This window comes from Aegilops tauschii, chromosome 4, assembly GCF_002575655.3.
Source record: "Aegilops tauschii subsp. strangulata cultivar AL8/78 chromosome 4, Aet v6.0, whole genome shotgun sequence".
Taxonomy (NCBI): Eukaryota; Viridiplantae; Streptophyta; class Magnoliopsida; order Poales; family Poaceae; genus Aegilops; species Aegilops tauschii.
Genome location: NC_053038.3, coordinates 8,898,092 through 8,970,180, shown reverse-complemented (window position 1 = coordinate 8,970,180; position 72,089 = coordinate 8,898,092). Strand labels below are relative to the sequence as shown.

General features: G+C 46.0%; 3 protein-coding genes across 8 annotated transcripts; 1 reads left to right on the top strand and 2 right to left on the bottom strand.

Annotated features, from left to right (window-relative positions):
- Positions 1 to 36,982: 36,982 nt before the first annotated feature.
- LOC109734843 (BEL1-like homeodomain protein 3) lies at positions 36,983 to 39,601 on the top strand. Of its 6 annotated transcripts, none has more exons than XM_073496077.1 (4): positions 36,983 to 37,280; positions 37,426 to 37,972; positions 38,079 to 38,500; positions 39,068 to 39,601. In XM_073496077.1, the coding sequence occupies exons 2-4, from the start codon at positions 37,454 to 37,456 to the stop codon at positions 39,249 to 39,251; spliced, it is 1,125 nt and encodes a 374-aa protein (XP_073352178.1). In that variant the 5' UTR covers positions 36,983 to 37,280; positions 37,426 to 37,453; the 3' UTR covers positions 39,252 to 39,601. The 6 variants fall into 6 exon arrangements, with proteins under 6 accessions (XP_073352178.1, XP_073352176.1, XP_073352177.1 ...); XM_073496075.1 differs by having other exon boundaries at positions 36,983 to 37,344; XM_073496076.1 differs by having other exon boundaries at positions 36,984 to 37,280; positions 37,408 to 37,972.
- Positions 39,602 to 39,793: 192 nt separating this feature from the next.
- On the bottom strand, positions 39,794 to 45,504 carry LOC109734845 (uncharacterized). The gene is made up of 10 exons (XM_073497433.1): positions 45,456 to 45,504; positions 45,092 to 45,253; positions 44,741 to 44,910; positions 43,682 to 43,771; positions 42,869 to 42,979; positions 42,659 to 42,751; positions 41,475 to 41,573; positions 40,678 to 40,848; positions 40,505 to 40,584; positions 39,794 to 40,348 (listed from the first exon to the last, which is right to left on the bottom strand). The coding sequence occupies exons 1-10, from the start codon at positions 45,502 to 45,504 to the stop codon at positions 40,285 to 40,287; spliced, it is 1,089 nt and encodes a 362-aa protein (XP_073353534.1). The 3' UTR covers positions 39,794 to 40,284.
- Positions 45,505 to 46,855: 1,351 nt separating this feature from the next.
- On the bottom strand, positions 46,856 to 49,422 carry LOC109734851 (hsp70-Hsp90 organizing protein). Its single transcript, XM_040386430.3, has 5 exons — positions 49,068 to 49,422; positions 48,492 to 48,593; positions 47,616 to 47,786; positions 47,444 to 47,523; positions 46,856 to 47,284 (listed from the first exon to the last, which is right to left on the bottom strand). The coding sequence occupies exons 1-5, from the start codon at positions 49,068 to 49,070 to the stop codon at positions 47,170 to 47,172; spliced, it is 471 nt and encodes a 156-aa protein (XP_040242364.1). The 5' UTR covers positions 49,071 to 49,422; the 3' UTR covers positions 46,856 to 47,169.
- Positions 49,423 to 72,089: the final 22,667 nt, after the last annotated feature.

Below are 72,089 nucleotides of genomic sequence, written 5' to 3'. Positions count from 1 at the left end.
AAAAGAACACGAATGTTCACAACACATAAGTCTACAACCCCTCTTTTTTATGAAAAGGGGTTCCCCGCCCCATTTTTATTAAAAACGAGGCAAGCAAAACACAATAGATTGTTCCCAGCTCTCGGACCAGGCCAAAGTAGCAAGGCCAGAAGAAAGAAAGATCATGCAGTTTTAAATAGGTAAATATCAGCAGCCTACAAATAAAATAGCAACCCGAGCAAAAACACAAACTCTAGCTGGAATAGCATCTTCTCAGAGCAACTCCAAAAGAAGGTTCATGTACATCACCATATCCACTTGTAGGGAGGCTCACGTCCATGTGATTCTCACGAACTCGCCTCTTCGTTGGTCCTGGAAGGGCGTTCTCATGAGCAATTGTGAGGCTTTTCTCTCCGTGTTTTGACTCTTTTGATCAAGTTTAGCAGGATCTGAGCCCCATCTGAAAATATTTCGAGATCTGACCCTTTACCTATCGTCATGGGTCCTGACGGTAGGGTTGAACAAGCTACCGCTGTGGCCACCGGCGATAGCGCGGCAGCCTCCGTCAACCCGCCGTTTGTGGGGTCTAGCCACTCTACCGCCAAGGGTTATGGCGGTAGCGTGGCTAAAGCTACCGCCGAGGGGGGCGGCGGTAAGCTATGGCGCGCATTGCCTTCGTGGGTTCGTTCTATGACAGAAAACGCCCGGTTTTGGGCGGTAGGTTTACACACCCTACCGCCACACCCGACAGTGGTAGGGTGTGCCTGGCGCAGCATCAGTTCTGTGACTGAAAAGGGTGAGTTAGGTGCGGTAGGATTTCACATCCTACCACCAAGGTGCCTGGCGGTAAGCTGTGAAATCCTACCTCCGTGGTACCTGGCGGTAGGGTCCTCACCCACTTTTTTTCAACAAGAGCTTGACTATTTCAATTACAACTATGCAAATAGTGTTTGCATATGACAGATAAACACACAACAGCAAAATAGTTTTTGCATATGAAAATATGATGACTTCATTCGCTATATATAGCAAATCGACGCATCCAATAAGTTCAAATATCAAATAGGTTCAACATAGTAAAATAGGTAGCAATAACACAAAACCGAGTAGTTCAACATGGCCCAACTTGTATAACTAAGAAAGTTCAACAAGGCACATCACTCTAGTTCCTCCCCCTCCCCCTCTTGGCGGGACGCTCCTCGTTTCTCTTCGAGCGGCCTTCGTCCGGCTTCTTCGGGCGACGACGAGGAACCGGTTTCTAAAACGGGGATGGACTCTTCCAGTCGATCTTCGGAACTTTCCCTCTCTTCTCCTGGGTTGGCTGAGTCGGTTGAGATCCGTCATCATCGTCGTACTCCTCCTCATCACCTTCTTCGTCGTACTCCTCCTCATCACCTTCTTCATCGTCACCTCCTTCCTCTTCTCCCTCTTCTTCCTCTTCCTCCTCGTAATCTTCTCTCTGATCATCTCCTTCCTCGGTCTCGTCAACAAGGCGAGACGACGAGGCGGCATGGCTCGAGGAACCTCCGTCGGCGTGGCTTGATGAAGCTAGGGCATGTGTCGACCCACCAGGAGCAGGACCATGCACGTCAACCGAGGCAGCGCACCCAAGCATGCCCGCTAGCCTGTGGAAATGGTTCATGATCTTCTGCAAAAACAAATATAGAAGAGAATGGCTTGGATCAGGTTTAGGGTTGCAAATAAGTAAGAAATGGCATGGATCAAATTTGCATTGCTCGAATAGAATGCTATGAGGCTTAAAGTTACCTTCATCGCTTCCATCAGCTTGTTGTCACCCTCCATGGTTCCGGGGTCAGAACTTAGCACATTCGAGCCATCGAAAATGTTTCTGTTCAGCTCCGCGGCCTGCAAATCCAAGGATCATTAATAAGTTAGCGAGAATGACCATGTCATCATCATTAGCACTTAGCTCGAATGCATTTCAACAAAACTTACCACTCTGTTCATCAAGGGTGCATATTCCTGAAATCACCTTGCATATCTCTGAGGTTTCTCTTGTATGCTTCATCCTCAGAGTCCTCCGCCTCCTACAGTAATGTCATGTCTGCTTTCGTCCACCGTGCTCAGACGCAAACAAAACTTGATGCCATCGTCATACCAATTCATGTGCCTCTCATACACATTCCATCAAATGCCTGACCTCTCCCCGTGTTTGTGGAACGTCCTCTCGTCCCACATTGTCACAAAAGACTTGTGCTCTTCGGCCCAGTCCACTATCGACTGAGAATACTGCCTGCTCTTCCTGCATAGGGGCATAACAAACAAGAAAACACAAAAGACCATAATAACGTTAAACTTAACGAAAGCACTGTAAAAGGGATGGCAGCCCATACTTGTGAAGGTCGTAACCACCGGTGTCGTGGGGCCTTGCCGGCAGTGTGTGCTGCAATACGCCAAATTGCGTGGCCACGCACTGTGGTAGGTGCCATTCGACGGCATACACGCATATCAGCGGGACAATGCACCGGAAGAGAAGGTGGTCCCGCTCGCACATCTCGTTCAGCTCGAACCCCCAAGCTCTATCGTGGTACGACCACCAGTTAACCTATAGAAAGACTGTTTAGCAACCGTGAAAGTGGCTACATTAAAATACTAGCTCGCTCATTGATATACCTAAAAAGATGTCAGGTTGTCGAGCTCGTTGGTGAAGGCCTTGTACAACGCACTACCCTTGCCGGAGAAGACTTTAACCGTGTCCCAAGAGTAGGCAACGGTAGGGTATCGAGCAGTGTCGCCATCTTCTCTATACCCTGTCCACTCTGTCCGTTGCAGTTTCTTAGGACGACCAACCGACAGCCGCTCCCAATTCCAAATCGAGAGGGCCCAGACACACCCACACATCCCAGGCGTTTTCTCGGTCATCTTCGTTGCGTCGTTCAGCTACAAACAACAATAGATGATTAGATGACGCAATTTAAAGCAGCACACACATACGTGAGATATATGATGTCTTACCGAACAATAGAGGTACGTGAGGTCGGCGGACCCCTAGCTGTACCCTGCATCCTAGTCGGCCAGGAAGTCCAGGTACATCCATAGGGCGTTGTCCCCCGAGCAGTTTGGAAAGACCACCTCTGTGAGAACAAACCACAGGTAGGCCCTCGCATACTGCTCCACGGTCCTCGGATCCGCATCTTGGGGGCATTCGGCCTGGTGGGTTATGAGCCAGGGCAATGGTACACCGGACGTTCGGTTACTCTTGATGGCAGGGCAGTCGCCGATGAGGGCGGTAACCCTGGCCGGCCAGTTCTTCCTATCCACGCGCCCAATGAGAGCATGGCCGCCAACGGTCCACCAACACTGTGAGAGCCGTGTGGACAAGCGTCGGTGGCGTACACTTGAACTGGAGCACGAAACCAAGAGCCCGGCTCTCCTGTAATACAGCTCGTAGCGGTTGTCGTACTTCATCTCTTTGACCTTGGTGTGGCCCCTCATACGTAATGGCGGAAGCATCTGCCAATGTGCACATGAAAATAGTTAGTAAAAACTTTTGTGAAGGCAAAATTTTGATGCAAGAAGTTAGATCAGTGTTATTTACCACTCCATTCTCGATGTAACGGGTGCGATGACCGTTATCGAATGTCGGGTCAAGCATTGTGTGATTAGTGTTGATCGCCGGACCAATGGGGGGCCTCCTGAAACAACAACATTTTGTGATCAACATATAATCATCATATCATATTAAACCGTTCAACTAACATCAATCATATAATATTCACCAATTGTAAAAAAATACTATGAACATGAACTAGGGTTCATCTTCAAACTAGTTAACCAATCCTTTCAATCCATCATATCACATTGACTAATCATATCATATTCAACTAACATAAGCATAAGCATAAAAAAATATAACATCCACATGATTAATTCATTCATATAAATTTCTCCAACAACATCCACTATACATCATGCATCACATCATATTAACATGCATCATAGCAAAACACACATACAATTTAACCATCCAACATGCATCATATCATATTTTTTTCAAAAACAAAAAAACATGAACTAGGGTTCATCTTAAGCATATTTTCTCAAACACCATCCACTATACATCATGCATCATAGCATATCAACATGCCTCATATCAAAACAAATTCCTCCAACATGCATCATATCAAAAAAAAATCCTTCAAAAAAATATGAACTAGGGTTAATCTTCACACTACCATTCCAACTAGATTAGAGTTCATATCCAACACAATAGAACATCTAGAATCAAGCAAAAACAATCCTAGGGTACAAAAGATTTAAATCTAGTTCAAAAATAGGGGTGCTTTGAATCAAATAATGTGATGAATCGGAAGCTATTTGACAAAACTAGTTGGAGGGATCGGAGGAGCTTACTTTTCTCGTTTCGGGGCCGTCTCGATCCGCAAAAACGGTGAAGAAACAATGAAGATCCGAGGAGGGGGTGGAGGAGATGAGAGAGGGGGCGAGAGAGAAGAACTCTATGTTCTTCGCCGGCTAGGTGGGGGAGATGGCGGTGGGGCGGCCGGCCCGCTGGCGCATAACTGTCCAGACCCTATCGCCGGGGCCCGTGGTGGAAGGATAAGACAGGCTACCGCCAGGACCAGCGTCGGTAGGGTGGGACGGAGGGGGGCGGCGGCTGTGTAGGCTGCTGACGTGGTTTAGTTCCCTACCACCGAAGGCCCTGGTGGTAGGCTACGTAATCCTACCGCCGAGCCCCCTGGCGGTAGGAAAAAGGGTCTGATCATGAAAAAAGACCGAACCGGGGTCAGATCCGGCTAAACTTGACCAAAAGGGTCAAAACACGAAAAAAGCCCAATTGTGAGTCATCGCAGAGGACCTTCCAGCACTGCGCCTATTTGTCCCAACAGGAATCTTACATCTTTCAAGACCAAGCCCTAAAAGAACATCTCGTTACGTACAGTGCACAAGCTCCATAAGGGGATCTTCAACGGTGACCCACAAATTTTCTCCCGCATCCATCCACGGATAGGGGACCATTCCGCGGACATGGATGCAGAAGGCCGCCATCTAACCGTAGCCGCATACATTTCAAACTCCTTTTCAACAAACCAGATGAAATTCATGCAAACACGACCGGATTTCATATAAACATGACGAATTTCATTACATTTACATCAACTAAGCGGTGCTCGTCCGGCTCTAGAGGTATAATTAATACTTAATCTAAATGATTGCCGGCGCCTATTCCCCGTGTCCGGCCATGAGCCCCGAGAACTAAAGTTTTGCCTTCTCCAGTTCCGCCTCGGCGCTCTCCAGCTCCGCCTTCGGAGACCCGGAAAGTGAAGCTGCCCGCCTCCACGCTGCCACCAAGAGACTAATCGGCCACCGATGCTCAGCCCAACAAGCTTGGCGTTGATGGGAGGGTAGGAGCGGTGGCCTTCTAGGGACCCGAGTAGCGGCGACCTACCGTGCACTACTCTTCCTCGCTGCCGGCGGCGCCCGCGGACATGCCAACTTCGTGGTCGTGGTGGAGGGGGACGACCTCGGCGGAGCCAATGATGTCGTCCTCGTAGTCGGTCTCGCCGAACACCGCCTTGTCATCACACTCCTTGTAGGCGACCGCCACCTTCGCCGCCCGCTAGCGATACCGCCAGCATGCGAGCCGGATTTCGTGGGCGGTGCGGCAGGTGTCGAGCAGCACTGCCTGCTCCGCTGGGTCCGCATCCAATGCAATCGCCCTGTCGGCGGAGAGCTGCTCCTCCGCCTGTAGGTGCTCCTGGAGGAGTTGGTGGTTGTAGGCGGCGGCGGCTTGCGCCTCCCGAAACTGCTCCTCCCGCACCATGTCCATGTAATGGGCACAAGCCTCACCGATGGTCATGGTGCAATCCACCGCACGAGGGTGGCACCGAGGAGGAGGAGGGTGGCACCGGCTCATCCTCGGCCATGTCCTCCATTGAGATGTCGTCATTCTCCAGTTGCCTGCCGGCAGCAATGGCAGCCAACTCCTTCTTCTGGTGTAGCATCAGCCCATCCCAGAGAGCTTTGGCGGGGGAGGAATCCATGGTGGGAGTGGTATGGAGAGGGATCAGGGGCAGATGATTGCGACTATGGCCGGGACAACAATTTATATAGCAATGGTGGGTGACAGAGGACGGACGAGTCGCACCGGAGTAGGCGCCTCGGCAACTGCGTGTTATTAATGTGGGTGGCAGACGAACGGACGGGCGGCCGTCGTGTCGTTTGAACGTGGAGCAGTCACTTGCACTGGGAAGCGGCGCGGGAGGCGCTCTCTCGGCTGGCGCACCACTCCAATGTTGGCGCCAGTGAGCAGTTGCGTCCGCTCTGGCCGGGCATGAATGCAGGCACTGACGCTCTAGAGCGGCACTGACCGTTTTGGGTCAGAAGCGGGCTTGGTTGCTGTCAGACGCCCGCAAAGCCCCCCCAACCATGTTTGTCTTTGGTTTACAGGCGAAAGTATGTCCGGACCGCGCCGCGGACCGATACAGGCCTGTGTTGGATGGCTTCCGTGGTCCGGACATCGCGGTCCGGATGTATGCGGGAGTTTTGAGGGTCGCCGTTGGAGATTCCCTAAGGAAGCAACACAAGCCATATTAGAGACAATACTTTTCTTGGAAATAGGGAATGCATAAACATCAGTTAAGACTTCTCAAATAGCTTGAGGAACAATGTGATGGAAATATGCCCTAGAGGCAATAATAAAGTTGTTATTATTATAATTCCTTATTCATGATAAAGGTTTATTATTCATGCTAGAATTGTATTGATCGGAAACTTAAATACATGTGTGGATACATAAACAAATACCGTGTCCCTAGTAAGCCTCTACTAGACTAGCTCGTTGATCAAAGATGGTTAAGGTTTCCTAACCATAGACATGTGTTGTCACTTGATAACGGGATCACATCATTAGGAGAATGATGTGATGGAAAAGACCCATCCATTAGCTTAGCATATGATCATTCACTTTATTGCTATTGCTTTCTCAATGTCAAATACATATTCCTTCGACTATGAGATCATGCAACTCCCGGATACCGGAGGAATACCTTGTGTGCTATCAAATGTCACAACATAACTGGGTGATCATAAAGATGTTCTACAGGTATCTCTGAAGGTGTCTGTTGAATTGGCATGGATCGAGATTAGGGTTTGTCACTTCGTGTATCGGAGAGGTATCTCTGGGCCATCTCGGTAATACAGCATCACAGGAAGCTTGCAAGCAAAGTTACTAAGGAGTTAGTTACATGATGATGTATTATGGAATGAGTAAAGAAACTTGCCGGTAACGAGATTGAACTAGGTATGTAGATACCGACGATTAAATCTCGGGCAAGTAACATACCAACAGACAAAGGGAACTACATATGTTGTCATAAAGGTTCGACCGATAAAGATCTTCGTAGAATATGTAGGAACCAATACGGGCATCCAGGTCCCGCTATTGGTTATTGACCGGAGAAGCGTCTCGGTCATGTCCACATCATTCTCGAACCCATGGGGTCCACACACTTAACGTTCGTTGATGATATAGTAGTATATGAGTTATGTATGTTGGTGACTAAATGTTGTTCAGAGTCCTGGATGAGATCACGGACATGACGAGGAGCTCCGGAATGGTCCGGAGGTGAAGATTGATATATAGGATGATATGGTTAGGCCAAGGTGTAAGGCCCACGAGGCTTTAGGTCAGTGCAAAAGGAAGTTTTGCATACGTCGAGGCCCATGGCGTCTGGGCCAGACGCCGAGGACTGTGGCGTCTGGGCCAGACGCCGAGGACTGTGGCGTCTGGTCCTGGAAGTCCGAGAAGGACTCTTCCTTGCGGGCTAAACCGACATTGAGGAGGCTTTTACTCCAAGTTTCAACCCCAGGGCTCAACATATAAATAGAGGGGCAGGGCTAGCACCCAAGACACATCAAGATTCACCAAGCCGTGTGCCGGCAACCCTGTCCCCTCTAGTTTATCCTCCATCATAGTTTCCGTTGTGCTTGGCGAAGCCCTGCGGAGATTGTTCTTCACCACCACCTTCACCACGCCGTCGTGCTGCCGGAACTTATCTACTAATTCACCTCTCTTGCTGGATCGAGAAGGCGAGGACGTCATCAAGCTGAACGTGTGCTGAACTCAGAGGTGCCATACGTTCGGTACTTGATCGGGACGGATCGTGAAGGTGTGCGACTACATCAGCCGCGTTGATTAGCGCTTCCGCTTAGTGATCTTCAAGGGTATGAAGATGCTCTCCCCCTCTCGTAGCTATGCATCTCCATGGATAGATCTTACGTGTGCGTAGAAATTTTTTGTTTTCCATGCACGTTCCCCAATAGTGGTATCAGAGCCAGGTTATTCGTAGATGATATGCATGAGAAGAACACAAAGAAGTTGTGGGTGGTGATGTTCATACTGCTTACCACCAACGTCTTATTTTTATTCAGCGGCATTGTGGGATGAAGCGGCCCGGACCAACCTTACATGTCCACGTACATGAGACCGGTTCCACCGGCAGACATGCAACTTGTTTTGCATAAAGGTGGCTAGCGGGTGTCTGTTTCTCCTACTTTAGTTGAATCGAATTTGACTACGGCCGGTCCTTGAAGAAGGTTAAAACAGCAAACTTGATAATCACCGTTGTGGTTTTGCGTAGGTAAGAACGGTTCTTGCTAGTTGCCCGTAGCAGCCACGTAAAACTTGCAACAACAAAGTAGAGGACGTCTAACTTGTTTTTGCAGGGTATTTTGTGTTGTGATATGGTCAAGATGTGATGTGATATACGTTGTTGTATGAGATGATCATGTTTTGTAATATCGACAACCGGCAGGAGCCTTAGGGTTGTCTCTTAATTATTGTATGAAATGCAAGTGCCATGTAATTGCTTTACTTTATTGCTATGCGTTAGCAATAGTTGTAGAAGGAATAGTTGGAGAGACGACCCCGACGTAACGATGGAGATCAAGGTGTCGAGCCGGTGATGATGGAGATCATGACGTTGCTTTGAAGATGGAGATCAAAAGCACAAGATGATGATGGCCATATCATGTCACATATTTTTTGATTGCATGTGATGTTTATCCTTTATGCATCTTATTTTGCTTAGAATGGCGGTGGCATTATAAGATGATCCCTTCACTAAATTTCAAGATAAAGTGTTCTCTCTGAGGATGCACCGTTGCCAAAGTTCGTCATTTCGAAGCACCTCATGATGATCGGGTGTGATAGACTCTACGTTCTCATACAACGGGTGTAAGACAGTTTTGCACATGCAGAATACTTGGGTTAAACTTGACGAGCCAAGCATGTACAGACATGGTCTCGGAACACTGGAGACCGAAAGTTCGAACATGAGTCATATACTAGATATGATCAACATGGAGATGTTCACCATTGATGACTACCCCATCTCACGTGGTGATCGAACATGGGTTAGTTGATTTGGATCATGTATCACTTAGATAACTTGAGGGATGTTTATTTAAGTGGGAGTTCATTAGTAATTTGATTAATTAAACTTAATTTATCATGAACTTAGTCTTAATAGTTTTGCATATCTATGTTGTAGATCAATGTCCCGCGCTCCCGTTCCCCTGAATTTTAATGCGTTCCTAGAGAAAGCTCAATTGAAAGATGATGGTAGCAACTACACGGACTGGGTTCGTAACTTGAGGATTATCCTCATTATTGCATAGAAGAATTATGTCCTTGATGCACCGCTAGGTGACAGGCCTGCTGCAGGAGCTACTGCAGATGTTATGAATGTCTGTCAGACTCGATCGGATGACTACTCAATAGTTTAGTGTGCCATGCTTTACGGCTTAGAACCGGGACTTCAAAGACGTTTTGAATGTCACGGAGCATATGAGATGTTCCAAGAGCTGAAGTTGATATTTCAAGCTAATGCCCGGGTTGAGAGATATGAAGTCTCCAACAAGTTCTATAGCTGCAAGATGGAGGAGAATAGTTCTGTCAGTGAACACATACTCAAAATGTCTGGGTATCATAACCACTTGACTCAGCTGGGGATTAATCTTCCAGTTGAGAGTGTTATTGATAGAGTTCTTCAGTCAGTGCCACCAGGCTACAAAGGCTTCGTGATGAACTATAATATGCAAGGGATAACAAAAACAATTCCCGAGCTCTTCGCAATGCTGAAATCGGCAAAGGTAGAAATCAAGAAGGAGCATCAAGTGTTGATGGTTAACAAGATCACTAGTTTCAAAAAAAGGGCAAGGGGAAGAAAGGGAACTTCAAGAAGAATGGCAAGCAAGTTGCCACTCTCATGAAGAAGCCCAAAGCTGGACCCAAGCCTGAAACTGAGTGCTTCTACTGCAAAGGGAATGGTCACTGGAAGCGGAACTGCCCCAAATACTTGGCGGATAAGAAGGATGGCAAAGTGAACAAAGGTATATTTGATATACATGTTATTGATGTGTACCTTACTAATGCTCTTAGTAGTGCTTGTGTATTTGATACTGGTTCCGTTGCTCATATTTGCAACTGGAAACAGGAGCTAAGGAATAAATGAAGATTGGCTAAGGACGAGGTGACGATGCGCGTCGGGAATGGTTCCAAGGTCGATGTGATCGTCGTCGGCACGCTACCTCTACATCTACCTTCGGGATTAGTTTTAGACCTCAGTAATTGTTATTTGGTGCCAGTGTTGAGCATGAGCATTATATCTGGATCTTGTTTATTGAGAGACAGTTATTCATTTAAATCAGAGAATAATGGTTGTTCTATTTATATGAGTAATATCTTTTATGGTCATGCACCCTTGATGAATGGTCTATTCTTGTTGAATCTCGGTCGTAGTGATACACATATTCATAATATTGATGCCAAAAGATGCAAAGTTGATAATGATAGTGCAACATACTTGTGGCACTGACGTTTAGGACATATTGGTGTAAAGCGCATGAAGAAACTCCATGCGTATGGACTTTTGGAATCACTTGATTATGAATCATTTGATACTTGCGAACCATGCCTCATGGGCAAGATGAATAAAACTTTGTTCTCCGGAACAATGGAGCGAGCTAATGACTTATTGGAAATAATACATACTAATGTATGCGGTCCGATGAGTGTTGAGGCACGCGGCGGGTATCGTTATTTTCTAACTTTCACAGATGATTTGAGTAGGTATGGGTATATCTACTTGATGAAACACAAGACTGAAACATTTGAAAAGTTCAAGGACTTTCAGAGTGAAGTAGAGAATCATCGTAACAAGAAAAGAAAGTTTCTACGACCTGATCACGGAGGAGAATATTTGAGTTATGAGTTTGGCCTTCATTTAAAACAATGTGGAATTGCTTCACAACTCACGCCACTTGGAACACCATAGAGTAATGGTGTGTCCGAACATCGTAACCGTACTTTATTAGATATGGTGCATCCTATGATGTCTCTTACTGATTTACCACTGTCGTTTTGGGGTTATGCATTAGAGACAGCCGCATTCACGTTAAATAGGGCACCGTCTAAATCCGATGAGACGACACCGTATGAACTATGGTTTGGCAAGAAACCTAAGCTGTCGTTTCTTAAAGTTTGGGGATGCGACACTTATGTAAAAAAGGCTTCAGCCTGATAAGCTTGAACCCAAATCAGAGAAGTTCGTCTTCATAGGATACCCTAAGGAAACTATTGGGTACACCTTCTACCACTGATCCGAAGGCAAGATCTTTGTGACCAAGAACCGGTCCTTTCTAGAGAAGGAGTTTCTCTCGAAAGAAGTGAGTGGGAGGAAAGTAGAACTTGATGAGGTAATTATACCTTCTCTCGAATTAGAAAGTAGCACATCAGAGAAAACTGTTCCCGTGATGCTTACACCAACTAGAGAGGAAGCTAATGATGATGATCATGAAACTTCAGATCAAGTTACTACTGGACCTCGTAGGTCGACCAGAGCACGTTCCGCACCAGAGTGGTACAGTAATCCTGTCCTGGAAGTCATGTTATTAGACCATGGCGCACCTACGAACTAAGAAGAAGGTATGATGAGCCCAGATTCCGATAAATGGCTTGAGGCCATGAAATCTGAGATAGGATCCATGTATGAGAACAAAGTATGGACTTTGGTGGACTTGCCCGATGATCGGCAAGCCATTGAGAATAAATGGATCTTCAAGAAGAAGACAGACGTTGATGGTAATGTCACTATCTAAAAAGCTCGACTTGTCGCAAAAGGTTTTCGACAAGTTCAAGGGGTTGACTACGATGAGACTTTCTCACCCGTAGCGATGCTTAAGTCAGTCCGAATCATGTTAGCATTTGCCGCATTTTATAATCATGAAATCTGGCAAATGGACGTCAAAACTGAATTCCTTAATGGATTTCTTAAAGAAGACTTGTATATGATGCAACAAGAAGGTTTTGCCGATCCTAAAGGTGCTAACAAAGTGTGCAAGCTCCAGCAATCCATCTGTGGACTGGTGCAACCATCTCGGAGTTGGAATATACGCTTTGATGAGGAGATCAAAGCATATGGTATTATACATACTAATGGTGAAGCCTATATTTACAAGAAAGTGACTGGGAGCTTGATAACCCACAAGTATAGGGGATCATTTTTAGCCTTCTTCGATAAGTAAGAGTGTCAAACCCAACGAGGAGCTAAAGGTAGAACAAATATTCCCTCAAGTTCTATCGACCGCCGATACAACTCTATGCACACTTGACGTTTGCTTTACCTAAAACAAGTATGAAACTATTTTGAAAGAATAAAACTACGAGTACTTTGCGAGAATAAAAATACGAATAAATTGCAAGATAATAAAAGTGGATAGCTTTTGTCAACAAGAAAGTCATTTGTCCCTAGGCAATCGATAACAAGTACCGGTAATCATTCTTGTAATTTTATATGAGGGAGAGGCATGAGCTAACATACTTTCTTTACTTGGATCATATGCACTTATGATTGGAACTCTAGCAAGCATCCGCAACTACTAAAGATCATTAAGGTCGTGAAACCCAACCATAGCATTAAGTATCAAGTCCTCTTTATCCCACACGCAACAACCCACCTACTCGAGTTTAAGCTTCTGTCACTCTCGCAAACCACCATAAGCGAATCATGAACGTATTGCAACACCCTACAGTGGGGGCCCCTCACGTTTGCGCGAGACAGAGGGCACCGTAGGACAGCACCATAAATAAAATATACAATCATACCAACCAAGATCACGATTAACCCATGGGACAAAACGGATCTACTCAAACATCATAGGATAGTCAAATATCATTGGGAAATAATATATGGAGTTGAGCACCATGTTTAAGTAGAGATTACAGCGGGGAGAAGGGGTGTTACACCGCTGCATAGAGGGGGAGAGAGTTGGTGTTGACTGTAGCAAGATTGTTGATGTAGATTGTCGTCACGATCCTAGCCCAGGCGGCGTTCCGACGCCACCGGGAGAGAGGGGGGGAGAGCCCCCTCCTTCTTATTCTTCCTTGGCCTCCCCCTAGATGGGAGGAGAGTTCCCCCTCTGGTCCATGGCCTCCATGGCGCGGAGGGGCAGGAGCCCCTCCGAGATTGGATCTACCTCTATGTTCTCTTCTGTTTCGCATTCCCCAGATCTGGCCCTTCACGGTTTCTTAAATTCCCGGAGATCCATAACTCTGATTGCGCTGAAATTTTTACACGATTTTTTCCATAAATTATCTTTCTTGTGCCAGAAGAAGGGCCCCAACCGACCTTCGAGGAGGGCACAAGATACCTGGGTGCGCCAGGGGGTGCCCAGCGCGCCCTGGTGGGTTACGGTCACCGTAGGGCCCCGTTTGCGTTGATTCCACCTCCCAAAAATCACATATATTCCAAAATAATTCTTCGTAAAAGTTTTATCGCGTTTGGACTACGTTTGATATGGATTTTCTGCGAAACAAAAAACATGCAACAAACAGGAACTGGGACTGGGCACTGGATCAACAGGTTAGTCCAATAAATCATATAAAAAGTTGCCAAAAATATGTAAAAGTTGTATAATATTGGTATGAAACAATCAAAAATTATAGATACGACAGAGACGTATCAGCATCCCAAGCTTAATTCCTGCTCATCCTCAAGTAGGTAAATGATAAAAAAAGATAATTTTTGATGTGGAATGCTACCTAGCATAAACTTGATCATATGTCTAATTATGACATGAATATTAAGACATAAGTGATTCAAAGCAATAGTCTATAATTTGACATAAAGACATCAATACTCAGGCATCCCAACAAACAATCGTGTCTTTCAAAATATCGATGCTAAAGAAAGATATCCCTACAAAATCATATAGTCTTGTCATGCTCTGTCTTCTTAACACAAAGTATTTATCAGGCACAACCCCGATGACAAGCCGAGCAATTGGTTCATAATTTTTAACCCGCTTCAGCTTTTTCAACCCTCATGCAATACATGAGCGCGAGCCATGGATATAGCACTACGGGTGGAATAGAGTATGATGATAGGGGTAAATATAGAGAAGACACAAAAAATAAGAAAGTCTCACATCGACGCGGCTAACCAACGGGCTATGGAGATGCCCATCAATTGATATCAATGCAAGGAGTAGGGATTGCCATGCAACGGATGCACTAAGAGCTATAAGTGTATGAAAGCTCAATATGAAAACTAAGTGGGTGTGCATCCAACTTGCTTACTCATGAAGACCGCGAGCATTTGAGGAAGCCCATCATCGGAATATACAAGCCAAGTTCTATAATGAAAAATTCCCACTAGTATATGAAAGTGACTACATAGGAGACTCTCTATATGAAAAACATGGTGCTACGTTGAAGCACAAGTGTGGTAAAAGATAGTAACAATGCCCCTTCTCTCTCTTTTTTGCTTTTTTTTTCTTTTTTTCTTTTTTTCTCTCATTGTCCGGAGTCTCATCCCGACTTGTGGGGGAATCATAATCTCCATCATCCTTTCCTCACTGGGACATGCTCTAATAATGAATGATGATGATCATCACACTTCTATTTACTTATTACTCAAAAGAAATAAAAATTACAACTCAATACCTAGAACAAAATATGACTCTATATGAATGCCTCTAGTAGTGTACCATGATGTGCAATGATCTAGCGTAACATGTATAAAAAATGATGCACGATGGCTGAGCCACAACTACTATGTTAGCTATATGATCATGCAAAGCAATATGACAATGAATGCTCAAGTCATCAAAACAGAAGCGGTGGAAGTTGCATGGCAATATATCTCGGAATGGCTATGGAAAAGCCATAATAGGTAGGTATGGTGGTTGTTTTGAGGAAGATATAATAAGGCTTATGTGTGATAGAGCGTATCATATCACGGGGTTTGGATGCACCGGCGAAGTTTGCACCACGTCTCGAGGTGAGAAAGGGCAATGCACGGTACCATAGAGGCTAGCAAATTGCGGAAAGGTAAGAGTGCGTATAATCTATGGACTCACATTAGTCATAAAGAACTCATATACTTATTGCAAAAGTTTATTAGCCCTCGAAGCAAAGTACTAGTACGCATGCCCCTAGGGGGATAGATTGGTAGGAAAAGACCATCGCTCGTCCCCGACCGCCACTCATAAGGAAGACAATCAATAATAAATCATTCTCCAACATCATAGCATAACGAGAGACTGTACGTGCATGCTTCGGGAATCACAAACCTTAACACCAATATTCTTACTAACCACAACCATTTACTAGTACCTCCCACATATTCCACTTTTATATCGAAAACTATTGCAAGCAATCAAACGTATCATATTCAATGATCCACAAGTTTTATGTAGGATTTTATGACTAACCATGCAATTGACCAATTCATGTTGACTCTCTGAATAGATATAAGTGGAGCATGAGAGTTTAATTCTTTCTACAAAAGACCATGCTCTAACAAATATAAGTGAAGCAAAAGAGCATTCTACAAACAACGGTTTTCTATGTGAAGAGAAACAGGCAATCCAAACTTCAAATGATATAAGTGAAGCACATGAAGCATTCTGTAAAACCATACTCAAAAGATATAAGTGAAGTGCAATGAGCATTCTATAAATCAACCATGGAATATTTTATACCAGCATGGTGCATAAAAGAAAAATAAAAAATAAACACAAAAGACGCTCCAAGATTTACACATATCACGTGAACGAAACGAAGATGAAAACATACTGATACTTGTTGAAGAAAGATGGGATGCCTTCCGGGGCATCCCCAAGCTTAGACGCTTGAGTCTCCTTGAATATTTACTTGGGAGGTGCCTTGGGCATCCCCAAGCTTGAGCTCTTGCCTCTCCTCCTTCTCCGCATATCGAGACCTCCTCGATCTTTGATCACTTCATCCACACAAAACTCAACAGAAAGCTAGGTAAGATCCATTAGTATAATAAAGCAAATCACTACTCTAAGTACTGTTGCAAACCAATTCATATTTTGTTTTTGCATTGTAGCTACTGTAATATAACTTTTCCATGGCTTATACCACCGATAGAATCGATAGTTTCACCAAAACAAGCAAAACAATGCATCAAAAATAGAATCTGTCTTAAACAGGACAGTCTGTAGCAATCTGAACATCTACCATATTTCTGGTACCCCAAAAATTCTGAAAATTTAGGACGAAATAAAAAATTTGTATAGAGATAGTGTGCGAAAAGTTTCAGAACCTTTGGACGTACCAGTAAAAAATGAAAATTCACGCGCTACAGCCAAAGTTTCTGTTTCTGCACCGCACATACCAACAAGCAATCTAATCATCCTAAAGGCTAACTTTTTTTGAATATTTACTGTAGGGTAAAAGCCCCACAACCTAAAGGCAAACCTTGGCACAATAATTTTACAATACAAAGGATTTGTACAAGGGGATAATTATTTTTGTTGAAAAGTTTCTGTAATTGAGATTCACAAAGTTTCCATGAGGCTGAACAAGTTTAAGGGGCTCCCCCACTTCAACAATGTTCGTCTCTCTCACTTTCACTTTCCTTTTTGTGAAGTTTTAAGTTCCCCTCTATAGTTTTTGTTTTTAAACTTTATAAAAGCACTCAACATAAATAAAATGACTCTCTAAAACTTTCGGGTTCTCTCCCTGGCAGAGCTTTCTTTAAAGCCATTAGGCTAGGCATAAAGTGCTCAAGTAATGAATCCACCCGGATCCCAAGGTATATCAAAGCCAATTTTAATTAGCAATGATTTGGCATTTAGTAGTGAGCACAAAGCAACATATATCAAGCAATGACAAAGTCTAACTCTCTTCTTATGCATCGGCATGTCATACAAGAACAATTCATGCACATCAAGTAAAGGCCAATACATAGCATAAGTAGTTTCTTACAATTTTATCGTGTTGGAAACATAGAGAGGTGGAGATGTAGTTCCTCTCTCATAATAATTGCAAGTAGGAGCAGCAAGCACATGCATATTACACTAATCAAAATCATCATGTGCAACGGTAAAAGGCAGCCCCTCAATATAATCCTTAATAAGAACAAACTTCTCCGATATAGTGTAGTTTGGAGAATTCAAAAAGATAATAGGACTATCATGTGTGGGTGCAATAGCAACAATTTCATTCTTAATATAAGGAACCATAGCAAGTTCATCTCCATAAGCATAATTCATATTGGCATCATGGCCACAAGCATAGCAAGCATCAAGTTCATCAAAGAGGGATATTTCAAACGAACCAATGGGATCATCGCAATTATCATAGCATTCATCCTTCGGTAAGAACGAAGGGAAATTAAACAATGTATGAGTTGAAGAGTTACTCTCATTAGAAGGTGGGCACGAGTAGCTAATCCGCTCTTCCTCCTTTTGTTCTTCGCTCTCCTCATCATCTTTTTCATCCAATGAGCTCATAGTTTCATCAATTTCTTCTTCCATAGACTCCTGCAAAATGTTAGTCTCTTCTTGGACAACGGAGAAGTCCTCAATATATGGTTTAATATAAGCATTAGAAGAATAATTTTCATAGCAATATTTAAGTATGGCAAAATTTTCAGATTTGTAAAGAGTAGCATCATACTTTTCAATCAAAGAACCAATTTCATAAGCACCCTTAAAAGCAACAAATTCTTTGACTTGTTCAACATCATAATAATTATAAACACCTTTGGCATAAGAAGATACGATTCCATTATCACTAAACTCACATTGTTAGGGAAGGTGTTTCTTAGGGTCTTCAGAACAACAAGTAAAATCATATATTTCACATAAATTCCAAGCATAGCATTGCAAACGATGAATTTGATCCAGTAAAAGTTTCCCTTTTTGAGATAACCGGTGTCGCACATAATAAGCATGCTCATCTAAAGATTTGCCCTCAACTAAGCTAGTTGGGGTTACATCACGAGTAGTATGATAGATTTTGGGTGGTTCTACAACCATTGGTTTAGTAGGTACAACTAATTTTTTTGGATTTCGCGTTTCCTATCCATAACTAAAGATAGAAAAAAGAGCACAAAATAAAAACTACTTAGTGATAAAGCAAACAAGCACACACGAGAATATTCACCCCCACGCTATTGCTCCCTGTCAACGCCGCCAGAAAAAGGTCTTGATAACCCACAAGTATAGGGGATCGTTTGTAGGCTTCTTCGATAAATAAGAGTGTCGAACCCAACGAGGAGCTAAAGGTAGAACAGATATTCCCTCAAGTTCTATCGACCACCGATACAACTCTACGCACACTTGATGTTTGCTTTCCTAAAGCAAGTATGAAACTAATTTGCAAGAATAAAACTATGAGTACTTTGTGAGAATAAAACTATGAATAAATTGCAAGATAATAAAAGTGGATAGCTTTTGTCAACAAGAAAGTCATTTGTCCCTAGGCAATCGATAACAAGTACCGGTAATCATTCTTGTAATTTTATATGAGGGAGGCATGAGCTAACATACTTTCTCTACTTGGATCATATGCACTTATGATTAGAACTCTAGCAAGCATCCGCAACTACTAAAGATCATTACGGTCATGAAACCCAACCATAGCATTAAGTATCAAGTCCTCTCTATCCCATACGCAACAACCCACCTACTCGGGTTTAAGCTTCTGTCACTCTCGCAACCCACTATAAGCGAATCATGAACGTATTGCAACACCCTACAGTGGGGGACCCTCGCGTTTGCGCGAGATGGAGGGCACCGTAGGACAGCACCATAAATAAAATATACAATCATACCAACCAAGATCACGATTAACCCACAGGACAAAACGGATCTACTCAAACATCATAGGATAGCCAAATATCATTGGGAAATAATATATGGAGTTGAGCACCATGTTTAAGTAGAAATTACAGCGGGGAGAAGGGGTGTTACACCGCTGCATAGAGGGGGAGAGAGTTGGTGTTGACGGTAGCAAGATTGTCGATGTAGATCGCCGTCACGATCCTAGCCCCGGCAGCGTTCCGGCGCCACCGGGAGAGGGGGGAGAGAGCCCCCTTCTTATTCTTCTTCCTTGGCCTCCCCCCTAGATGGGAGGAGAGTTCCCTCTCTGGTCCACGGCCTCCATGGCAGCGGAGGGTCAGGAGCCCCTCCGAGATTGGATCTCCCTCTCAGTTCTCTTTTGTTTCGCGTTCCCCAGATCTGGCCCTTCACGGTTTCTTAAATTCCCGGAGATCCGTAACTCCGACTGTGCTGAAATTTTTACACTATTTTTTTCCATAAATTATATTTCTTGCGCCAGAAGAAGGGCCCCAACCGACCTTCGAGGAGGGCACAAGATACTGGTGGGTTGTGGTCACCGTGGGCCCCCGTTTGCATTGATTGCACCTCCCAAAAATCACATATATTCCAAAATAATTCTCCGTAAATTTTTATCGCGTTTGGACTTTGTTTGATATGGATTTTCTGCGAAACAAAAAACATGCAACAAACAGGAACTGGCACTGGGCACTGGATCAATAGGTTAGTCCAATAAATCATATAAAAAGTTGCCAAAAAGATGTAAAAGTTGTATAATATTAGCATGAAACAATCAAAAATTATAGATACGACGGAGACGTATGAGAGCTCTGTAGCATTTCTGATATTATATGTGGATGACATTTTTTTGATTGGAAATGATATAGAATTTCTGGATAGCATAAAAGGATACTTGAATAAGAATTTTTCAATGAAAGACCTCGGTGAAGCTGCTTATATATTGGGCATCAAGATCTGTAGGGATAGATCGAGGCGCTTAATAGGACTTTCACAAAGCACATATCTTGACAAAGTTTTGAAGAAGTTCAAAATGGACCAGTCAAAGAAAGGGTTATTGCCTGTGTTACAAGGTGTGAAATTGAGTCAGACTGAAAGCCCGACCACTGCAGAAGATAGAGAGAAAATGGAAGTCGTTCCTGCCTCAGCCATAGGTTCTATCATGTATGCTATGCTGTGTACCAGACCTGATGTGTGCCTTGCCATAAGTTTGGCAGGGAGGTACCAAAGTAATCCAGGAGTGGATCACTAGACAACGGTCAAGAACATCCTAAAGTACCTGAAAAGGACCAAGGATATGTTTCTCGTTTATGGAGGTGAGGAAGAGCTCATCGTAAACGGTTACATCGATGCTAGCTTCGACACGGATCCGGATGACTCTAAGTCACAAACCGGATACGTATTTATATTGAATGGTGGAGCTATCAGTTGGTGCAGTTCCAAGCAGAGCGTCGTGGCGGGATCTACGTGTGAAGAGGAGTACATAGCTGCTTCGGAAGCAAGGCATGAAGGAGTCTGGATGAACGAGTTCATATCCGATCTGGTGTAATACCCAGTGCATCGGGTCCAATGAAAATCTTTTGTGACCACACTGGAGCAATTGCCTTAGCGAAGGAGTCCAGGTTTCACAAGAGAACCAAACACATCAAGAAACGCTTCAACTCCATTCATGAAAAGGTCAAGGATGGAGACATAGAGATTTGCAAAGACATACGGATCTGAATGTAGCAGACCCATTGGCTAAGCCTCTTCCGCGAGCAAAACATGATCAACACCAAGACTCCATGAGTGTTAGATTCATTACAATGTAATCTAGATTATTGACTCTAGTGCAAGTGGGAGACTGATGGAAATATGCCCTAGAGGCAATAATAAAGTTGTTATTATTATATTTCCTTATTCATGGTAAAGGTTTATTATTCATGCTAGAATTGTATTGATCGAAAATTTAAATACATGTGTGGATACATAAACAAATACCGTGTCCCTAGTAAGACTCTACTAGACTAGCTCGTTGATCAAAGATGGTTAAGGTTTCCTAACCATAGACATGTGTTGTCACTTGATAACAGGATCACATCATTAGGAGAATGATGTGATGGACAAGACCCATCCGGTAGCTTAGCATATGATCGTTCAGTTTATTGCTATTGCTTTCTCAATGTCAAATACATATTACTATGAGATCATGCAACTCCCGGATACCGGAGGAATACCTTGTGTGCTATCAAACGTCAGAACGTAACTGGGTGATCATGAAGATGGTCTATAGGTATCTATAAAGGTGTCTGTTGAGTTGGCATGGATCGAGATTAGGATTTGTCACGCCGTGTATCGGAGAGGTATCTCTGGGCCATCTCGGTAGTACAACATCACAAGAAGCTTGCAAGCAAAGTGACTAAGGAGTTAGTTACGGGATGATGTATTACGGAACGAGTAAAGAGACTTGCCAGTTACGAGATTGAACTAGTATGTAGATACCGATGTTCGAATCTTGGGCAAGTAACATACCAACTGACAAAGGGAACTACGTATGTTGTCATAAAGGTTCGACCGATAAAGATCTTCGTAGAATATGTAGGAACCAATATGGGCATCCAGGTCCCGCTATTGGTTATTAACCGAAGAAGCGTCTCAGTCATGTCCACATCATTCTCGAACCCGTAGGGTCCGCACGCTTAACGTTCGTTGACGATATAGTATTATATGAGATATGTATGTTGGTGACCGAATGTTGTTCGGTGTCCTGGATGAGATCACGGACATGACAAGGAGCTCCGGAATGGTCTGGAGGTAAAGATTGATATATAGGATGATATGGTTAGGCCAAGGGGTAAGGCCCACGGGGCTTTAGGTCGGTGCAAAAGGAAGTTTTGCAGAGGTCAGGGACCAAACGCTGGAGACCCTGGCGTCTGACCCTAGGCCAGATGCTGAGGCCCATGGCGTCTGGGCCTGACGCCGAGGCCCATGGCGTCTGGTCCTGGAAGTCCGAGAAGGACTCTTCCTTGCGGGCTAAACCGACTTTGAGGAGGCTTTTACTCCAAGTTTCGACCCCAGAGGTCAACATATAAATAGAGGGGCAGGGCTAGCACCCAAGACACATCAAGATTCACCAAGCCGGGTGCTGGCAACCCCGTCCCCTCTAGTTTATCCTCCATCATAGTTTCCGTTGTGCTTGGCGAAGCCCTGCGGAGATTGTTCTTCACCACCACCGTTACCACGCCATCGTGCTACCGGAACTCATCTACTACTTCTCTCTTGCTGGATCGAGAAGACGAGGACGTCATCGAGCTAAACATGTGTTGAACGCGGAGGTGTCGTACTTTCGGTACTTGATCGGGACGGATCGTGAAGATGTGCGACTACATCAACCGCATTGATAAACGCTTCCGCTTAGTGGTCTTCAAGGGTATGAAGATGCTCTCCCCCTCTCGTAGCTATGCATCTCCATGGATAGATCTTGCGTGTGCGTAGAAATTTTTTGTTATCCATGCAACGTTCCCCAACACAATGCAATGAAACATAAGATGAGGAACATATTCAAGTTCATTACAATATAAGTAGGTTAGATCTTGCACATGTTGTCTCTTACAAAGATTATATCTGGTAAGTGCTTTGTTTTTAACAACAGCCACAAGAACACATGAATGTTAGGAGGGACAGGAATCTTCCAAAGAAAGGCTTCCGTTAACCAAACAGGGCCTTCAGGATTACAAGAAGGGACACAAGATTGTAACAAAATAAGCAGTAGTTGCCAATATCCACATCTCCTAAAAGAGCGTTTGAGATTGCATCCATCCCAGACCTGAGCTACAATGCAATTTGGTTGTTGGCAAATGTCAAAAACATCCCAAAACTGTGTTTTCAACATGTTGTCGCCCGCCAAAATTTCATGCCAAAAACTAATCTTAATGCCATCACCCAAAGTCCATCTATAGAAAGGCCTAACAACTGCAAAGGCCCAAGTGAGCCCTTTCCAAAAGGGGGAACCCACATTTTTCTTATACCACATCACGAACACAGTAGGTTTAAATATTATATTTATGGTGAATAAGTGATAGTCAATTTTTGTTGCATCCTGAAAATATCTCTTGGCCAAAGATCCAAGCAATGCAAGCTTAAACTCCCTAAGACTAGGAATACCTAAAACTCCAAAATCTTTCTTTTGTGACACAAGCCCCCAATTGTCCAAGTGATACTTAAGATCATCACCAAAATTCCCCCACAAAAAGAGAAGAAATAGCCTTGATATCCCATTTAGGGGATTTAACAATAGACATAAGATACATGGGAGCACTAGCATGCAAGTAGGAAGCAAAATAAGATGGTTTCATAACTGGGCAAGTTCCCTCACCAGCCACAAATTCTGTTGGCCAAAGATGCGAGCAACGCAAACTTAAACTCCCTAAGATTAGGAATGCCTAAACCTCCAAAATATTTCTTTTGGGACACAAGGCCCCAGTTATCCAAGTGATACTTATAATCGTCACCACCATTCCCCCACAAAGGGAGAGCCATCTGAGAAGAAATAGCCTTGATATCCCATTTAGGGAATTTAACAATAGACATAAGATACATGGGAACACTAGCAATGCAAGTACGAAGCAAAACAAGATGGTTTCATAACCGGGTAACTTCCCTCACCAGCCATAACTGAGCAATGCGAGCAAAGCCACTAGAAACGAGCCCTGACGTCGTGCGTGGGTGATAGGAGGGGTGGACGAGGGGGCTCGACTGCCACGGCGGCGAGCCGCCTCACAAGTGCTGCAACGATGATGAGCCTGGGAGCTCCTCTAATGCAGGGTCGAAACCCTAAGGCCGATCTTTCACGAAATGGAGAGGATCCTACGAAAAACACGAGGGGAAATGCGAGAGAAAGACACTCAAATCAACGAGAACAATCACACATGTGCTAGATCCATGACCATAAAGGGTGATACAAGATCCAAACGCAACAAAGGACGATACAAGAGGTGGTAGTTTTTCTCCGTGAGGAGGTCTTGAGGGGTCTTCCCGTGAGGGGTCTTGAATCCACTTGGGGGATCTTCTCCGTAGAGGTCGTGAACTCTGATGGAGAAGGTATCAAGTGGATGAGCAAAGCTCTATCTCTCAAATGAGCTAATCCTTTGCTAACCCTAATAACAGGGAGGAGGAGAAGTATATATAGTCTAGGGTCACGAAAGGGTACATGGGCTTCGGCCCAACACGCAGTCAACACACAGGCGTCGGACGTCCGACAGTTACCGGTCGTCCGGTCTCTCGCGGGGTCTCGGACGTCCGGTAATTGTCGGATTTCCGACGTTTTGGCTCTGATCAGGCGGCGTCGGGTTTTCGGTGGGTGTCGGACGTCCGGAGCATCGGTCGTCCGGTGGCCTCCATACTTCCGACATTTTGCTTTTGTGATGGTGGTGCTGGTCGTCCGGAGGGGCTCGGTCGTCCGGTGGCTGCAGGGTGTCGGACGTTCAGTCGGTGTCGGTCGTCTGGCCGCTGGAGTGTGCGTAGGCTAGGGCTCGGCTGTTCGACTGGTGCCTCCAGGCGTCGGACGTCCGACAGGTGCCGGTCGTCCGGGGGCTGTAGCTTCCTAGTAGTTCCTCTTGGTCCTTCTACTTGGTGTCCTCGCCGTCTTGTCCGTTGAGTGTAGCTGTCCTGTGGCTTCCCTCCAAGTACCTGATCACACATAGGGTCTCGGCTTGAGGTAGTAGCCATGTCTCATATGTAGAAGGTGGTAGTTCGGAGAGGAGTGAGTTCACCTTAGTTGCGATAGCCTTTGCTCGAGCTCTTGTCATTGGTCCAAGTGATGTCGTGGGAGACGTAGGTAGGTCCATGGGGATGACCGTGGGATGCTCTGCATCATCTCCCCCCCGCCCCTTGGGAAAGATCCGACCTCGGATCGAAAGACTCATCACCATGGTATGGAGAGAGATCCTTGATGTTGAAGACGTCGCTCGCGTTGTACTTGTCATGTGGTAAGTTGATCTTGTAAGCATTGTTGTTGTAGCATGCTAGCACCTTGAAGGGTCCGTCGGCTCGAGGTAGAAGTTTGGACTTGCGTTCGTTGGGGAAGCGGTCCTTCCGAAGGTGTAGCCACACAAGATCTCCAATGTTGAATATCATGGGTTGCTTGTTGATGTTGAGCTTGGTCGCGAGTCGTTGTACGTGGCGCTCGATGGTGTGCCTTGTATCTTCATGCATCTTCTTGAGGTAGCTCACTCGTGCACTTGTGTCCATGTTGATGCGCTCTTGTAGTGGAAGAGGTAGAATGTCCAATGGGGACAACGGGTTGAAGCAGTAGACGACCTCGAAGGGGGACTTGCTGGTAGTAGAGTGTCGTGCTCGATTGTAGGCGTACTCGGCGATGGGTAAACACTCTTCCCACTCCTTGATGTTGTTCTTGATCAATAGGCGTAGGAGAGTAGATAGCGTCCGGTTCGTGACCTCTGTTTGGCCTTCGGTTTGAGGATGGTATGCCGAAGAGAACAAGAGCGTGATTCCGAGCTTGGCGCATAGTGTCTTCCAAAAGTAATTTAGGAACTTGACGTCGCGGTCTAAGACAATCATCTTTGGCACTCCATGTAGGCGCAAGATTTCCCTACAAAAGAGATTTGCAACATGTGAAGCATCGTCTATCTTGTTGCATGGGATGAAATGAGCCATTTTAGAGAATCGGTCCACAACATCAAACATGAAATCTTTGCCATTTCTAGTTCTAGGGAAACCAATCACAAAGTCCATACTAATATCTTCCCATGGGTGATACGGAATAGGAAGTGGCATATTGAGACCATGGGATTGAGCTTTAGACTTAGCTTTGCAACATGTAGAGCATCGGTTGGTGAAACGTGAGACGTCGCGGAACATCTTGGGCCAAAAGTAGTTCTTTGAGAGCGTAGAGAATGTCTTGTCGCGTCCAAAGTGTCCCATAAGTCCGCCTCCATGAGATTCTTGCAAAAGTAACAAACGAAGAGAAGACTCGGGGATATGATGTCTACTACGCAACATTCTCCTTGTAGACGTTGTTGGGCCTCCAAGTGTAGAGGTTTGTAGGACAATAGCAAATTTCCCTCAAGTGGATGACCTAAGGTTTATCAATCCGTGGGAGGTGTAGGATGAAGATGGTCTCTCTCAAACAACCTTGCAACCAAATAACAAAGAGTCTCTTGTGTCCCCAACACACCCAATACAATGGTAAATTGTATAGGTGCACTAGTTCGGCGAAGAGATGGTGATACAAGTGCAATATGGATGGTGGATATAGGTTTTTGTAATCTGAAAATATAAAAACAGCAAGGTAACTAATGATAAAAGTGAGTGTAAACGGTATTGCAATGCTAGGAAACAAGGCCTAGGGTTCATACTTTCACTAGTGCAAGTTCTCTCAACAATAATAACATAATTGGATCATATAACTATCCCTCAACATGCAACAAAGAGTCACTCCAAAGTCACTAATAGCGGAGAACAAACGAACAGATTATTGTAGGGTACGAAACCACCTCAAATTTATTCTTTCGGATCGATCTATTCAAGAGTTCGTACTAGAATAACACCTTAAGATACAAATCAATCAAAACCCTAATGTCACCTAGATACTCCAATGTCACCTCAAGTATCCGTGGGTATGATTATACGATATGCATCACACAATCTCAGATTCATCTATTCAACCAACACAAAGAACTTCAAAGAGTGCCCCAAAGTTTCTACCGGAGAGTTAAGACGAAAACGTGTGCCAACCCCTATGCATAAGTTCATTGAACCCGCAAGTTGATCACCAAAACGTACATCAAGTAGATCATGTGAATATCCCAATTTCACCACAGATAAGCACGGCAAGACATACATCAAGTGTTCTCAAATCCTTAAAGACTCAATCCGATAAGATAACTTCAAAGGGAAAACTCAATCCATTACAAGAGAGTAGAGGGGGAGAAACATCATAAGATCCAACTATAATAGCAAAGCTCGCGATACATCAAGATCATATCACCTCAAGAACACGAGAGAGAGAGAGAGAGAGAGATCAAACACATAGCTACTGGTACATACCCTCAGCCCCGAGGGTGAACTACTCCCTCCTCGTCATGGAGATCGCCGGGATGATGAAGATGGCCACCGGTGAGGGATCCCCCCCTCCGGCAGGGTGCCGGAACAGGGTCCCGATTGGTTTTTCATGGCTCTGGAGGTTTGCGGCGGCGGAACTCCCGATCTATTGTGCTTCCCGATGTTTTTAGGGTATATGGACATATATAGGCGAAAGAAGTCGGTCAGGGGAGCCACGAGGGGCCCACGAGGGTGGGAGGCGCGCCCAGGGGGGTAGGGCGCGCCTCCCTGCCTCGTGGCTTCCTCGAAGCTTCCCTGACGTCTACTCCAAGTCTCCTGGATTGCTTCCGTTCCAGAAATAACTCTCCCGAAGGTTTCATTCCGTTTGGACTCCGTTTGATATTCCTTTTCTTCGAAACACTGAAATAGGCAAGAAAACAACAATTTGGGCTGGGCCTCCGGTTAATAGGTTAGTCCCAAAAATAATATAAAAGTGTTTAGTAAAGCCCATAAACATCCAAAACAGATAATATAATAGCATGGAACAATCAAAAATTATAGATACGTTGGAGACGTATCAGGATACAAAGTTTGTTAGCTCTCATAAGATAATCATCTTTGATGTAATATCGTTCCCAAGGCGTATACGTCAAACATATGGCATAAGGAATAGCAAAAGTAGGATCATGCGCATACAAGTCTTTTATGTGCTCAAAGCCAATGACATTTAAATCAAGTTGGGTAACAAGCATGCATCTATAGGAAAGAGCATCTGCCACAACGTTTTCCTTACCTTTGATGTACTTGATGACATAAGGAAATGACACAATGAATTCACTCCACTTAGCATGATGCTTGTTCAACTTAGTTTGACCCTTAAGGTACTTAAGTGTTTCATGATCAGTGTGGAGAATGAACTCATGAGGGCGGAGATAATGCTCCCAAACATGCAAGACTCTAATTAAAGCATATAGTTCTTTGTCATAGATGGGGTAATTGAGTTGCGCTCCGGAAAGTTGTTCACTAAAGAAAGCTATGGGGTGTTTCTCTTGCATCAACACGCCTCCTATGCCGTAACCGCTAGCATTGCAATGTATCTCAAATGGTTTATCAAAGTTGGGTAATGCAAGCAAAGGGCCATGCGTAAGCAAATTATTAAGCTCATTGAATCCGGTATCTTGAGATGGTCCCCAAACAAATGGTGCATTTTTCTTACTCAAGGCATGTAAAGGTGAAGCGATTGTGGTAAAATCCTTCACGAATCTATGATAGAAACTGGCTAAGCCAAGGAAACTTCGCACTTGTTGCAAGTTGGTTGGTTGTGGCCAAGTTTAATTAGCATTGATCTTAGATTTATCTATATGAACACCCTTCGAAGACACAACGAAACCCAAGAAAACAAGCTTATCAACACCAAAAAGGCATTTTTCCATATTAGCATAAAGGCGCTCTTTTCTAAGAGTTTGCAAAACGGTTCTAACATGGGTGACATGACCTTTAAGAGATTTGCTAAAAACAAGTATGCCGTCGAAATAGACCACAACGAATACACCAATGTAGGGCCTAAGAACAAAATGCATGACGCGCATGAAAGTACCGGGTGCTTCAGATAAACCCATTGGCATGACCAACCATTCATACAAGCCAAACTTGGATTTCAAAGCGGTTTTCCATTCGTCACCTTCTTGGATGTGTATTTGATAGTAGCCAATTTTAAGATCAATTTTAGAGAAAATGGTGGCTCCGCTAAGCTCATCTAGCACATCATCAAGGCGTGGAATGGGGTATCGATAACGAACGGTGATAGCATTGATAGGACGACAATCGGAACACATGCGATATGTACCATCTTTCTTTGGAACAAGGATTACCGGTACGGCACATGGGCTCAAGCTTTCTCGTACATGGCCATTGTCGATGAGTTGTTGTACTTGCCGTTGGATCCCCTTGGTTTCTTCGGGATTGACGCAGCATGGTGCCTTGTTAGGAAGAGGTGCTAGGGGGATGAGGTCGATGCGGTGTTCGATGCCTCGAAGAGGAGGTAGACCCGGAGGTAGCTCGTCGGGGAATACATCTTGGAATTCCTGCAATAGAGAAGATAACACTAAAGGTAGATTGTGAGAGGTGTTAGTTTTTGTTGCCTCGTCCTTGCACAAAAGGACATAGTGCATAACACTTGATGGGTTCTCACACACTTCTCTCATCTCACTTTTGGTAGCAAATAGAACTAGGTTTTTCTTGTCGCTCATCGTGGAGGCACTCATTTTTGGCTTGTGGCTCTCACTCCCTTTAGGGTGGCTCACTCTCTCACTATTCTCTCCATGATGTGTGGTTGCTTGCTTGTCGGCGATCACTTGACTTGGTGACATAGGTCGTAGCACGTACTCCTTTCCCTTCATCTTGAAGCTATAGTGATTGGTACGCCCGTTGTGGATGACGCCACGGTCGAATTGCCATGGTCACCCAAGTAGGAGATGGCAAACGGACATCGGAACGACATCACACTCCAAAGAGTCTTTGTATGCTCCTATCTTGAAGGAAACTTGCACGGTGTGCTCTACTTGTATAGCACCGGAGTCGCTTAGCCATTGGACCTTGTAGGGACGAGGATGCTTCATCTTGACCAAGTGGAGCTTGGAGCATAGTTCTTCACTCGCGAAGTTATGGCAACTTCCTCCGTCGATGATGACCTTCACAGACCTTCCATTGATGCCCGCCTTGGCGTGGAAGATATGGCATCTTTGGTCTTCGTCTTGTTGATGTTGAAGTGTCAAGATTTTGGAGACAACGAGAGCGGGGCTCGAATCTTCGTCACAAAAGACTTGATCATCTTCATCCTCATTCACGCGCCGGTGCATGGCCACTTGCTCAAGGGCTTCCATTTTCTCTTCACTCATGGAGTCATAGGTGCTGTCGTCGTTGAGGATCATGGTGCGCTTGTTGGTACACTCGAAGGACTTGTGGCCTCGGCCGCCGCATGTGAAGCACTTGATGGAACTTGTCTTGATGGTCTCATCCGGTGGAGTTGTAGATGATGAAGCTCTCGGCTTGAAGTTGCTTGTAGTAGGAGGACGACTTCAGGATGTCGAAGTTTTCTTGTAACTTGACTTGTCGCCGTTGCTTGTAGAAGGTTTGGTTGAGGTAGAAGGTGTTGGAGTCGTTGAAGCTTGGTTGTTGGAGTTGTAGTTCTTGGAAGAGTACTTTGCATACTTGAAGTCATCTTGCACTTGTCGCTCCGCTTTGGTAGCTTGGTGTACTAGCTCGATAAGGTTGGAGTAAGGTTGGAAGTCGAAGATCTTCTTGATAGGATGATTGAGTCCATTCAAGAAACGTGCATAGTTTGCTCATCATCTTCCGTGACATTTGCTCGAATCATGGAAATTTCCATTTCCTTGTAGTACTCTTCAACGCTCTTTGTTCCTTGCTTGAGGAGTTGTAACTTTTTGAAGAGGTCGCGGTTGTAGTAGGTTGGCACAAAGCGCGCTCTCATGACATCCTTCATCTGATCCCAAGTTGTGATTGGTGGTTCACCTCTTGCTTCTCGGCGTTCAATGGTTTGCTCCCACCAAATGAGGACATAGTCTTGGAACTCAAGGGATGCCATGGCGATCTTCTTCTCTTCCTCATAGGTGTGCAAACGAAAGATCTTGTCAACCTTCAATGCCCATGAAAGATACTCTTCGGGGTCATTGCTTCCGGTGAACTTGGGCATAGTGAACTTGAGCTTGCCATAGCGTTGCTCTTCATTGTGTTGGGGTCAAGGGTGATGACGTCCTTGACGTGGAGGATTGTCACCCTCAACTTGGTCTAGGCGTGGAGGATTCCCATTGTCTTGTTGCTCTTGACGGACTTGTGGTTCTTGTCTAGCTTGTGGAGGAACTTGTGGGACTTGTCGGTGCAATCGTGCTTGATAGTTCCTCTCTTGAACTTCATCGCAAAGTGCTTCTTCTTGCTCACGAGTATGTCGGTTGCGTGCGGCGACAGCGCGACTTGTTTCTCGGAGGGCACGTTGCACCTCAAGTGCTTGAGCTTCACGCCATTGTTGTTGTTGACGGAGAGCTTCGGCGTCTTGCTCGTCTTGGTGTTGGCGTGCTCGCTCTTCCTCGTGTTGGCTAGGCGTTGTCGTTCTTGTGCTTGCGCAAGAGTAGCTTGATTTTGGCGATGCCGATGTTCTTGCTCGCCAAGTTGTTCTTGTGGACGATTGTCGTGTAGAGGATTGCGGTTTGCTTGACGGTCTTGGTGTGTGGCTCGACGTAGAGTGTTCGATGTCGGTGTACTTGAGCCGGAGATGGTGTCGTCGGAATGTTGACTCGAGCGGCTCCGTCTTGAATATGACGAAGTGGTAGAAGAGCGGTTGACCAACAAGGCACGAATCTCACCCATTCTTGCATTACTCTCTTGTTTTTGTTCGTCGAGCTTGTTGTCGAAGTATTCTCTTGTACGTTGCTCAGAATGTCGCAAGTCGGTGGCGAGGTTGTCGATGCGGTCGCTCAATGCTTGTTGTTCTTGATGCAAAGCTCTTTGTGCGCCGAAGAGGTGGTTCTTGGTGACGTAGGTGTTCGGGTCCTTGTCTAGCTCGATGAAGAGTGGGTTGGTAGAAGTAGTTGTCCTATCCATCATTCCAAGTAATTGTGTGAGTGGGAGAAAGGGAAAAACAATACCAAATGTACCTTGACCGATGTTGAGAATGGATCAAAGATCACTCAATGATGTAACAAGGAAATAGAACAATTGGTACCGTATCTTGTCAATCTCTCACACCTACACACATAAAGCTTTTGGTGGAGCTTGGTTAGGATGGTGGACCAAATTTATGCAATTGTTAGTGAGACTCAATAATGTTGAAAAAGATTCGCAAATTTGCAAATGCAACAAGTAGACCAATAGCAAGATATGTCACACGGAAACACACACACGGATAGATAGATGGGGTCATGCAACCAAGGAATGAGCCAAAATGTGGAATCCACGAAATGCTCCTGTTGCACAACGCTAGAGAGACGCTAGCTTGATTGCACAATAGGCGGATAAGAGAATTGTGCACAACCTACTAAGCAAAATGCAATGACTTCTATCCCAAGTATGTTCTATGTATGGTGTTTCGATGATATGATCCAAGATGATCGAGTATGACAATCTTAATGTAGTATGATGCTATGGTTCTTGCTTAAAAGCTCTTTGCTTATCTTTTCCTTTTGCTTAAAAGCTGGTTTGGCTCTTTCTCTTTTGAGCTTTCTTTGGCCTCTTATGCAAAACTTCACGAACCAAGATAGCAATTGTGTATATGCGAGGACAACCTTGTGACACAAGAGATGATACCAAGATATGTATACCAATGATGTGATATATGCAATGACCACTAATGTGCACAAGTAACGTTGCCAGCAATACTCAAATGGCTAGTCTCGATAGGTAAGTGACGCGAAAATGGGCTATGGGGTTATCAATGCAATGGCAAGAATGTACAATGATGGGATACCACGATACCAAGATGATATAGAGGTTACCGTTCTTGCTTACGGTGAAGGTGTCAAAATTGTGAAGTGGTCGATGTCGATGACGAAGATGAGCGGCGGTGATGTCGTCGAACCGTCCCTAAGTAGCCGAAACACGTTAGGAAACGGTCGCAACTCAAATTCTCAAAGACCAAATGTGTCAAAAATTGTCGGAATTGGTAGCGGGTAAGCGATGGTGGTTGCGGAAAGTGTAGTGGTATGGGAGTGCGTATGCGGAAGTGGAAGTGGAGCGGTGGGATTGAACAAAGTTCAATTTCGTCAGGGTTCGTCGGATGTCCGGTGGTGGTCGTCGAACGTTCGGTGGCTGTCGGACGTCCGGTGCCTGGGCGATTTCGGGCACGTGATGAACTCTAGGGTTCGTGGTGCATATGTAAAAGTTCGTGCAAAATTGGACGAATTTGTGGATGAAAATGGTGGAGATGGTGGGGGAAAGATAGATCCACTCGTGTCAAAGCAAATCCATGGATCAAATCCAACAAAACTTCATCACACCAACAAATCACCAAAAAATTGGGGCTATTTTGGTGGGGAATTTTCGAAATTGGGACAAAATCAACAAAACAAGGGTAGGGGCTCCAAATTCGTGATCAACCAAGGCTCATGATACCAAGATGATGCATGGTGGAAACCCTAGGGCCGGTCTTTCACGAAATGGAGAGGATCCTACGAAGAACATGAGGGTAAAACGTGAGAGAAAGACACTCAAATCAACGAGAACAATCACACATGTGCTAGATCCATGAACATAAAGGGTGATACAAGATCCAAATGCAACAAAGGACGATACAAGAGGCGGTAGTTCTCCGTGAGGAGGTCTTGAGGGGTCTTCCTGTGAGGGGTCTTGAATCCACTTGGGGGATCTTCTCCGTAGAGGTCGTGAACTCCGATGGAGAAGGTATCAAGTGGATGAGCAAAGCTCTATCTCTCAAATGAGCTAATACTTTGCTAACCCTAATAGGAGGGAGGATGAGGAGTATATATAGTCTACGAAAGGGTACATGGGCTTCGGCCCAACACGCAGTCAACACACAGGCGTCGGACGTCCGACAGTTACCGGTCGTCCGGTGTCTCGCGGGGGCTCGGACGTCCGGTAAGTGTCGGATTTCCGACGTTTTGGCTCTGATCAGGCGGCATCGGATTTTTGGTGGGCGTCGGACGTCCGGAGTGTCGTCGTCCGGTGGCCTCCATACCTCCGATGTTTTGGTTCTGTGATGGTGGTTCCGGTCATCCGGAGGGGCTCGGTCGTCCGGGGGCTGTAGCTTCCTGGTAGTTCCTCTTGGTCCTTGTACTTGGTGTCCTCGTTGTCTTGTCCGTTGGGTGTAGCTGTCCCGTGCCTTCCCTCCAAGTACCTGATCTCACATAGGGTCTCCGCTTGAGGTAGTAGCCATGTCTCATATGTAGAAGGTGGTAGTTCGGAGAGGAGCGAGTTCACCTTAGTTTCGATAGCCTTTGCTCGAGCTCTTGTCATTGGTCCAAGTGGTGTCGTGGGAGACGTAGGTAGGTCCCTGGGGATGACCGTGGGATGCTCCGCATCATCCTCCCTCCGCCCGCCGGTGGAGGAGTGGCACAAGGAGCAGGCGTGGAAGCACAGCGCGTTGTCCCGTGGCTCCGGCCAGCACGCATGGACCAACTTTGACCACCTCCACCGGATCTTCGATCCCGCGATCCAGCGCCTCCGGGCGGCGGAGCGTGCTTGGTTCAACGAGAAGGACGCGGCCGTCACAGGGGATGAAGCTGCAGCGGTGTGGGTGCCGGCGTTGAGGGAGGAGTACGACCTCGCCTTCGTGCTCTCCAACTCCCACATGGAGCACCACCTCAGTGTTGGCAACTCCGGTGATGGTGATGACGAGTAGATCTAGTTTAATTTTTGTTTTATACTAGTATGACCTATGTTTTAAGTATGAACTCCGGTGATGTTTAAGTATGAACTGTGTTTTTAGTTTGCAATCCGGTGATGTTTTAAGTATGAACTCCAGTGATGTTTTAAGCGGCGTGAACTGCTAGTTTGAATATGTCGTATGTGTTTCAGTTTGTTTGCGGGATCTGTCATATGTCTCGACATCCGTCGTACCATAAATTCCGTTTACGGGATACCGTAAATGAGATTTACAGGACAACGGTTTGCGGGATCCGCTAGAGATGCTCTTACACACTAGGCAGAGGAATCGCTGGAAGCAGAACGGCCAGACATCCGGCACCTGCTGTCACCGATTGTGTGACCTCCGACTTGAACGTGTCAAGTAGGCAAGTTAAGCTAGGTAAGCTGGGCATCGTCAAAGATGACCGCGTTATGGTGCTTCCAAATGAACAAAGCCGCCAGCACCCTATACCCATCAACCTTTCAGATTCTGTAGTAGATGCTTTTGGCCAAACTGAACCCAGCTGTTAAGTTTGGGCCTCCCTGTGGCACTTTGCACACATGATACTATTTACTACCCAAGATGTACAGTTGAGCTGAGGCGATACGCGTGCCGTGGCATCATCATGTACTAGTAGAAGACAAGGGACGGAAGGTGATGAAAGGCGTGCGGGCATTGATTCGATTGGTCAAACTGAAACGTGGTCAGTTCACAGCTCAAATCAGGTCAGTTTGAACGGCACTGTAGGGATCGCCTGAACGAATAAAAAGCCGCCCCTCTGCCCCAAAAGAAAGAGCAACAAACAGCGCCACCACGCCGCCCCTGCTGCTGCTGCTGCTAGCTTAGGATCAGTCCAATCAATCACTCTCCAGTGACATCGATGGACACCTCCAGAAACTGTTTTTGTTTGTTTGTTTTGACCTCCTCCTCCCCTCCTCCTTTAGGGCAATCCCCAAAAAGCCAACAAATATTCGATTAAGATTGTCCGGATATTGTTTGGCCTCCAACTCCACGCATTAAATGTTCACAAAATGGTTTGGATGTTGAAAATCCTACAGACTGTTCTCAAAACGGGGGAGGAGGCGCTGCCATGGGGGTGTTTTCCTTCTTGGAGGCGCTGCCATGGCCTTTATCTCCGCCTCTCTTCGAACTCACAAAAAACCCTAGGCCCGGATCTTCGGACCGGACGACGACGCCCTTCTTCTTCATGAAGGCGACATCTTGATCGCTCGTGGCGTTCCCGTGGATGGCTTTGGTGATGTTGAACGTCTCGTTGGTTTTGGCTTGCCTCTCTAGTTTGGAGTTTCGTGGGTTTACTTGTGTTGTCTTTTCTGTTTGGACCGAGACCGAGCATCCTCTTTCTCTCTGCTCTGGCATCATGTTCATGCTTTCTTGTGTTCGTGTCATTTGTTGTATTCTTCATTGTTCTCATTCTCTTTACTTCTATCAATGAAAAGATATGCAATCTTTGCGTATTTACAACCCGTCTTCCACTTATCTCTTTCTTCTTTGGGTTCGTCTGATACATTCAGATTTGAGGGACACGGTTGGGATGGCCGAGTTGTCCACGGACACGTCCGAACGCATCCATGGTGTCCGCTCGGTGATTGCCGTTGGAGATGCCCTCGCACCACGACCCCCATCTCTCTCTCTCTCCCCAGCATGCAGCCATGACTGAATTAAGGACTTGTTGATGTATGATGTGTCTATCCATTTATGTGCATCGCGGACCTGTCAGGCTGCTGCTCACCTTTAGCATGCATGCATGGCGCAAGTAGGAGTACTGAGGCAGCAGCATGCAGCGGATCAATTGCTACGGAGTGCTTTGCTTGTCATGTCATGCATGTGGAGGCGCGCGCGCACACACACACCATGAGGCATGAACCAAGCAAGCATGCATCAACAGGCACAGAAGCTGCAGGCAGCCAGAAGAAAAAAGTCACTGGTCTTTCCATAGATTAGGACAGCTACACAAGGCAGCACAGCACAGCATTGAGGTCGATTCTACTACACTACGCCTCTACCAAGGCCGGACCGAGGGCCCCTACCACGACCATGTGTGTGTGTGTGTGGCTTTGCAGCCAGGCCAACACACATACACATACACAGAGAGAGAGAGAGCTCGCATATGACATGAGGCATGGTTGCACTCCCCAAGAAAGAAAGGCTGGGCTAGATAGATACCCGGCCAGTAGTAGCAGAGGCTGTGGGCTGTGGCGGTACTAGATAGATACCAGTAGTAGACATGGAGGGCATGCAGTAGAGGAGGTATAGGTGATGAGGAGGAGACAGGAGGACATGTAATTACAGTGCCAAAAGACAGAGCTTGCTAGCTTGCTTGCACCGAAGTCACAGTGCCAAAAGCCTCTTCCCTCCCTCCTATGGTTGGTGCCGTCGTTTCAATGCAAACACACATTGTCCAACGGAGGCTCCTCTACACTAGAGCACACAGTAGAGCTGTGGAGTGCAGTATACAGGGCAGATACACACTGCCTGCGTATGTGTATGTGCATGGACCATGACCAGCACAGTAGCTACCACTCTATATATATCTTCTCCTGCCAAGCCAAGCCAAGCCAAGCCCCTTTGAACCTGCCTCCCTCTCTCCCTCTCTCTCTCTCTCCGGTAGCTCGTATACCATTGTGCTTCTGCACCAGCTCGGTAGCTCTACTCTGGAGCACCGGTCTACCACTCACCTCTCTTCACCGGCCGGCCAGGGCAACAGCTAGAGGAGGTATGCATGCATGCATGCATGGACACATTTACGCTGATGCTTGTTCATCATCATGTACTAATCAGTTCAGTTCATCCTCATGCACTAATCAGTTCAGTTTACGATGATGATATGTTTTCTTGATAAGCTAATGAACGATGGTCAGTGGCGGTGGTGGTGGTAGGTAGGGAGACATGGTGACCAAGCGCCTCCAGGAAAGCGGCTCGCCGAAGCAAGCTCGTCCTGTCGCCACCGACAGCGCCAACGGCCCGCTGATGCTGCTCCGTCTGCGGGAGCACTGCTGCCGCGAGCACCACCCGGCTGCCTCGCCCGCTGGCCCGCTGGCGCTCACGCTCGGCGCCCCGGCGGCGACTGCCGACGACGTCTGCCGCCGGTGTTGCTGCGCGCGCGACGAGGACGCGGACGCGCCGGCTCTGGCGCCTGGGGTTATGCCGTCCGTGGACTCGGTGCTGCGTGGCTCCCGGTACCTGAGGCCCGTGCAGGAGCTGCTGCGCGACGCGGTCTCCGCCGTCGTCGGCGGGGACGACGACGACGAGAGCGCTGGGGGAGGCAGCGAAGACGAGGCGGCCGGCGAACAGGCTCTCCGAGAGATCCGTCTGCGGGCGGCAGCGACGCGCCGCCGCGGGATCCAAGCCAGGAGCGACGGCGGCGCCGGCGCGGTGCATGCCAAGCTCCTCGGCCTTCTCAGCGAGGTCAGTCCGCACTATTCCATTGCATTATCAGCTAGTGATATAATCTGTCTCTTCTTCCCTCGGCTAGCTAACCCCATGGCCATGGCGGCTAATCGACTTCTCGCAGCTGGAGGGCCGGCAGGAGCACTACTTCCAGGAGCTGAGCCGCGTGGCCTCGTCCTTCGAGCCGGCGCTGGGGCCCGCCGCGACGGCCGGGTACACGTCGCTCATGTCGCGGGCCATGACGCGCCACTTCGGGAACCTGCGCCGCGCCATCCTCCGCAAGCTCGCCGCCGTCATCACAAGGCCGGCGCCGGCGCCGAGGGCGACGCTGTGGGCGAACGATGACAGCGAGGAGGAGGAGGAGGACGAAGACGACGACGAGTACGACCCCGCGCAGACGGAGGACGTGGTGAGCCGGCTGGTCCGGCGGACGAAGCAGGCCGCGGCGGCGCGGGCGGCGGAGCAGGTGTGCAAGCCGCTGAGGGGCCTGCCGGAGGGGTCGGTGGCCGTGCTCCGGGCCTGGCTCTTCAACCATTTCCTAGATCCGTGAGTGCCCACCCTAGCTGCTTAGCACTAACAAAGCTCTGTCTGCCATGCATCCCGACATAGTATAACCTATAAACTTTTGACGCTCCTTCCATTTCAAAATAATTAAAGTTTTAGATTTGTCCTTCGTTAAGTTTGACCGAGTTTATACAAAAATATACCAACATCTATACAATAAATTTGCTTCACTAGATTCATTATGAAATATCTGTATGTGTAGATCTTAGCACATTTTTTCGAATAGACTTGGTCAAAATTCAAACAGATTGGCTTAATTAGGACAATCCTAAAATTTGGGTTATTTTGGAACGAAGGGATATTTGTAGATATTAAAAATTTTCTCAATAACCTTGGTCAAATTCAAATATAGACAAGTTTTGACCTTTAAAAAATCAATACACCTTATGTTTCGGAACAGTCGAGTACGGTCGTTGAAAAACATTTAGATTCAAAAAAGCATCACTCGAAACATGAAGATATTGAGATTCAGTAATTGAAAGTAGCATTCGAGACATCCAAAGCTAGTTGACAGACACTCGGCTGTGTGTGTTTTGCTGCAACGTGAAGCAGGTACCCCAGCGACAGCGAGAAGCTGAGGCTGGCCGTGAGCACGGGGTTAACCAGAAGACAGATATCCAACTGGTTCATCAACGCGCGGGTGCGGCTGTGGAAGCCCATGGTCGAGGAGATGTACGCCGACGAGTTCTCCGACGTCTCCTCCAGGGACGACGACGCGGCGCCCTCTCAATGAGCTGAGCACACCTCCTTCCTTGGGACGGACGCAAGATTCAGTTTTCCTTGGCCGGAGATGGGTCGATCTTCCGTCAACTTAACCCGAATTTTTCCTTTTTGATGTGATCTTTCTTCGGTCAGTTCCATGTGTTTTTTGGTCTAGTAGCGATTCATGGGACTGTTCATCGTGTTGCTGTTTGTAGTTGGGTAGTGAAGCTCTTTTTGCCAGAGCTTGAGTGAGTGACAGCCAGGCTATCGCCACGGCGCCCTACTTGATGATGAAATCCATCTTTACCCTGGAGATTCTACGGCATGTAATGTCACTTGTGATTCCAGCTGTTTGAGATGAGATGTCTCTAGTTCAACTGACACCAATGCCTTCCTCGAACAAAAAACTGACAGCATTACCAGCAAACTAAACTGCTAACTGGTTATTATGACCTAAATTCAGCTTAATCATGTATCTTTTTGAAACTGGGGACAGGATCTGGTGCTTACTCTGCTACCCCGGGCAGCGATTCAGGTCAGAGGATTTACCATTCCGGTCAGTCCATGACTCTGTTTTCAAAATTGGGGTACAGAAATAAGCCACATACATGACTCTCTTTTCAAAATTGGGGTACAGAAATAAGCCACATAAGGGTGAGCGAGTACATCTTCGCCTACAGGAGGGCGGTTTCGAAGCTTCTACCGCGGAGCAGAGCACACACGCTTAGCCGCCGCCACCACCCTCGGAGAAACTCAATGGAGCAACAACGGAAACTTCTATCGACGAACGGATCACGACAGAAGGTACACAAACTGAAGGAGCAATGCCCATCCAGATAGATGACCAACATCGTGGTCCTCTTTCGCTGCACGCAGGAAAGGAAACGTCCACTTCCACTACACCTAGGGTTTACTGCGGCATTCTGCGATAGCGCCATTGACAGGCAAACCAGAGTCCATAGTGCTCTGTTACTCAGTACGGTACCAAAAAGAAGATGAGTGTGTTTCCTGGCACTAGGATAAATATTTACACGAAACGGGGCAGGGCGATCCACGGTTTTCCTCTAATCGGATGGCTTGGAGCCTTTTCTAGCCAAGTGATCCTTCTTCATTTCCTCGACCGCCTCCCTGCAAACATGAGCCAAGTTAAGTTCGTTCCCTGATTGGCGCCCGGTTTAGACCAGTCTGCAAGTGTGCATCAACAAACAACCCTCCCCGCCCCCCACCACCCAAACACCCCAAAAAAAATCCCATCAGTGGGGAGATTCTTGGAAAATAGCTTACATGAAAACTTCCTCCATCTCGGCGTTTCCAGGGTCCAGCTGCAGTCCAGCCATGAATGCATCACAAGCTCCTTTGTAGTCCTACCAATGGGAGGTTCGGCAGATTATAGTCTGTATACAGGGAGATGCCATGCAACCAAGTGCAAGGTGAGTAATCTGTGTGACTTATCTGACCTCGACCGACATGAGAGCAGCTCCTTTCCTGTAGTAACCTTTGATCCATTCCGGACGCAGTTTTATGCAAGTGTTAGCAGCGTGCAAAGCCTTATCTGCTTCAGTCATTTGCAGGTAGCAAAGGCTCCTGTTTGAGTACAGCGCCGCATCACTAGGATCCAGCTCAATCGCCTACATCAAAACAGAGAATTGAAAATGGTGAGGGACGTGTCATAAGCAAACAAGTCTTTTGAGCAAAAGAACGGAACAGCATATGTCTGTTATAACTTGCACAGGGCTACTTATGTATGCCTGACAAGAGCCAAGTTTACCAAAGTTAACAAGATAACACTGGTTCCGCAAGTCCATGCCTGTGACTATCAGCAATAACATTAGGGCTGTTCACACTTTATGATGGTTCTGAACTGAAACTGAGAACCAATATAGCGAGAGAGCTGCTGAAGCTGGTTTGAACCGTTCCCAGCAGCCATGGCTGTTGAAGGTTTCCAAACAACATAACAGGTGTCCAGACTTGACTGGAGAGTGGAGATCTTGTAATACTGTCGTGGATTCAACAATCATTGTACTTCACAGAGTTACTTGGCTTATATCTAGACATATTATACCTGGCGACGGTGTCAAATAAGTACACTCTTGATTCCATCAATGAACAGACATTTTGAAAAAGAAACCCCAATGTTTGTATAATGAGAGGATAAGGTGTACTGTAGAACTTCCATGCATATGCTGATATGCATCTTGCAAAGACCTTAGAGTAGCATAACCAATACTACATCATTCTTCAGATCACTACTAACCTCGGAGTAGAACTTTGACGCGCCATGATAGTCCTTTCTCTTAATAGCTTTCTCGGCATATGATTTCAACTGAACTTTTGTATTTTTTTCATGCTTAACCTAAATCATAGAGACAAATTAAGACAAGCAAAATATACATACAAAATGTACAATGTTCACTGAAGATTAAAGAAGTTTATTTTTGTGCCAAAAAAGACATTGTTTGACGATGAAACTTCATATAACAATGGAAGACTCATAACCAACTAGGTTGTACTGTTTGTTTAACCAAGCCGTACAGTTGTAGACAGATGATTAGAGGAGAGAGTTTGGGATGGATTTTCCACTGGGCAATGAAATGCACGTCTTTGCATCAAAATTGAAGTCTACATATAACACTCACTCATGTCCATCTCTGATTTTTCTTTGGAAAATGTTCAAATGACGAAAGATACTTTTTTGAGCCAGGAGCAAGCACTCCTGAGCTCTCTTAGTAGTTACCAAAGTTAAAAATAGCGGGCTACGGCAAAAAGTGACAGCCCCAAAATAAGCTAAATAGGAGCTAAAGCACCACTAAATGGTACTCCCTCCGTCTCATAATATAAGAACGTTTTTGTAAGCTAACACTTGCAAAAACGTCTTATATTGTGGGACAGAGGGAGTATTTACCAAGGGAGTATGTAGGAAAAGTTTGTGTCAAACTAAGAGTTCTTATCTTAGTTATATCCAACCCAGCATCAACTGCACCCAAGTATTCTAGAGTTCATGTCCAATTAGGAGTCCTAAGATGGAATGAGTGGTTTGGTTGAGATTTCTTGCATCCAAGGGATCATCTTTCTATTGTACTTGATATTTATAATATAGGGATATTAGTAAATTTCTGGAGTAAATCAGACCAAATCCTCAATTGTCAAGGACTGGAGTGAATAAGAAACAATCTTGCTCAGTGACAGATAAGATCTGAGAGGATTATCAGTCGTTTGATCAAGGGACGATACATGATTTACTTCATTCATCAGATGACTCAGGGGTAGATTTGCATGTGAGAACCGAAATAGTAGGAAATAGGTGTTACATGCTAGATATGTCCCCGATCCCCTAGATAATAGCAGTGACTAAGAAAACTGCAAGCACTAGAAGACACAATCAGGTAAAAATGCAACAAAACTCATACAAATATGTGTGATATTAGGGTCTGCACCAACCTTCGACAGGTACTGGACGCAATCAGTTAAGCCATAACGTTTTGCTATTACCAACGGAGTTTCTCTATTAGCAGAATTTACATCTGCGCCTGCCTGTAGATATGGATCATATAAAATCAGAAGTTATGGACTATGCAATGCATGTGATAGATTAATATCATAAGAAAACTATATGTATTAACATGAGGTCAAGGTGGACAGTTACCAGACCTCCACAAGCAGCTTGACACACTTCAGTGAAGTAGATTCAGGTACTCCTGAATCGGTACCATGAAGTGCTTCAGTCAGCGGAGTACTTCCCTCTTCTGAGACCTTGTTCGGCTACATTTTTTATTACAGAAAATCTTTAGTGTAAAATACGACTTCGATATAGGCAGATATTGAATGCTTAAAAATAATAGATGGAAATTAGAACATAGAGACACACAACATGTTTCAGTTCTCATGATTCTCCTTTTATCTGGAAGTGGGATGACAGAACTATCATTAGCCATGCTAATGACAGTTTGCAATAAATATTTTATATAGATTGCTAAGCCTCAGCTGCAAAGACAGTTCTGTCAACCTAACCAGTGTTTATGACATAGTAATAGTACAAGACAGAATAACACTATGCTAATCAAATAAGAAATGCACATGTTAAAGCAGGAATCTATCCAGCTTCTGCATAGGAACAAGGGGATCCCAAGCTGTACATTTAACATAAAAATCTGCTACGACATCATGAAAGAACTGAAGATCACACAGCTAAGAAAAGTAAGCAATGGTACAGAGTAGCATGAAGTATGACCTGCGGAAAAGCCATCTGAACCGCCATTTTAGCTAAGTACTCTATATGTGATTTTGAACTAATATTAGTTAGAACTTAGAAATATAAGAGATGAAAATCTACAGCTACGATAAAAGGCTGTGAGAAGACCAAGGCTTGGAACCGCAATCCAACATACTAAATGTTGATGAATCTGCATTCTAACAAGGTAGCATATAAAGCTCAAATACAAAAACATGAAATGTACTTATTACATCTGCATGGTGCCCAACAGAACTTTCATGACACCAATCATCCCGTAGCCAGCAGCGAAATGTAGTGGTGTCAGACCAAGATAAGCTACATCAATACTAGCTCCTCTAGATAGCAACAATCGTGCTGCTTCATCACGTCCTAGACATAGTGCAGAAAAAAAAAAGAGATAATGTTACAATGAAAAATAAGCATTTCTCATACAACAATAGAAATGTATTCTTAAACATCATCAAGAACCACCACCTGCATGCCTCGGCTAGAGGCCAGGCATGAGTTAACAACGTCATGATTATTTTGCTGAAACTATTTAAGAGACACGACATGGATAGGGGTGTCATAAACAGGGGTGCGTGGAAGTTAGCTATCCAAGTGCCAGGACCATAACTAGGTTTCGAGATCTTGTAGGTTTCAACTCTAGCTTACCCCAACTTGTTTGGGATTGAAAGGCAATGTTGTTATTTTTCATTTATAAGGGATATGCCAATGCTACAGAACCGGAAAAAACAAGCACAAAATAAGAGCAAAGTATTAATCCATAGGGAGAACAAATAAGACCATACATATGTTATCGTTTTGTTATAAGGAGACACAAACACAAAATATGACCATACATGTTAGCTTTTTTTACTGGGGACCGGTCGTATTAGTTCGTAGGGAGAACAAACTGAACTGAAACTGTAAATGCCACCATCTACTATATGGCCCCCAGCTCCAAAGTCACGCGACCAAGTTCATCTAATATGCCATGAAAATGAAACAAAATAAGTAGGAATACTAGTTTGCTAATTATCAGAACCAGACTGAACATCGCCTCAGTGAGGGTTTGAAATGCAATTTGTAAGCTGTTGGATAGCACCAAAAATCAGCATGAGCTGTGCAAAATAGTCAAATCGATTTCTTATAAACTACACTTTTGGTAGAAGTGCAAGAATTCAGCGTCTAAGATAGAACAAAAACTAGAAGCCACACAAATGATCAAATTGCATTAGTGAGGAGTCGAAGACTGTTCAGGAGAACAATGAACCACTCCTTTAAATCTTGTTTGCACAGCAACCAACTCTAAAGACAGAAAGCTTAGTGTCTGCGCAGAAGAGACCATGTTTTGCAGCATGGTGAAGAGGATAATGGCCTGAATTGGCTGGCTTATTTGGATCGGCCCCCTTGTCCAGAAGGTACCTCATAACACGCATTCTTCCATCTGCTGCAGCGGCAGCCAAAGCAGTTACACCTGCCAATATAAAATCAAAAACAAGTAACTAGTGCTTAGAGTATCTGAAACTGATGCGGTGAATGAATTTACTGAAATATACACAAACTAAAAGATCGTGCACGCTAGCAACATTGCGAAATTGGGCTTAACCATAATAACATGAACAGAATCAATCAGCACAGAGAAAGCGCACGCATACCGGCTTGGCTGCCAGCATTGACATCGAAGCCCAGCTCCTCCACCATGCACCTGACGGCGTCCAGTTTCCCCAAGCGTGCCGCCGTCTGCATCGGGCCCGCGCCCACTAGACACACATCGGCGAGCCAGGCCATCCCCTCCGCGTCCCTGCCGCTCGCCAGCTCTTCAGAACAACGCCGAGAAATCTGAGGTGAGAGACATGGACGGCGGCGCTACATTGCAGAGCGAAAGGAGCAGACGCACGCGCGGACCGCCCCGTCCATTCCCCCGAAACCAAACCCTAGGCCGCATTGGAGGGAGGGGGCGGCGCGCGGACGTGCGCGGCCAGACGATTGGCGGATTGGATCGAGGGGGAGGTCGCTCACCCCTGAGGCGGGGAAGGTCGCCCTGGAAGGCCGCGTCGAAGAAGTCCATCTGCGGCGAGCCCTCGGCTGGGAGGCGTGGGTACCGCCGTACGGACGGTCGCGTCGAATGGCTCTCTCGAAGCCGAGCGCAACTCTAAAGTCTGCGCACTCCATTGCCGCCAGCGACGGGCCCTGCCGCCTCGCCGCCGCCTCGGAGAGTGGAGAGTTTGGGAGGGTTTGGGGAAGCGGAAGAAGCGGCGCCGAATATTGAAGTCGCTCAAAGGAACAAAATGCAGAGGACCACTCGTGCGGATTCTCCTAATAAAACAAAAAACAGACTTTATACTATGCAAACAGCCCGTAAAGTCGTTTTGTATTTAGGAACAAAGGGAGTACTAAGAGCATCCACAGTCGGGCGCCTAAACCTTCATGTACACTCGGACGGGCTGATTGATCAGTGACTGGTCGAAAAACACCCAGACAGGCGCCTCAAACCGGCCTCAAACGTCCGGCCTGACCGGCGCGTTTGCCACATCGAATCCGGCCTAAATTGGCCCACGCGACCTCACATATATTTGTCCCCTACCGTTCCCCGGACCAAACCCTAGCCACTCCACCACCCAAACTCCTGTCCGGCGATCTCCGGCATGACGGGCAACGGATCCTAGTCGCACACCTTCAGATCCGTCAACCCGAAGCTCATCCCACGTGGCCCCGAGGAGGAGATGACCGTCCAGCTTGCGCTCTGCCACTCCCGGGAAGAGGCCACCCGGCGGCGATGCTCGGACTCCTTCCGTCGGGTATCCACCGCGTCCGCCCAAATGGCGCATGGATCCTCCGCGAGGTGTGGCATCGCTGCCTCATCGGAGGTGGTGCGGTCCGTCTCACGTCTGAACACGGCGGCGGACACGCAACCCTTCCGTTGACGCGACGAGGCGGAGGTGAATGCACCATGGGCATCGTATGACGCAAACATGGGCGCGGCGTGCAGACCGGTCATTGACCAATAAAAAGAAAACCAACCCACCAGGGCGCTTCAAACCGACCTCAAACGCCCGGGCTGTCCGGGCACGCACAGGCGCATCCGTCATGTCAGCCCGGCCCACCACCGACCCCACGCCGTCCCCACGAAAAATCCCAATTCGTCCCCTCTCCAAACCATAGCTCTCTCGCTCTGTCCTCTCCTCTTCCCTCTCCGATTCCGATCGAATCCAGCGCGATGTCGAGCTCCGGCAGCCACTCGGGCTCCGACCTCGACGTCGACAAGGAGCTGGCCAAGGATAGTGAGGTCTTTTTTTTTCTAGTGTCATCTGATATTCCGATTGATGCCGGGCTTGTGAGTATAGAGAGGCAATGCTTCTAACTTGATCAGTGAAAACGAACTGTTGCACACAAGATCACAAACTGATAGTGTCATAGTGTGATGCATCGTACAAACGTTCTGATTTCTGAGAGCTCCAGCACATCATGAACCGTAAGATCATACATAAATTTGGTGATAGCTAGGCTGACAGATAGCTGCCAATTTTGGTGATAAAACTGAACCAAGTTACATACGGTTTGGTGATATAAAACAGAACCAAGCTGTAAACGGCGCAATTCAAAAACCAATCTCACAGCTACAGTGTACGTTTTACTAAATATTGTGTACAAAACGGGAAATTCAGTGAAATCCCATAGGGATGCAGGCGGTGGCTGGCTTAGCACAATCGCCCGCGTACGTTGTTGCAGCAGCTCAGTGGGTGTTGCGGCCGCGCCCCTTGCGTGCCTGTTTTTCTCTAGCTGGATGGCTTGAAGCATTTTCTCTTTTTCTGGCCAAGTCATCCTTTTTCATCGCCTCAACTGCCTCCCTGCAACCAGGAAACAAAACAAAACTGTTTTCAGCCCTTCAATCTAGGCATAGAATGTAATTTACCCTCACAAACACAAGCATCTCAATTCAAGAAACAACGGAGGAGTTGGAGTTTCCTTCTTATTAGAAAAGGCTGAAACATAATTTAGGAGCTTACTGGAATACTTTCTCCAACTCGGTGTTTCCAGGGTCCAGTTTCAGTCCGGCTTCGAACGCATCACATGCTTCTTTGTACTCCTAAAGATGGACAGCTAGGCAGATTATACGAGTGGAGGTGGTGACATACACACACACAAGTGCAAGTCAGGAAAACTAGCTAGGATTCTCACCTTGAGCGACATAAGAGCAGATCCTTTCCTGTAGTAACCTTTTAACCATTCAGGACGCAGTTTTATGCAGGTGTTAGCATCACGCAAAGCCTTATCTGCTTCAGTCATTTGCAGGTAGCAAAGGCTCCTGTTTGCGTACAGCGTCGCATCATTAGGGTCCAGCTCAATTGCCTGCATATCAGCAATAACATACAGGTTAACAAGACAATACTGATTCCAAGCATATCAGCAATAACATACAGGTTAACAAGACAATAATGATTCCAAGTATATCAGCAATGACAAACAGGTTTATTTAGTGATGCTTCAAGTTGGTATCAGTATGAACATGAGAACTGAGGTTTCTCAAACCTCTGGACCTATGACTGCTGAAGCTTTATTCTTTTCAAATAAGAGAGGGCTGCTGAAGCCATATTTGTTTGTACTGTTGCCAGAGCTAGTGCCTTAATGGCTGTCAAAGGTTTACAGACAACACGAATGTACAACACATCTCAAATTCGTCCGGAGTAGCAGTACAGATAGATATTTGGCTTATAGTTGGACAGATTATCAACTGAAATAATTTAAATGGTGGAAGTCCTGTCAACAATATCAAAACATATAATAAAATACTCCCTCTGTACAACATAAGTAGAAATGTATGTTTATTGCAGGAAAGGTGAAAAAAGTTTTGCGCACATGCATATTTTAAGTAGCATAAATCCAAACAAACAAATACTACTGTTTTTACTTCCCACCTTATTTTTGTTAACAACGGCAGTTATAGGAAATAACACAAAAGAGATAGATTAAACAACCATATAGCTCAGGTCAACAAGTAATGCTACAAAGATCGAGTATTCCTCGCGTGCACACTTTCTTCACATCAATACTGACCTCGCTGTAGAATGCTGACGCGCCACGGTAATTCTTCCTCTTAACAGCTATGTCACCACATAGTTTCAGCTCAGCCTTTGTACTTTTATCATCTTGCTCATCCTAAATCATGGACAATATTAGTTAAGCCACGCAAAATAAAGATGCAAAACGTACAAGGTTCATGAAGATTGAAAAGGTTAACTGAGAAAGCAGACTGACAGTACGCAGATCGATTCTCTGAACTTGACCAAGTCATGCACAGTTGAAACACAAAAATATCAACTCGCCTGTTTTTTTTTTCAGAAACAGAGAGAGAAGGAAGCGCGACATCTGAAAATATATACGCTGCAAACTGGGTCTTTAGACACTAGTGCCTCGAAGAATTAGCCTAAAAGGTGCTGCAAAACTCGCATTTGGCTTGAGACATCCATCAAAGGCCGGCCCGTTAAGCAAACATTGGACAATTTTGGGCAAGACACATGCGTTTGGGCGGAAGGGGATGGAACCAACTTCCAGCCGTGAATGGCGAAGAAGCGGACCCCAAACCAGCAGAGACGGAACCCGAAAGTGAACTGGGGGATGAAGTAAACTCACCATCCTTCTGCCTGCTCTCTGTTGCCTTGTCCGAGACGATGGTAAAAGAGAACAATCTGATCGTCTCGTTGCACACTGCTGCTGGGTTTCTGGGCTTTCGGCCTGTTATTAACGATGAGCTGGGCTTCAAAAATTAATCATCTACCCATTGCAGCCTAATCGCTATCAGGCGAAGCAAATTCGTCGGGGTGGAGACAGACTAGACTAGCACACACCGCCGAGAGTGGTGGAGTCGAGGGTCGGGTATGGTGGCGCTGGCGCGGCGATCTTCCTCTCCGATGCGGGGTGGGAGGGGGAGGAGAACGGCGGTCGCCGCAGTGGCGAGGAACGGTGGCGGCGATTTAGGTCTCGGGTCGGGTGTGGCCAGGCTGTGCGGCTTCCCTGAATCAGCAGCGATGTGCGGGATTGCAGGCCTTGGGCAGCAGCTGGGCCTTTGCGTGCAAATCAATAGCCCACCTAGGTCCGTACTTGGCCCAGGGCGCCACTATGTCTCCCAAATCTCTCTAATCTAATTAAAGACTACTTTGTCTCAAAAAATAATAGTACTTCTAACTTGATCAGAGAGTTTAGAGAGGCAATGCTTCTAACTTGATCAGTGAAAACGAACTGTTGTACACAAGGATCACAAACTGTTATTAGTGTCATAATGTGATGCATCGTGCAGACGAAATTCAAGAATCACATGGGAGAAATAGCATGGTGTTCAACAGTTATCTGTAATTGCATGCTTCTTCTATAGTTTTTTTTATACCCAACAGGTATATTTGTTCTGCTTCCATGTTTTCAGAGGTGGCCTGGTGCTGCTCCCGGTCTGCATTTTCATTGTAAATACAGTAGTTTAGCAAGATAAGTCATGCTATTCATGTTTCTTGTTTTGAAACTACCAATGACACATTCATGGCCAAAATGTTTCCTCTAACTTTATAATGATTCAATCATTCAGTACTCATCATCCTTTCATCATAACAGAACAAATAATGCAGTTCAGACGGACAAAAATAAAATGAGAACCGTTAATAACCAGAGTACTAACAAACACTTCCAAAAGTTCAAAGCAACCACTGTTGATAATACAGTTCACTGTTAAATCAACCACTTTTTGCGTCAAAGTGTGAGCACTCTGGGTAAAGCTTTTTTGCTTGATGGCCAGCCCTTATCGTCTTGTTGGAGTGGATTATGGCAAACGACTCAACCCCCGCAGTGATTCTCTTCTTCGGTGAAATCTTCTGCCTTTTAGTCCAGGCGAACCTGGTGGGCTTCTTGTCCTGGCAGTCGCCACACTCCAACTCCAACCTACTATAGAGGAACACATCCTCTAGATTGACCGCCGCCACCATAACACGTCTGACATAATTAACAACATAATCTTCAGATTCAAACCCAAAGATGACGAGTGTGACCAAACTGTGGTGTTGGAAATCAGCTGCAGCCGCGCTCCACTCTACACCCTTGTTCTCACTATACGATTCCTTTTTTCTCTTCTCCTCATCCATTTCCATTGAACACAAATCATCCCAGACCTGCATCTCAGCAATAGGACAAAGATAAAAATAAACTGTCTATAGACATATATACCTGGTAAGAAAACCATGAAAAACTAATATTAAGCACATGTGGCTAAAAGAGAACTTTAGGAAAGCACATACTGTCATGTATAGCTCCTTCAGTAAGGGTGCAGCTTCAAGAATAAACATTGTCCAGGTGAGATCATACCCTTCAGGAAGTTTAACAAGGTTCACAAACCTTAGTTGGCGGAACACAGATGCCAGATCTTGCGTTGGACATTCTGGCTGCACCCAAATAAGCAAATAATATACACATGATAAGATGAGCAGAGCAGAGAAAAAGTGAAGCCACAGCTAGGAAAGCAACAATCTTTATTACTACACTGTTCTGTGCTATACATGATAGTTCAGCTATGAAATTGACTACATCTTACATGCATACTGACCAGACTTGCCTAACAGAAGCACAAACACAAATGGACACTCTGCAGTTGTATCAGACACACCACCACAAGACCTGCTGTGTGCGTCATAATTCTTAGCAGCGACCATTACGACCGTGCAATGCCAAGATTGCTAGCGACAAGGATTTGAGGAGGACAAGACGGTAGCTATCGACAAGGATTCAAGAAGGACGAGATGTCACGGTAGTGGTTGTAATATTAGTCGAGACGAATCTGAAAAAATTGAGTCGAGATGTGGAGATATGATGGATTTTGCAAAAAAAAATCCAGTAAATTTTTGATACAGAGAACATATCGGTGTGCATGTACTGATTGCACTTGCTTCATGGCGCAATACGTTTATCCTGCTATGAAAAATGTATTATTTTTTATTAGAGAAGGGGGGGTCCAAGGCAGAGATAGTGAGTAGAAGAAAAGTTATCTACCATAAAAGACGACAAGGTCACATGACATGCACTGATTGCATTTGCTTTATGGCGCAATATGTTTATCCTTCTATTAAAAATGTATTATTTTTTATTGGAGAAGGGGGCTTCAATGGCAGAGATAGTAGGAAGAAGAAAAGTTATCTACCATAAAAAAAGTCACATGACATGCACGACGATCCTAATGTTACATGTTAGACATGTTTTTAAAGGAAAGGGGTTCCAACAAAAAAAGAAATGTCTCGCTATGGCAGGAAAACGAGTAGTAAGGGGAGGGCCCGGCAGAAAAAAGAGAGTGCATCGTGTGGTGGGGGGTTTTGTGTTAAGACCACGTGTTGGTGATAACAGTCGGATAGTCTGGACAACCATATTTCTCCTCCAGAGTAATGCTACATCTACGGGAAGTTCTTTTACGGGTTCAACGGACTATCGACTGTGGACCAACAGGATTTAAGATCAGGGAAGGATGGGACAACCCTAGCTGAAAATCAGGGGGAGAAAGATTAGTTAGAAGGAGATTTTCTAAAACTCTCGTAAGGGTCCGTGCGTCTAGGATTATTGTCTCCTTCATATATGGTATGTATTTAAGGTAGTCCAGACTATTCAGATGGATAAATTTTATGAAGACAAATTCATTCTTATGCATTGTGGGCCTTCTACTAGTCATTGTAAATACAGTAGTTTAGCTAGATAAGTCATGCTATTCATGTTTCTTGTTTTGAAACTACCAATGACACATTCATGGCCAAAATGTTTCCTCTAACTTTATAAGAATTCAATCATCCAGTACTCCTCATCCTTTCATCATAACAAAACAGATAATGCAGTTCAGACGGACAAAAATAAAATGAGAACTGTTAATAACCAAAGTACTAACAAACACTTCCAAAAGTTCAAAGCAACCACTGTTGATAATACAGTTCACTGTTAAATCAACCACTTTTTGCGTCAAAGTGTGAGCACTCTGGGTAAAGCTTTTTTGCTTGATGGCCAGCCCTTATCGTCTTGTTGGAGTGGATTATGGCAAACGACTCAACCCCCGCGGCGATTCTCTTCTTCAGTGAAATCTTCTGCCTTTTAGTCCAAGCGAACCTGGTGGGCTTCTTGTCCTGGCAGTCGCCACACTCCAACTCCAACCTACTATAGAGGAACACATCCTCTAGATTGACCGCCGCCACCATAACACGTCTGACATAATTAACAGCATAATCTTCAGATTCAAACCCAAAGATGACGAGTGTGACCAAACTGTGGTGTTGGAAATCAGCTGCAGCCGCGCTCCACTCTACACCCTTGTTCTCACTATACGATTCCTTTTTTCTCTTCTCCTCATCCATTTCCATTGAACACAAATCATCCCAGACCTGCATCTCAGCAATAGGACAAAGATAAAAATAAACTGTCTTTAGACATATATACCTGGTAAGAAAACCATGAAAAACTAATATTAAGCACATGTGGCTAAAAGAGAACTTTAGGAAAGCACATACTGTCATGTATAGCTCCTTCAATAAGGGTGCAGCTTCAAGAATAAACATTGTCCAGGTGAGATCATACCCTTCAGGAAGTTTAACAAGGTTCACAAACCTTAGTTGGCGGAACACGGATGCCAGATCTTGCGTTGGACATTCTGGCTGCACCCAAATCTGCAAATAATATACACATGATAAGATGAGCAGAGCAGAGAAAAAGTGAAGCCACAGCTAGGAAAGCAACAATCTTTATTACTACACTGTTCTTTGCTATACATGATAGTTCAGCTATGAAATTAACTACATCTGTGACGCCCCCGATTTGACCGTACACTAATCATGCACGCAAATGTGTACGATCAAGATCAGGGACTCACGGGAAGATATCACAACACAACTCTAAAACAAAAATAAGTCATACAAGCATTATAATACAAGCCAGGGGCCTCGAGGGCTCGAATACAAGTGCTCGATCACAGACGAGTCAGCGGAAGCAACAATATCTGAGTACAGACATAAGTTAAACAAGTTTTCCTTAAGAAGGCTAGCACAAAGTAGCAACGATCGAAAAGGCAAGGCCTCCTGCCCGGGACCTCCTAACTACTCCTCGAAGCCGAACTCCATGTAGAATCATCCTCGGGATCTCTAGCTCCTGGACTCCAGCATCTGGTTGCGACAATCAGGTATAGAAAGGGGAAAAGAGGGAGAAAAGCAACCGTGAGTACTCATCCAAAGTACTCGCAAGCAAGGAGCTACACTACATATGCATGTGTATATGTGTAAAGGGCCATATCAGTGGACTGAACTGCAGAATGCCAGAATAAGAGGGGGATAGCTAATCCTGTCGAAGACTACGCTTCTGGCAGCCTCCATCTTGCAGCATGTAGAAGAGAGAAGATTGAAGTCCTCCAAGTAGCATCACATAGCATAATCCTACCCGGCGATCCCCTCCTCGTCGCCCTGTTAGAGAGCGATCACCGGGTTGTATCTGGCACTTGGAAGGGTGTATTTTATTCAGTATCCAGTTCTAGTTGTCATAAGGTCAAGGTACAACTCCGGGTCGTCCTTTTAGCGAGGGACACGACTATTCGAATAGATAAACTTCCTTGCAGGGGTGCACCACATAACCCAACACGCTCGATCCTATTTGGCCGGACACACTTTTCTGGGTCATGCCCGGCCTCGCAAGATCAACGCGTCGCAGCCCCACCTAAGCACAACAGAGCGGTCAGCACGCCGGTCTAATCCTAAGCGCGCAGGGGTCTGGGCCCATCGCCCTATGCACACCTGCACGTTGCGTACGCAGCCGGAAGCAGACCTAGCCTAGTGGCGTTCCAGTCCAATCCGGCGCGCGCCACTCAGTCGCTGACGTCAAGAAGGCTTCGGCTGATACCACGACGCCGGGATACCCATAACTACTCCCGCGTAGATGGCTAGTGCGTATAGACCAAATGGCCAGACTCAGATCAAATACCAAGATCTCGTTAAGCGTGTTAAGTATCCGCGAACGCCGACCAGGGCCAGGCCCACCTCTCACCTAGGCGGTCTCAACCTGCCCTGTCGCTCCGCCACAAAGATCCACTTGCGGGTACTCCTACGAGCCGACCCGACTTTAGCCACCACATGTGTCATGTATATAGTATATAAGTATATACCCGTGATCACCGCCCAAGTGATCACGGCCCGATAGTATAGCACAGCAGACGGACAAGAATGTAGGGCCACTGATGGAAAACTAGCATCCTATACTAAGCATGTAGGATTGCAGGTAAAGGTAACAACAGTAGTAGCAAGGATAGGCTATGCATCAGGATAGGATATCGGAAAGCAGTAACATGCTACACTACTCTAATGCAAGCAGTATAGAGAAGAATAGGCGATATCTGGTGATCAAGGGGGGGGGGCTTGCCTGGTTGCTCTGGCAAGTAGGAGGGGTCGTCAACTCCATAGTCGAACTGGGCAGCAGCAGTGTCGGTCTCGTAGTCTACCGGAGAGAAGAGGGGGAGGAAACAGTAAATATAATGCAAACATAAGCATGACGATGCGTGACATGACAATGAGCAGTGCTAGGGGGTGTCCTAACGCGACAGTAGGTGGTACCGGCGAAGGGGGGAACATCCGGGAAAGTATTCCCGATGTTTCGCGTTTTCGGACAGACGGACCGGAGGGGGCAAGTTGCAAGTTCGATAGGTTAGGGAGGTGTGGTGGATGAACGGACTGCGTATCCGAATTCGTCTCGTCATTCTGAGCAACTTTCATGTTGAAAATATTTTAATCCGAGTTACGGATTAAAAGATATGATTTTCTAAAGATTTTATTAATTTCTGGAATTTAATTAATTATTTAATTTAATTCGAAATTTGGATTTATGACATTAGCATGATGTCATGCTGACATCAGCAGTCAACATTGACCGTTGACCTGGTCAACCTGACAGATGGGTCCCACCTGTCAGGGACTGTTTAGCTAATTAACAGTGATTAATTAGGTTAACTAGTTATTAGGTTAATTAAGTTTAACTTAACAGGATTAATTAAGTTAATTAATTATCTTAATTAATTATCTTTATTATTTATTTATTTATTATTATTTTAATTATTTATTTTTATTAATTTAATTTATTATTTTTATTATTTATTATTAATATTTAAAGTTTTAAAACATTTTCTAAATTGTTTTAATTCGAAATTAAATGTTAAATTGCTACGGGTACACAGAGAGTGTACCCAGCTATTTGTATGTGAGGATGACAGTGGGTCCCAGTTGACTGCTCAGTCAGCAGTTGACTGGTCCCTGTTGACTGGTCAAAGTGGGCCACGGGGTCCCACCTACCATTGACTGGGCTAGTCCTAGTCAGTAGTTTGACTGGTCAAAGGGCCCAGTGGGGCCCGAGTGTCATTGAGTGATTTGTTTAACAGACTTTTAAACAAAACCGATGAGATTAATTAGGACTGTGGGGTCCGATGTCAGTGGCTGTTAGGGATTTGGTTAGGGGGGTTAATGACGTCCACGTCATCGTGGTTAACGCCGGCGAGGAGTTACAGTGCGCCGGCGACGGCAGCAACGCGGGAACCCGCCGAGGCTTGCGCTACGGGCGTCGGTTCGATGCGCGAAGGGGACCGATGGGTAGCTAGGGGTCGACCACGTCGACCGGTGGTCCCGGGGCGGCCGGACTTGGCCGGCGTCGACGGCGGAGTCGACATCCGCGGCGGCACGGGCGGCTACCGGAACAGGCGCGGTGGGGCGATGCGAGGCGGGCAGCGGGCGGGTACGGCGCGGGGAAGGGAGAAGGGACTGGAGGCCGGAGGTGGCCTCACCGGCGTTGGAGAGAAGCGGGGCGGCGAGGCTCGGGGGCGACCGTTGTGGAGGAGGATGGGGACGAGGCGTCGTCGCCGTGTCGGGGAGGCGGACGCAGTCCGGCGGGGAGGAGGACGGGGACGCGGCGACGGCGGGGCAGCGTCAGGCGAGGTCAGCTCCGGGCGGCGGCGGTCCGGTGATGGGGCCACGGGTGGTGGCTCGTGCCGGGGTTGTCGAGGCCGACGCGGGGAGGCGAGGTGGCGGAGGTCGTCGCCGGCGGGCGGCTCATCCACGGCCGCCGGGTCGCCGGATGGTGCGGGGCTCGAGAGCGGGTGCTCCAGAGCCCAGGGTGGCGGCGATGGTGTGTGTGTGTCGCGTGCGTGCGGGAGGGGGGGCGGCGCCAGGAGGGAGACGAGGGAGTGGGGAAGTGGGGGGTTACGGCTAGGGTTTACTGGTGGGGGGCCTAGTAGGCCAGGGGCGCGGGGGGGTTGGGCCGGCAGGCCGCTCGGCCACACGGCCAACTGGGCCAAGGCCCAGTCAGGGGGGGCAGTTGTTTTTCCTTTTCTTTTTTTGTTTGTTTTAGTTTTAGTTCTTTTTCCTTTTCTGTTTTATTTTAGTTACACTTTATTCTTAGTTCAGTAAAACATGACAATAGCTCCAAATTAGTGTTCCAAAACAACCCACTACCCTAAAAAGTTTTACCTCAAGATAAAATAGTTTATGATTTTATAAAATATCAAAGGCATTTATTTAATAGTTTTACCTACTGTTTTAATCATTTAAGTGCATTTAAACTTTTTATAAAAATGTTGTTTCTTCACCATAACTACCTACACAATATTTGTCACGATCCGAACATTTTAGTTTTAACATCTGAAATCTTTTGTTGTTTGCTTTTATTTAAATTTTGAATTTGTTTCGGTTCTGAACCATCGAGAGTTTATCAACAGTAACGGGGTGACGTGGCATCGTTAACGAGGGATTACTGTAGCTTAATTATCCGGGCGTCACAATTCTCCTCCACTACAAGAAAGCTCGTCCCGAGATTTAGGAGGTGGGTAAGGGGGAAAGTTCTGGTTACGAAATTATAACGGATCTTCTCGAAGAAGTTAATCCCTTTCATTGATGTCTTCAATTCTTTATTCCTATGCATCATGATGATGTTGTCGTCCTTTCTTCGGGGAACTCCATCGTACTTACGAATAGGTAAGGGGCAGCTCTTCAACGATAGGATGTTATAAGGGAAAATCATCTGGGGGGTTATCCCAAGAATGAACATATGAGTATCTCTCGAGTTGAACAAATGAAACATATCGAGAGCAGAGTAGGACAGTGCAATAAGAAGTTTCGAGCGGATAGGCAATCGTTCATTGCCTGAAACAGAGTGAAAAGGGGTTCAGAGCAACGGGAATAAGTATTGTGTCCGATACCAGAATTGATCACTTGGGACGGTGGCCCGTGAATTACATACGAGGCCACGCGCGATGAATAAATTTGGGAACAGGGGGTGCACAGGAGAGTCAGGTTTCGATCCTGTGGAACTGTGGGTTATGGGCCCACCATGTGGGTTAAAATAGGAAGGGCGGTGATATCTTGCACGATCATGATAGCAAGGCATGTCAGAGGGTAGCCTGTCAGTTATATGTCAGCAACATCGTCGGTACCAAGGGCGAGGGACGAAGAGAACCATTTTCCTGCTCGTTGAAACGAGGCGGACCATTAGGCAAAGTTCTCGTCCATCGGTGGTTACCGAAATGTCACCAACAATAATAACAGGGTCTTACTGACAGAGTTGTACACCGAGGTGTTTACATAAGCAGGAGAATATTACTGCTTAGATCATATAGTTCACTAGAAAGGTTAAACCACACAATGGAAAGGAAAATATGATTATCAGATTAAACAGAAGAATGGAAAGGAAAATGTGTTTAAACACATATTTCAAGGTTATATCCTTCCCAAGGACAAGCTGAGTATGATATTCATGACAGGATATAATGTAGAAAACTCTTTAGGTAGGGGAGAGAAATTTCATGGCATTACCCATACAACGGTGTTTGGATAATTGAGCAGGAAACATTTAGCATTGGGCTTCAAATGTTCCTGTTGAAAATCGGAGTACCATAGACATGCTTCGAGATAGCATTGACATGGTCAACAGGTGAAGATCAGACTTTGGAAACAAAAAGGATCCATCAGGAACAACTTATAGAATAAGTCTTACAATTTCCTCATTGAACAACAGCTAACCTTGCTAAAAGGGAAAACTTATAGCAATAGGTCCTCCCGCCAGGTGTGCTGGGTATCATCACCTTACCGGTGTTGGGAATCGTAGCATACTTTTAAAATTTTCCTACGTTCACCAAGATGCATCTATGGAGTGTACTAGCAACGAGGGGAAGGGAGTGCATCTACATACCCTTGTAGATCGCGAGCGGAAGCGTTCCAATGAACGTGGATGACGGAGTCGTACTCGCCGTGATCCAAATCACCGATGACCGAGTGCCGAACGGACGGCACCTCCGCGTTCAACACACGTACGGTGCAGCGACGTCTCCTCCTTCTTGATCCAGCAAGGGGGAAGGAGAGGTTGATGGAGATCCAGCAGCACGACGGCGTGGTGGTGGATGTAGCGGGTCTCGTGCAGGGCTTCGCCGAGCTACTACGAGAGAGAGAGAGGTGTTGCAGGGGAGGAGGGAGGCGCCCAAGGCTGTTGTTTTCTGCCCTCCCTCCCCCCTTTATATAGGCCCCTGGGGGGGCGCCGGCCCCAAGAGATGAGATCTCAAGGGGGGCGGCGGCCACAAGGGGGGGAAGGGGTTGCCTTGCCCCCCAAGGCAAGGGGGAACTCCCCCCTAGGGTTCCCAACCCTAGGCGCATGGGGGGAGGCCCAAGGGGGGCGCCCCAGCCCACTAGGGGCTGGTTCCCTTCCACTTTCAGCCCACGGGGCCCTCCGGGACAGGTGGCCCCACCCGGTGGACCCCCGGGACCCTTCCGGTGGTCCCGGTACAATACCGATAACCCCCGAAACTTTCTCGGTGGCCGAAACTGGACTTCCTATATATAATTCTTCACCTCCGGACCATTCCGGAACCTCTCGTGACGTCCGGGATCTCATCCGGGACTCCGAACAACTTTCGGGTTTCCGCATACATATATCTCTACAACCCTAGCGTCACCGGACCTTAAGTGTGTAGACCCTACGGGTTCGGGAGGCATGCAGACATGACCGAGACGCCTCTCCGGTCAATAACCAACAGCGGGATCTGGATACCCATGTTGGCTCCCACATGTTCCACGATGATCTCATCGGATGAACCACGGTGTCGAGGATTCAATCAATCTGTATGCAATTCCCTTTGTCAATCGGTATGTTACTTGCCCGAGATTCGATCGTCGGTATCCCAATACCTTGTTCAATCTCGTTACCGGCAAGTCTCTTTACTCGTACCGCAATGCATGATCCCGTGACTAACGCCTTAGTCACATTGAGCTCATTGTGATGATGCATTACCGAGTGGGCCCAGAGATACCTCTCCGTCACACGGAGTGACAAATCCCAGTCTCGATCCGTGCCAACCCAACAGACACTTTCGGAGATACCCGTAGTGCACCTTTATAGTCACCCAATTACGTTGTGACGTTTGGCACACCCAAAGCACTCCTATGGTATCCGGGAGTTGCACGATCTCATGGTCTAAGGAAAAGATACTTGACATTGGACAAGCTCTAGCAAACGAAACTACACGATCTTTTATGCTATGCTTAGGATTGGGTCTTGTCCATCACATCATTCTCCTAATGATGTGATCCCGTTATCAATGACATCCAATGTCCATAGCCAGGAAACCATGACTATCTGTTGATCAACGAGCTAGTCAACTAGAGGCTTACTAGGGACACTTTGTGGTCTATGTATTCACACATGTATTACGATTTCCGGACAATACAATTATAGCATGAATAATAGACTATTATCATGAACAAAGAAATATAATAATAACCATTTATTATTGCCTCTAGGGCATATTTCCAACAGTCTCCCACTTGCACTAGAGTCAATAATCTAGTTACATTGTGATGAATCGACCACCCATTGCGTCCTAGTGTTGATCATGTTTTGCTCTAGGGAGAGGTTTAGTCAACGGATCTGCTACATTCAGGTCCGTATGTACTTTACAAATATCTATGTCTCCATTTTGAACACTTTCACGAATGGAGTTGAAGTGACGCTTGATGTGCCTGGTCTTCCTGTGAAACCTGGGCTCCTTCGCAAGGGCAATAGCTCCAGTGTTGTCACAGAAGAGAGTCATTGGGCCCGACGCATTGGGAATCACCCCTAGGTCGGTAATGAACTCCTTCATCCAGACTGCTTCCTGTGCTGCCTCTGAGGCTGCCATGTACTCCGCTTCACATGTAGATCCCGCCACGACGCTTTGCTTGCAACTGCACCAGCTTACTGCTCCTCTCTTCAAAATATACACGTATCCGGTCTGAGACTTCGAGTCATCCAGATCTGTGTCGAAGCTAGCGTCGACGTAACCCTTTACGACGAGCTCTTCGTCACCTCCATAAACGAGAAACACATCCTTAGTCCTCTTCAGGTACTTCAGGATATTCTTGACCGCTGTCCAGTGTTCCTTGCCGGGATTACTTTGGTACCTTCCTACCAAACTTACGGCAAGGTTTATATCAGGTCTAGTACACAGCATGGCATACATAATAGACCCTATGGCCGAGGCATAGGGGATGACACTCATCTGTTCTATATCTTCTGCCGTGGTCGGGCATTGAGCCGTGCTCAATTGCACACCTTGCAATACAGGCAAGAACCCCTTCTTGGACTGATCCATACTGAACTTCTTCAATATCTTGTCAAGGTATGTACTCTGTGAAAGACCAATGAGGCGTCTTGATCTATCTCTATAGATCTTGATGCCTAATATATAAGCAGCTTCTCCAAGGTCCTTCATTGAAAAACACTTATTCAAATAGGCCTTTATACTTTCCAAGAATTCTATATCATTTCCCATCAATAGTATGTCATCCACATATAATATGAGAAATGCTACAGAGCTCCCACTCACTTTCTTGTAAACACAGGCTTCTCCATAAGTCTGTGTAAACCCAAACGCTTTGATCATCTCATCAAAGCGAATGTTCCAACTCCGAGATGCTTGCACCAGCCCATAGATTGAGCGTTGGAGCTTGCATACTTTGTTAGCATTCTTAGGATCGACAAAACCTTCCGGCTGCATCATATACAACTCTTCCTTAAGGAAGCCGTTAAGGAATGCCGTTTTGACGTCCATCTGCCATATCTCATAATCATAGTATGCGGCAATTGCTAACATGATTCGGACGGACTTCAGCTTCGCTACGGGTGAGAAAGTCTCATCGTAGTCAACCCCTTGAACTTGTCGATAACCCTTAGCGACAAGTCGAGCTTTGTAGATGGTCACATTACCATCTGCGTCCGTCTTCTTCTTAAAGATCCATTTGTTTTCTATGGCTCGTCGCTCATCGGGCAAGTCAGTCAAAGTCCATACTTTGTTTTCATACATGGATTCTATCTCGGATTTCATGGCTTCTAGCCATTTGTCGGAATCCGGGCCCGCCATCGCTTCTTCATAGTTCGAAGGTTCACCGTTGTCTAACAACATGATTTCCAGGACAGGGTTGCCGTACCACTCTGGTGCGGAACGTGTCCTTGTGGACCTACGAAGTTCAGCAACTTGATCTGAAGCTTCATGATCATCATCATTAACTTCCTCCCCAGTTGGTGTAGGCACCACAGGAACATTTTCCCGCGCTGCGCTACTTTCCGGTTCAGAAGGGGTGACTATCACCTCATCAAGTTCCACTTTCCTCCCACTCAATTCTTTCGAGAGAAACTCCTTCTCTAGAAAGGACCCGTTCTTGGCAACGAATATCTTGCCTTCGGATCTGAGGTAGAAGGTATACCCAATAGTTTCCTTAGGGTACCCTATGAAGACGCATTTTTCCGATTTGGGTTCGAGCTTTTCAGGTTGAAGTTTCTTGACATAAGCATCGCATCCCCAAACTTTTAGAAACGACAGCTTAGGTTTCTTCCCAAACCATAATTCATACGGTGTCGTCTCAACGGATTTCGATGGAGCCCTATTTAAAGTGAATGCGGCAGTCTCTAAAGCATAACCCCAAAATGAGAGCGGTAAATCGGTAAGAGACATCATAGATCGCACCATATCCAATAGAGTGCGATTACGACGTTCGGACACACCATTTCTCTGAGGTGTTCCAGGCGGCGTGAATTGTGAAACTATTCCACATTTCCTTAAGTGTGTACCAAATTCGTGACTTAAATATTCTCCACCACGATCTGATCGTAAGAATTTTATTTTCCTGTCACGTTGATTCTCAACCTCACTCTGAAATTCCTTGAACTTTTCAAAGGTTTCAGACTTGTGTTTCATTAGGTAGACATACCCATATCTACTTAAATCATCAGTGAGAGTGAGAACATAACGATATCCTCCGCGAGCCTCAACACTCATTGGACCACACACATCGGTATGTATGATTTCCAATAAGTTGGTTGCTCGCTCCATTGTTCCGGAGAACGGAGTCTTGGTCATCTTACCCATGAGGCATGGTTCGCACGTGTCAAATGATTCGTAATTAAGAGACTCCAAAAGTCCATCTGCATGGAGCTTCTTCATGCGCTTGACACCAATGTGACCAAGGCGGCAGTGCCACAAGTATGTGGGACTATCGTTATCAACTTTACATTTTTTGGTATTCACACTATGAACATGTGTAACATCACGTTCGAGATTCATCAAAAATAAACCATTGACCAGCGGGGCATGACCATAAAACATATCTCTCAAATAAATAGAACAACCATTATTCTCAGATTTAAATGAGTAGCCATCTCGAATTAAACGAGATCCAGATACAATGTTCATGCTCAAAGCTGGCACTAAATAACAATTATTGAGGTTTAAAACTAATCCCGTGGGTAGATGCAGAGGTAGCGTGCCAACGGCGATCACATCGACCTTGGAACCATTCCCGACGCGCATCGTCACCTCGTCCTTTGCCAGTCTCCGTTTATTCCGTAGTTCCTGTTTTGAGTTACAAATATGAGCAACCGCACCGGTATCAAATACCCAGGAGCTACTACGAGTACTGGTAAGGTACACATCAATTACTAGTATATCACATATACCTTGGGTGTTGCCGGCCTTCTTCTTGTCTGCTAAGTATTTGGGGCAGTTCCGCTTCCAGTGACCACTTCCCTTGCAATAAAAGCACTCAGTCTCGGGCTTGGGTCCATTCTTTGACTTCTTCCCGGCAACCGGCTTACCGGGCGCGGCAACTCCCTTGCCGTCCTTCTTGAAGTTCTTCTTACCCTTGCCCTTCTTGAACTTAGTGGTTTTATTCACCATCAACACTTGATGTTCTTTTCTGATCTCTACCTCAGCTGATTTCAGCATTGAATATACCTCGGGAATGGTCTTTTCCATCCCCTGCATATTGTAGTTCATCACAAAGCTCTTGTAGCTTGGTGGAAGCGACTGGAGGATTCTGTCAATGACCGCGTCATCCGGGATATTAACTCCCAGCTGAGACAAGCGGTTGTGCAACCCAGACATTCTGAGTATGTGCTCACTAACAGAACTGTTCTCCTCCATTTTACAGCTGAAGAACTTGTCGGAGACATCATATCTCTCGACCCGGGCATGAGCTTGGAAAACCAGTTTCAGCTCCTCGAACATCTCATATGCTCCATGTTTCTCAAAACGCTTTTGGAGACCCGGTTCTAAGCTGTAAAGCATGCCGCACTGAACGAGGGAGTAATCATCAGCACGCTGCTGCCAAGCGTTCATAACGTCTTGGTTCTCAGGGATTGGTGCTTCACCTAGCGGTGCTTCTAAGACATAATCTTACTTGGCTGCTATGAGGATGATCCTCAGGTTCCGGACCCAGTCCGTATAGTTGCTGCCATCATCTTTCAGCTTGGTTTTATCTAGGAACGCGTTGAAATTGAGGACAACGTGGGCCATTTGATCTACAATACATAGTGTAAAGATTTAGACTAAGTTCATGATAATTAAGTTCATATAATCAAATTATTTAATGAACTCCCACTCAGATAGACATCCCTCTAGTCATCTAAGTGAAACATGATCCGAATTCGACTAGGCCGTGTCCGATCATCACGTGAGACGGACTAGTCAAGATCGGTGAACATCTCCATGTTGATCGTATCTTCTATACGACTCATGCTCGACCTTTCGGTCCTCCGTGTTCCGAGGCCATGTCTGTACATGCTAGGCTCGTCAAGTGAACCTAAGTGTATTGCGTGTGTTCCGAGGCCATGTCTGTACATGCTAGGCTCGTCAACACCCGTTGTATTCGAACGTTAGAATCTATCACACCCGATCATCACGTGGTGCTTCGAAACAACGAACCTTCGCAACGGTGCACAGTTAGGGTGAACACTTTCTTGAAATTATTATAAGGGATCATCCTACTTGCTACCGTCGTTCTAAGCAAATAAGATGCAAAAACATGATAAACATCACATGCAATCAAATAGTGACATGATATGGCCAATATCATCATGCTCCTTTGATCTCGATCTTCGGGGCACCATGATCATCTTTGTCACCGGCATGACACCATGATCTCCATCATCATGATCTCCATCATTGTGTCTTCATGAAGTTGTCACGCCAACGATTACTTCTACTTCTATGGCTAACGCGTTTAGCAACAAAGTAAAGTAATTTACATGGCGTTATTCAAAGACACGCAGGTCATACAAAATAATAAAGACAACTCCTATGGCTCCTGCCGGTTGTCATACTCATCGACATGCAAGTCGTGATTCCTATTACAAGAATATGATCAATCTCATACATCACATATATCATTCATCACATCTTCTGGCCATATCATATCACATATATCACTTGCTGCAAAAACAAGTTAGACGCCCTCTAATTGTTGATGCAAGTTTTTTACGTGGTTTGTAGGTTTCTAGCAAGAACGATTTCTTACCTACGTATGACCACAACGTGATTTGCCAATTTCTATTTACCCTTCATAAGGACCCTTTTCATCGAATCTGTTCCGACTAAAGTAGGAGAGACAGACACCCGCTAGCCACCTTATGCAACTAGTGCATGTCAGTCGGTGGAACCTGTCTCACGTAAGCGTACGTGTAAGGTCGGTCTAGGCCGCTTCATCCTACAATGCCGCCAAAACAAGAAACGACTAGTAGCGGCAAGAAGAATTGGCAAACTCAACACCCACAACTGCTTTGTGTTCTACTCGTGCATAGTAACTACGCATAGACCTGGCTCTGATACCACTGTTGGGAATCGTAGCATAATTTTAAAATTTTCCTACGTTCACCAAGATGCATCTATGGAGTGTACTAGCAACGAGGGGAAGGGAGTGCATCTACATACCCTTGTAGATCGCGAGCGGAAGCGTTCCAATGAACGTGGATGACGGAGTCGTACTCGCCGTGATCCAAATCACCGACGACCGAGTGCCGAACGGATGGCACCTCCGCGTTCAACACACGTACGGTGCAGCGACGTCTCCTCCTCCTTGATCCAGCAAGGGGGAAGGAGAGGTTGATGGAGATCCAGCAGCACGACGGCGTGGTGGTGGATGTAGCGGGTCTCGTGCAGGGCTTCGCCGAGCTACTACGAGAGAGAGAGGTGTTGCAGGGGAGGAGGGAGGCGCCCAAGGCTGTTGTTTTCTGCCCTCCCTCCCCCCTTTATATAGGCCCCTGGGGGGCGCCGGCCCCAAGAGATGAGATCTCAAGGGGGGGGGGGGGGCGGCCACAAGGGGGGGAAGGGGTTGCCTTGCCCCCCAAGGCAAGGGGGAACTCCCCCCCTAGGGTTCCCAACCCTAGGCGCATGGGGGGAGGCCCAAGGGGGGCGCCCCAGCCCACTAGGGGCTGGTTCCCTTCCACTTTCAGCCCACGGGGCCCTCCGGGACAGGTGGCCCCACCCGGTGGACCCCCGGGACCCTTCCGGTGGTCCCGGTACAATACCGATAACCCCCGAAACTTTCCCGGTGGCCGAAACTGGACTTCCTATATATAATTCTTCACCTCCGGACCATTCTAGAACCTCTCGTGACATCCGGGATCTCATCCGGGACTCCGAACAACTTTCGGGTTTCCGCATACATATATCTCTACAACCCTAGCGTCACCGGACCTTAAGTGTGTAGACCCTACGGGTTCGGGAGGCATGCAGACATGACCGAGACGCCTCTCCGGTCAATAACCAACAGCGGGATCTGGATACCCATGTTGGCTCCCACATGTTCCACGATGATCTCATCGGATGAACCACGGTGTCGAGGATTCAATCAATCCGTATGCAATTCCCTTTGTCAATCGGTATGTTACTTGCCCGAGATTCGATCGTCGGTATCCCAATACCTTGTTCAATCTCGTTACCGGCAAGTCTCTTTACTCGTACCGCAATGCATGATCCCGTGACTAACGCCTTAGTCACATTGAGCTCTTTGTGATGATGCATTACCGAGCGGGCCCAGAGATACCTCTCCGTCACACGGAGTGACAAATCCCAGTCTCGATCCGTGCCAACCCAACAGACACTTTCGGAGATACCCGTAGTGCACCTTTATAGTCACCCAGTTACGTTGTGACGTTTGGCACACCCAAAGCACTCCTACGGTATCCGGGAGTTGCACGATCTCATGGTCTAAGGAAAAGATACTTGACATTGGACAAGCTCTAGCAAACGAAACTACACGATCTTTTATGCTATGCTTAGGATTGGGTCTTGTCCATCACATCATTCTCCTAATGATGTGATCCCGTTATCAATGACATCCAATGTCCATAGCCAGGAAACCATGACTATCTGTTGATCAACGAGCTAGTCAACTAGAGGCTTACTAGGGACACTTTGTGGTCTATGTATTCACACATGTATTATGATTTCCGGACAATACAATTATAGCATGAATAATAGACTATTATCATGAACAAAGAAATATAATAATAACCATTTATTATTGCCTCTAGGGCATATTTCCAACAACCGGGTCATAAATAGGCCAATGTTATAACTCTTGGAAATATGTTCCAACCATCATATCTGACCGAGATTCAGATCTGATTGGTGTCAGGATAACTCAGACTCAGGATGCCTGAGAAGAAAGGTGCAACACAAATTGTCGAAACGACATCGAAGATTCTCGGGAGATGAACTATGGAAGCGAGTTCCGAACAAGGGTTCATTTCATCAAGGAGAGGTGAGGAGGTGACTGATTGACTCAGCGACAATCCATTGAGATTTCCAAAAGATGGATTTCCACCACTATGTGAACAAGGAGATAACATTAGCTAGATCGAATGACTTAATGATGTATGCTCGAGGAAAACATACACAGTTAAACATTGGTTGTTAGGTGCACCCGAATATGGGCTTAGGTAGAATGATCAATGTTAGAATGGTGATTCGATAACCAATGGTCTAAGAATGAAATATCGACCATTAACTTCAAAGCAATAGGGTTGCTAGAAGTTTTGAAGTCGCACATCATAGTTCAATTGTCGGTATTCAGGTTAGAAACAACATGGGGATCATAAAACAAATGGAGATGGCGAGAAGTATTACTATATCAAGAATTCTCAAGAGGTGGAGAAATTCTCACAATATCCTTGACATGAAGGACAGTCACACTTCAATGTAGAACATAACATAAGCTAGATAGGAAAGAGCTCCATATCATGATCAAGTCTGAATTGGAGTGGGGGGGGGCAATAACGTTGCCGATGATAACACAAATCATCGAGGGGCAAGGATGGTATTTCTCATCCTGAATTTCGACTGATATCCTGGAAGAGCTCAAAATGTTGGTGCTGATCACGACACATTTGTCGAGAGATTTCATGAAGATGTAATCTATCGGCGATGACATCGAGTCAGAGGAATGATGAAAGCGATAGGTTAATGGAACCAAGGGTACGGCACAAACTTGAAATCAAGCTTGTTGTTCAAGGCGAACTAATATGACGAGGAAGATCGACGTAAGCTTAGCTCATCATCGAAAGTTGTGTTCCGGGAAGGACCGGGTAGCACAGTTAAAAAGTTTTCACGATAAGGATATAGCCGATAAGGCTAGTAATGACTTGAAGGATTATTAAACTCGTAAGCAACAAGAATTACTTAGAGTTATTGAATCGGAGTGCGGAATCGATTCACTTGTCGGTGTTCTCGAGTGACTAATAACTCAGAGCCCGTGGAAAATTGGAATCAGTGAGAATGTAGCACTTGATGAAGAACTCATAAGAAGTTATGTAGTTCCATGATAATCTCGAGATGCCAGGGGGTAATACTCGACGACAGATCAAGGTAGAGGCTGGACTAGGGTATTGCTCTGCAGAAGACAAGTGCTCAACTTGTATGAGAAATGGTATTTAAAAGAGAACATGGTCGGAACCATGATTGAAAAAGGCCAGATCCTAGATATAAGATGAACTTATACCAATGGAACAATTTAATTTAAGAAAAGCTTTAATGATAAGATCTTCATCGGGTCCATGGGCATGAACGCAAAGTTCAAGGTCGACTCCCACTTCTTCAATGCATAACCTTTCATTCACTTCTCGCGTTCGATGAAGTTGTATGGTAGAAAATTATCTGGTAAAATACCAGAAGGGTATGGCTTGTGAAAACCTTCGGGTTCATACGGTTTTTTTTAGGGAAGGTATAGGTTCAACCCATCAAGGCATCTTAGGAACATATACCACAAACTTCGGACTAAATATTACAAGCTCGAAAGAAGAGCATTGTTCAAAAATAGATGATACAATTTACCAAAGGCATTATATACCCATGGAAAGGCTCACAAGGTTATTCATTATGAAGGACACTGTCGGATAAAATCCAACAAAGGAACCGATGGTCCACAAGGGATCTGATGTGAGCATCGGTACTCAACCAGAGGAAGGAGAATGCAAGGAGATCTGATTATAGAAGCAACTGACTAACTCAAAGTTCAAATGCAAAAGAATTATGATTTCCAAATCATGGGGTCAGAAGCAACGCTCCGATCAAGGATGGATAAGTTGAGTAGGCTTAGGGGTACAATCGATGGCAATTTGATAGGTCGAGATCCAGCTCACGTTTAAAATGTCGTCTGAGCCGGAAGAATGAATTCTAGGATATGATTGAGGATTGCGAGCATCGCAACAAATTGAATCAACGGACTCAAAATGATAATGACAAGAGATGCCAATAAGATTACGGGACTTATGGGATTAACCATAATGCAAGCAAACAAGAATTTCAAGAGCAATAGGCTCCTGAGGATTTTCGAAAGATCGAATAGTATTTTGAAGACTATTGTGGAATACTTGAATCAACTGGGGATGACCGGATACTCGGTAAGTGCGAGAAATTATCCGTAGTGGTATTCATGTGGCAAAGAACAGCAAGGCAGTAAGCTCAAAAGATTCTCGGAGCAGCAAAGAGAATTTCGGGGTATCTTGTAATAACAAGATCAACTGGGAAACATTGTATGAGTGGCGAGTATACGTGGTTATCCATAGGAGTTTATCGATGAAAGGGAATTGCAAAAGCGATAAACACAAGTTCTCGGGTTATCAGCGGAGAGTATCTTCAGGGTCTTCACGTGCAGCAGACGATCATCAGTAATAAGGGGCTCTCCGGGTGAAAGTGATAACGAGATCCTAATGTTAGATTTAGTAAAATCATTTAACCCGAATAGAAGAGAGATCAGAGTCCCAGAGTATAGGAAGGGAGTAAAAGATCCTAATACCACCCAATGGCGATGTGGGCCCGTAAGACACACAGCCATGTTAGTAAAAGTTTTTGAAATGTCTAGACTCGACTTCGGCCAAGGAGTTGGAAAGGGGGATTCCTACAGGCAGTCGGCTCTAATACCAACTTGTGACGCCCCCGATTTGACCGTACACTAATCATGCACGCAAATGTGTACGATCAAGATCAGGGACTCACGGGAAGATATCACAACACAACTCTAAAACAAAAAGTCATACAAGCATTATAATACAAGCCAGGGGCCTCGAGGGCTCGAATACAAGTGCTCGATCACAGACGAGTCAGCGGAAGCAACAATATCTGAGTACAGACATAAGTTAAACAAGTGTGCCTTAAGAAGGCTAGCACAAAGTAGCAACGATCGAAAAGGCAAGGCCTCCTGCCCGGGACCTCCTAACTACTCCTCGAAGCCGAACTCCATGTAGAATCATCCTCGGGATCTCTAGCTCCTGGACTCCAGCATCTGGTTGCGACAATCAGGTATAGAAAGGGGAAAAGAGGGAGAAAAGCAACCGTGAGTACTCATCCAAAGTACTCGCAAGCAAGGAGCTACACTACATATGCATGTGTATATGTGTAAAGGGCCATATCAGTGGACTGAACTGCAGAATGCCAGAATAAGAGGGGGATAGCTAATCCTGTCGAAGACTACGCTTCTGGCAGCCTCCATCTTGCAGCATGTAGAAGAGAGAAGATTGAAGTCCTCCAAGTAGCATCGCATAGCATAATCCTACCCGGCGATCCCCTCCTCGTCGCCCTGTTAGAGAGTGATCACCGGGTTGTATCTGGCACTTGGAAGGGTGTATTTTATTCAGTATCCAGTTCTAGTTGTCATAAGGTCAAGGTACAACTCCGGGTCGTCCTTTTAGCGAGGGACACGGCTATTCGAATAGATAAACTTCCCTGCAGGGGTGCACCACATAACCCAACACGCTCGATCCCATTTGGCCGGACACACTTTTCTGGGTCATGCCCGGCCTCGTAAGATCAACGCGTCGTAGCCCCACCTAAGCACAACAGAGCGGTCAGCACGCCGGTCTAATCCTAAGCGCGCAGGGGTCTGGGCTCATCGCCCTATGCACACCTGCACGTTGCGTACGCGGCCGGAAGCAGACCTAGTCTAGTGGCGTTCCAGTCCAATCCGGCGCGCGCCACTCAGTCGCTAACGTCAAGAAGGCTTCGGCTGATACCACGACGCCGGGATACCCATAACTACTCCCGCGTAGATGGCTAGTGCGTATAGACCAAATGGCCAGACTCAGATCAAATACCAAGATCTCGTTAAGCGTGTTAAGTATCCGCGAACGCCGACCAGGGCCAGGCCCACCTCTCACCTAGGCGGTCTCAACCTGCCCTGTCGCTCCGCCACAAAGATCCACTTGCGGGTACTCCTACGAGCCGACCCGACTTTAGCCACCACATGTGTCATGTATATAGTATATAAGTATATACCCGTGATCACCGCCCAAGTGATCACGGCCCGATAGTATAGCACAGCAGACGGACAAGAATGTAGGGCCACTGATGGAAAACTAGCATCCTATACTAAGCATGTAGGATTGCAGGTAAAGGTAACAACAGTAGTAGCAAGGATAGGCTATGCATCAGGATAGGATATAGGAAAGCAGTAACATGCTACACTACTCTAATGCAAGCAGTATAGAGAAGAATAGGCGATATCTGGTGATCAAGGGGGGGGGCTTGCCTGGTTGCTCTGGCAAGTAGGAGGGGTCGTCAACTCCGTAGTCGAACTGGGCAGCAGCAGTGTCGGTCTCGTAGTCTACCGGAGAGAAGAGGGGGAGGAAACAGTAAATATAATGCAAACATAAGCATGACGATGCGTGACATGACAATGAGCAGTGCTAGGGGGTGTCCTAACGCGACAGTAGGTGGTACCGGCGAAGGGGGGAACATCCGGGAAAGTATTCCCGATGTTTCGCGTTTTCGGACAGACGGACCGGAGGGGGCAAGTTGCGAGTTCGATAGGTTAGGGAGGTGTGGTGGACGAA

Coding starts and splice junctions, on each gene's coding strand:
- LOC109734843 (XM_073496077.1), top strand. CDS start 37,454: ATGGTGACCAAGCGCCTCCAGGAAAGCGGCTCGCCGAAGCAAGCTCGT. Junction 37,973..38,078: donor TCCTCGGCCTTCTCAGCGAG/GTCAGTCCGCAC, acceptor GACTTCTCGCAG/CTGGAGGGCCGGCAGGAGCA. Junction 38,501..39,067: donor TTCAACCATTTCCTAGATCC/GTGAGTGCCCAC, acceptor TGCAACGTGAAG/CAGGTACCCCAGCGACAGCG.
- LOC109734845 (XM_073497433.1), bottom strand. CDS start 45,504: ATGGACTTCTTCGACGCGGCCTTCCAGGGCGACCTTCCCCGCCTCAGG. Junction 45,254..45,455: donor CGACCTTCCCCGCCTCAGGG/GTGAGCGACCTC, acceptor GTTGTTCTGAAG/AGCTGGCGAGCGGCAGGGAC. Junction 44,911..45,091: donor CAATGCTGGCAGCCAAGCCG/GTATGCGTGCGC, acceptor TTATATTGGCAG/GTGTAACTGCTTTGGCTGCC.
- LOC109734851 (XM_040386430.3), bottom strand. Junction 47,787..48,491: donor CGTCAGCATTCTACAGCGAG/GTCAGTATTGAT, acceptor GCTGATATGCAG/GCAATTGAGCTGGACCCTAA. Junction 47,285..47,443: donor GAGTTGGAGAAAGTATTCCA/GTAAGCTCCTAA, acceptor TCCTGGTTGCAG/GGAGGCAGTTGAGGCGATGA.